Here is a 71,810-nt window from a genome sequence, read left to right as displayed (position 1 = left end):
CAATGAGAACCTCAGAAATGGAAACATTGTGCTTTTAACCAAAAACACAAGCTCAGTTTTCTCACCCACCCAGACTGAAACATGAAGTGAAGGGATTATGTCTAATAAGGAGAAGAGAGGTTGGTTTCCAAACCCTTTTGCTGTGGGGTGGCACCAATTTTTATACCTAGTTATTTAATTTGAGATGGAACAGATCAAAAGTATCATGAACAGAGCAAGCACATTGAAACCCTTYGTGAGGTTTGCCACAAAGGACAACTGGACTGTCCGGGTTAAAAACATAAATACAAACTGATTTGCAAAGAACATTTACATGCTCTGTAACTCTGACATGTCAATGCTTTGCTGGTTTAAAAAAAAAATGATACCATATTTGGCTATTTCTCCACTGAGGAAATACTTTTGTCATTTGTCACAACTGACAKTAGTGATTCAGTAGCAGTACAAACTTTGTAGCCCTAGCATATTAAAAAAAATGTTTAAGTCATTGTGTCTTKCAGATGTAGTCAAAAAAGTGCTGTCGTTTGCAACTGTCTGTATCTAGGGCATTACCAAAATCTGTGGGATAATTTCTCACCAATGTGAGTGGTTCTGGAAAGGATTTGGATTAGGGATTTGGATTGGTGTGGGACTAATTAATTTCATGAGTAAAATAAAAGTGAATAAAATAAATATAAAATAAGTAGATGAAATTGAAAACATTTAATTTTGATCTTCAAACCTGTTTGGAAGTTCAGTTGCTGCAACCTTAACTTTCTGCTTCTATATATTCCCATTTAACACTGTGCATGAAACAATAAAGCAGTGAATAACAGTCTGCCAGATGTTTATTTACCGGCACTACTGTGAATTATTTATCTTCAGTGCCTTTGATGGCTACACATCAAGAGACTAAAGCCTTGGCTCAGATCTCACAAAAGGAAATAAGCCCCCACAAGTCTCTACAGCACATTTGTCTGGAGGAGGAGGAGAGCATTGAGACATCAATGTTCAGGCAGAAAGCTCAGCATGAATCTCTTGTCTTCCTCCCAGAAGAAAGTGAAAGGGCACAATGGCACTGGGCTGCAGAAATGGAAGGCAGGGAGCACGGTGGAGATAATGGGGATAACCTGCACCAAGGTGCTGGGCCAGGCAATTCTTTCCATGAGTCAGTCAATAAAGGCTTCTCAGAAACAGAGAAGGCTGCTTGGACTTAAAAGCCAAAGGCTCTGCAGTTTCAGTGCATTTCTTACTTGATGAATGAAGCCTGTGGGTGAGCATGTAGCCTCATCTAYAGGGGAAGGATGTGATTTGGGAGAATCCAGAAGGGAATGTGTGAGTCCTGGGTAACTGTCAGCCAGCAGAAGTATCAATCACTTTCACTTGTTCACTTTCTCATTAACATAGGAGCAGAAATATGAATAAAACCCAAAGAAGTACTGTTGCTGTCCAGCTTTAAAAAGGATCTTTGGTCTATATACATAGGTCTGTATTTCCCCTCTCTCCATCAATGAATGTGAATTGGTTGATAAAAGGTTAAGTTAATCCCAAAATTAACTAAGTTTCTGACCATTGCAAAAATTATTTGGCCAACTAGATGAAAGCCTGGAATTCAGACATTTATAATTCCACCTAATGTTTTTTAGTTCCTTTCCCTGTTTATTGTGATTGCATATGTGTCATGGCCATAGCAACTCAGGAGAAGGCTGTAGGTGTGTGCAATGGCAACAATGACAATCTTCATTATATATTAATCCAYTGTAAGTCACAGATCTGTAGTAAGAAAATAGATCAATATTTTCTACTGCCCACAGAGGCACTGGAGCCACACGTGTTGGTGTTATCTCCCCTTATGGGAGAATGTCACTGTGAGTCTCATCCTATCTGTTCAAATTGTCTTTCCCCCATCCCTTTTTTCATGCTGGAGTCAAAGCAAGGAAAGTGTTGTGGCTCAAAATAGAAGACAAAGTATTTCATGTGGTTACAAATGCCAGTCTGAAAATCCTACACCAAATCCTGCTTGACCCAAAAAGTGGCAGACTCACTTTATGAATGGACCAAGACAAGGTGAATACATTTATCTTCCATTGAAGGTATAAAATAAGATATAAATAAAGAATATTTACATTCATTTCTCTTGGGCCCACAGGTGGACACCAAAATATCTTTAATATAGCAACATGGCTTTATTTCTAACACCTGGCACACTTTGAATTTCTACCCGGTTATTTCTACCTCTACTAATTTTCTTCAGATTTACTAGAAAAGTTTAAGCTGATGATGTACAGAAGGTGTGATCTTTTTGACTTTGCTGTGGCAGATGGGGGTAGGGGACCGCTTAGAGCTCCTGTAGCATGTTAGTGTGAACAACTAAATGGTTGGCAATGGCAAGCTGCAACACTGARGGTTTTATTTCAAACTTGGGGAAGTCAAATCTCCAGGTGACCACGTGCCCTTTTGAAACAGGCAAAGAKTTTCAGTTTTGGGGCCCTGATTAGAAGAAGGACATTGAGGTGCTGGAGAGTGTACAGAGAAGGACAATGGAGCTGGTGAGGAGTCTGGAGCACAATTCTTACAAAGAGCAGCTGAGGCAGCTCGGGGTGTTGAGTCTGAAGAGAAGGGGGGGACTTTGCTGCTTTCTGCAATCGCCTGAAAGGAGGTTGTTGCCCCTTGGGGGTTGGCCTCTTCTCCTGGTAACAACTGATAGGACAAGAGGAAATGGCCTCAAGCAGCACCAGGGGAGGTTTAGATTGAATAATAGAAAAATTCTTTCATTGAAAAGGTTGTTGGGCATGGGAGCAGGCTGCCCAGGAAAATGGTGGAGTCACCATACCTGAAGGTATGTAAAAGACATACAGATGTGACACTTTGGGACATGGCTTCGTGGCAGATTTGACAGAGCTGGGTTAAGTGTTGAACTTGGTGATATTAAAGGTATTTTCCAACCTAAATAATTGTGTTTCTGGTAGAAATTTTTCTTTCTATGCTCATGACTAGACTAGTCCCAAAGACAAGTCAGAGCAGTCAGAAGAATAGGCACAACCAAAGGAACTGGCAYTTCTGTAACACAATTTCCCTCTCTCTGTTGTCCTGCTGACTGGCACAGCAATGGTCTTTCCACGTGCTGGTGTTCCCACATAACAAAGTGATTCCCAGGCACTGCTGTGAGAGTTTGTGGTTGGTTTTTGCAGCACTGCAGCTGCGTAAACTGGTGGGTGCTGAGAATCAACTCCACTCAGTGGAAACATTTCGAGCCCAGGGGGGACCAACCACCTATTCCATGGATACCCATACTGTCTGTGATCTCTGCCCCTCTCACATGGGGGTTACCATGTACCCAGCCCACAAACATTWGCAGAAATAGACATGTGAGTTGAACAAACCTATCAGCCTACTATAATGTGTAAACCTGTGCCATGTCCTGTTAGTTTCTGAGAGAAGCGCTTTTGGCAGAAAAAATTTCATCTAAAAAGCTGGAAAAAATAAGTTTTACAAGTATATATGGTTTTAAGTGTCAAACATTTAACTACCATTTAACCTGAAACACCTCACTGATGATTTTGTTTGAGGCTATGTTAGCCGTCAAGAACAGATTTTAAGATTATGCATTTATACAGCTGTGAATTGCTGGAACTGCAAAAGCCAGACACATAGCAGRAAACTTCCTTTTTCATCCTCTTAGAGTTATTAAAGAGTTGTTTATGCCACATGGGACAAAGGCATGACCAAGAAGGCACATCTTCTTGTGAAAGCGTGGGTTCCAGTGATTTTCTTGGACAGGGATATATAGAATTTGGTCACAAATTGGGATGATAAGGAGATGCTGTATGAAATGTATAGACAGTGTTTAGTCCAGCTTAAGGTCTTGATCTTGTTTCTGTTTAACTCAGTCTCACATTCATGCGCCAGCAATTTCCGGATAGCTGCAATCGTGCAAACTTTTTGACTAACTATGTGTTTCTAAAGACCCCAACAGCCTGACCAGTGCACAGAGGATTTAAACACTGCGTGACTGACATCACCAGCTTCACAGAGACATGTGATTGAGGGGAGTGGAAGGTGACCCTTATGAAAATGCCTTGTCTTTTCCTTCCACGGGAGGAGTTGAAAAGCTCAAAATGCTCATTTACCTCAGGAAGGTTACCGTTCTAGCAGCCTGAACAAATAAACAGCTGAAGAGCTTGGGAGCCAGCATTTCATCAGCTGGTTCCCCTGCTTTTCAGCTGAATGATACTACCAGTGAAACAGTGGAAGTCAACAATCTGAAGGGAGGTAATCAGCCCAGCTGCCAAGAAATTCTACAAGTCACAGACTGGAAAAGGTTGCTTAAGCCATGTTTAATCTTGCCCTTTTCCACATATCTGTTGGAACCAATGCTTTCCAAGCAATTTTCCAAGGACAAAATAATCACAAAAATGGAGACTTTTTTCTCCTGATTGTTCAATGAATGACACTATGTCCTATGTGCAGTGCACTTGTCAAACTCTTGCCCTAAATACTAAATAAACAACTGATTTGTGGGCATTTTATGACATCCGTTGTTGTAGCATAAAACTACTTCAAAAAGACCTACACATTTCTTATTTGCAACCTTCCTCTATGAAGATTATTTAACCCCATATTACAAAGTGAGGAATAGAGGCCCTGAGTTGCCTAGGACCTGATTTCTAAGAGCATTTGGCATTACATAAAATGTTACTGTTTCAAAGCCACATTTCTATTGACCATACCTGGATTTGTGATTGACCATACCTGGATTTGTGAGTACTCAATACTCTCAAGTCAGATACAGATATCTTTGAATAAGCATTTGAAAATTAGGAACTCAGAGTTGGTGCCTATTTTGGAAAAGATAACCCCTTGAAGCCAGATCTGAAACAGAATTTCAGKCTCTGTGAGCATCACTTGGGTGGAAGGATGAAGACAACAATGCAGACTTGGGTGTCTCAGAGTGGGATCTGAAATAGTCAGCAAAAAGATAAGGAATGGTGTGAAATCAGCACTCTTTACCTGCCACACACGTAGGTCATCCAGTGCACATGAAGGATGAGCCTTGAAAACATGAAAAATAGGGCAAAAAAAATAGTGAGTCTTACAGAACATCCTCTCTCTCGTAGGAAAATGACAGGGAGGCCTGAGCTTTGAATCTCTTTGCTGAAGCTCCTTTCATTACAATTCCCCATTGACTTTTCTTTCTGGGAACTAAATATAATTTGCTTCAATTTTGAAAGATGGTTGATAGAACAAAAACACTTCCCTTCCCTATCTGAATGATAAAGTAGTGGTTAATTTCAGGAAAGAGGCTTCCTTTTAAGCCTGACCATGGGTCTTATTATCTGAGCAGGAGATTGGTTTAGCCACAAAGCTTCTGGGTACTGCCCATCTTTCACRTCAGAGATGCGCACTGAAAAATTATCAATACAACAACTCAGGGACAGATGAAAATACCATGGGGGAGGTGAAGAGATTCTCTGGCCTAGTGACAGAGGCAGTCAACAAGTGTAAATGGACATGGCCTGGAATCTACTCTTTAGATTGGCCCTTGGAGTTATCCACTGTGACACTGTGTCTCTGAAGACGAGACCAGAGATAAGGCCTTTAGCCTTCTTGCTGAATKGTATTTTGGGCTTCTGACCCCTTTTGTCCACCTTTCTTGCTCTTCCAGCTTCTACCAGCAAGGTGCAATTCATCCCAGACCAYAGTTCTAGCAGACTACCTAGCTAGCAAGAAAGGAGGTGGATAAGCCTTTAAATACTTTTCCAAAGACAGTTGAATGTGCATGCTGTTTCTCCTAGGACAGTACTCTAGAGGAGGAGTTGCACCATTTCCTACTCTTTAACCTTTTGAAAAGAAAGTACTTATATTTGTAAAGAATGAGCATAGTCTTACTGATGTGCTTTAAGCATACTGGCACCAGGCTAGCCCTCACAATCCTCTCAGAACTAAATCCATTTGTTCTATAATTGCTAATGGATATCTTCTCTACACTTGTCCCTAAGTATCTTAAGTACTGCTATCTTGTGTTGTAAGAAACAACTAATGTGGTATAATTCCCCAGGAGTCAGAGACTGCACAGAATTTTTTGTGTTAGGAGCTGAAACTCTGAAGTTTGATCCCAACTCCATTTCAGGCATTTCACATGTATCCTTTTCTTAAGGAAGAGACCTTTTTCTCAGCATCACAAAAGCTTTTCTCAGCATCTAGTTTCAGGTATAATCGGTGGCAGAATCGTATTTCCCAGAAAATCATTCAGTCACTAAAATCACAAGGCCGCCTTGCCTTTTCCTGTAGTTCTACATCTCAGTCAGCRTGTGTCCTCCAGCAAGTAGATGAGAGCTGAACAATGAGACAGGAAATGGTCTCACACTAAACAGGTTTTTTATTGATTTTTTTTTGTGCTGAAGTATTATTCTGTGTATTTGCACTTAGAACCCTGAGGAATATACCACCTGCACAAGGGAGATTTTACTTCATGTAAACTATTTCAATATTAGTAAATTTAACACTGTCAGAACAATGGCTCAGGCCATGAAATTCAACTGCTTGGCCTTTTACAGTTCTGCCACCATTTTGTCTCACACTAACTAATGATCCCTCAAAAACTCTGAGCCACAATCAACTTCCTATACAGTTCAGGAGATATGACAGACAAAAGTCCATTCCAAAAAAAAGAAGTTTGGAATGTTTCAGCCTCATGTTACAGAGGCTGAAAACAGTTATTACAGATGTGCCAAATAATGCAAATATCAGGATATGTCTGGTCTCAGCAAATGAAGGGCAGAATTACTGCTGGGTAAAAACATTTTCTGTCTAGCCCACTAGAGGGTGCAGACACCCGTGCTGCCTCCAAGATTTACTGACGGGTTCCTGAGTCCTGGATACTCAGGTGCTCCTCCAGAGTATTTGAGCGAAAGAGCAGAAAGAATCACACCTTGCTGTCCTCTACAAACACACTTTCATCAGCAGCAGCATGTAATCCAGAGTCTGCCTTCCTCCTGCTAACTGCTGTCCAGACACTACCCTCGGTCCTCATCTACCTTGAGACTTACTACTTGTTTTCCTGTTTTTCTTGTCTCATCCYCACCATTTCTGTGCTTACTTACCCACAGTTTCCTACCCTATCTCTACTTCTGCCTGTGTTTCAGATGGATTTCCCTTTGATGCCTGCGTTGCTTGACTGTTACAAAGTGAAGTGACAAAAGTACAAAAGAGGTGTATTCTCACAGTTTTGAGCTGCTGAGCCTTTGTAGCCCTGAAGTGGGGTCTACTCCGTGTATTCAGGATTCTGGGAGAGCAAGATTTCAACTGGGCATAATTTAGAGAGTCTCAAAGACCAATCATGTTTTTTAGAAATTGGGGAGAGGGGGCGAGAATGAAGTCTTAACAAGATTATTTCTGCCTTTGTGCTTATTCCCCTACTCAAAGCAGAGGCTTGTGTTCCTGAATATTCCCTCATTGCCTCAGCAATTGCCTCAAACAGCTAAACTCTGCATGTAACATCCTGCCAAACAAAATGCAAAACTTTTCATCTTAAATGTTGACCAGACTTACAGGCAGCTCCCTAAGGAATTTGTCTCGCCATCTCACCGCTGATGTTTCCGTGCTGCAGAAGATCAGATTTCCTCTATGAGTAAGAGCTGCAGAAAGGAACATAAAAGAAATCTTTTAAGAATCAGTTGTTACAAAAAAGAAAAAAAAAAAAAAGGACATATCTGAAGATAATTACAAACAGTGACAAGCATTGATAAAAATATCTTTCATAGCCTTAAATGTATGGTTCACTAGCTGCAGAACATACCTGTGTGGGACTACTGAAGATTCAGAATATAGACATCTGAAGATGAAGATAAAAGAGYACATACTTCTTGTAGGCTTGCTGTTTTCCCTTGTCAGTTTTSCAGATGTGAATCAGGTGCAGTGTAGCTGGCAGTGAGTAGCCCTATCTGCTTCTTCATGACCACAGCAGTGTGTAATTTCTGTTCTTATTTCAAGACTTAGTCAGCAGCTGGGAGAACGAGGATTTTCATTCCACCAGCTGCTGAGCCTGAATTCCTCAAGCAGTAGTGTGAAAATGTGATAAAAATGTGCAGCCCTTAATGACCAAGCTTATAGATCCCTGGCCCCAGCCTGAAAAACTTGCACCCTCAATCATTTTGTGTGTAAAAAGGCAGAATCTCTCCTTTCAAATATGAATGAGAGCTAAGCCAGTATTTAAATATTGAGCTGCTGCATGAARAATACACAGATTTCACTCTCACTTTCTCTGAGTATTTACTTGTAGTTAAATATTCATCAACACTAGAAAAATAAGATTCAAAATGGAAAATTTCTGTAAGGACAGTAGTCTTCGGATCAAAAATACATGAAAAGAGACTGGATCAAACTGACATTACCAGATTCAAAGATGTAAAAAAATAATCTTTTGGGATATTTCTGATTGATTAGCAACTAAATTTAGACAAAAATTGGATTATATTACCCACTTTAAACCTATTTGAAATAACAACCATTACTCTCAAGCTGAGTCCCTCTCAGGTTTCCTGTGTATAAATAGTAAGCTCAGGAGGAACACCAGCTTGACTTTCCCATCTGAGAGCTGGCAGTAAGCATAAAGCCAAAACAACAATCCCAAAGGCATTTATTTATAAATTGAGTTTATTTCATCCAGGAATTCTGGAGGCAGTAGTCAAGGGCCAAGCACTCCCATTTCTGTAGTGTCATTTTCCAGAGGAGAGCTATATTTTCAAGCTCCTTTTGCACACTGTGAAGAGCATGGGAACAGTGTCAATAAATTTGCCTGATAAGAAAACTACCCCTCTGTCCAACTGAAAGCTTTGCAAACTTAATTGTCAGCACTGAAGCCCCCTGAACTGCTGCTTCAAAACAACTTTTTATCTGGAAATTATGCAAATGTGAAGTAAAGTTTTCAAGTGGCAATACATGYGAAAAACACCAGCACTTCTTTTAAAGGCACTGTGGCACAGTCTTGGTGTGTTTTTTATTTTTGAGCAGGATGGAGGAGTCTCACAAGATAACCTCTTGAGGCTGAGCTGTGTCTGGGTTTCTCCCCTCTAGCCACTTGACCAGAATGCAGCAGAGCTGTGGGAGACCAAAGTTACCATACAGGAATGACATTTCTAGTATTTATTTGTTTTTGGGGCTGCTGCACACAGTGTCTATGCATAACATAGGCTGCCCTCCGATAGAGACCAGGAGTGCACCCTYTCCCCACATCAAAGATACTGATGCTGAAAGAGAACATGGAGAGCAAACATTTTAAATCAACCAAGCTGGTCTTTTCTGCTCTTACAGTCGTCAGTGAGAGCAAAGTTATCTGCACAGGAAGATGTGTCTGAGTTGAACCCAAACCCACGCTGAAAGACAGAAGGTGAATAGGTGAATACGCATTTTCAATAAATCTATCTGAAAGGATGCTAAAAACTGAAGGCAGAAGCAGTGGGTAAGGTGCTGGYTGGCCACAGGGGATGCCTGGGTTCAGTTTGCTCTTCCCACACAAATCCACTGAGCATTTTCCCTTGGGCCACGTCCATGCAGTAAGTGGGAAATGCCACTGCAGGGTGGTAGGCACACCTCAGCCAGCTTTCCTCTGGCAAACCATAGCATGGGCTGCAAGGATTTAGCAGCTAAGGCCATACRGACATGGAAGGGACAACAAATTCCTTAGCATTGATGCTCACACTGAGAAGAGTAAGGCTGATGCAAATGCCTCTACCCATAGCCTCTTTCCTGGCAGAATRGTGACATTCTAAACAGACACCCAGCTGTTTGCAAGGGAAGATTGGGATTCTTGATCAGATTGCCTGCAGTAGGGAGCTGCAAAAACCAGGGCACAAGCCGGGAACCAGCTGGGATTCATCTGAACTCCCCAYCTGTAGATGCAGTGACAAAACTTCAAGTGGCTCATTGAGTCTGTTGARGGTGAAATTCATTACAGGAGTCCACTTGTAACCCTAACAGCAGTCCCACAAGTAAGGTGAAAGTGATTTAGGAATGAAGTCCCAATGTGGATGGAAATTATGTGTCTGAATCAAACAAATGCTTTTAAAAATCCTAACTAGATTCTCCTGACCATTATATATAAAATCCAGAAATTGTTTATACCAAGCATTCAAGGAGCCAATGTCCAAACATTAAAACTGATTAGAAGCAAAGACTTAAAAAACCCACAAATGAAAAAAGCAAAACCCGAGTCTTAAAAAACCCACAAATGCCACAGTGTATGATTTCACTCAGGGATCAGCAACGCACATACAATTTCCCTTTTTGTATGGTGACACAATGACAGCACATTTTTACAATAACTTCCCCACAGATGGCTTTTTTCCTGAACCATTAAACAAAACGAAGAGTTTTTCACTCAAATAGTCTCTCTCCCTATCTATTAAGAGGCAACAAATGTCGTATGCAAAAGTGCAATGTTTTACAGGATTTCCTTCTGGTGCCTGTCTGTCTGAGTTCAGTTTTTATGCATCAAAAGACCCTGATGAATTGATATCATTTTATGACATGGTTCCACAGTCCCTTCTGTGTGTATGTTGGGCTACTGCAAACCCCAGGARCAGTCTCAGGGTATGCAGTCTCAGTACAGGACATGACTGCAATAGCTAAAGATCAATATTAGGTCCAGATATACAATTAAAATCAGTCCCAAATTATCTGGGTTTGATTTTTTTCTGTTCCCCAATATGTAGAAGCTCATTCTTCCACTTTTTAAAAACACAGTTGAATATATATTATGATTTTTACTACTCTCCTCACTAAAGCAAACTGTGCACCTGAGAACTCATYATTTTGATAGCGGTTTTTGCAGAGTGAACTCTTTAAAATTGATGATAAGAGTTTTCATTCTCTTTCACTSCAGTATTTGCTGTAATAATTCCKAYGTCCAAATATGTGCAACATAGTTTCTTAATTATCTTTGCTCTATTATTAAGCCATACAGTTCTTCCTTTATTTCTACAGCTCACAGTCATCTGGCACAAAGAGGCACATGTCATTCTTAGATTGCAGTGAGCTTCGCTCTCCCTTTGCGTGTAAGTAGTAGGAGGGAGAAAAAATGAGCCTTGGCTGAGTCTGGCTCCTCAGACAAATTGTTTTGAATTAACAACGAAGAAGTGAAAAGCTGTATCCTTACCTGGTCTGGAATGAACAGTGCACCTTGAAAGCCTCTTAATGACAGAACKAGACCAAGCTCTAAGTTTTTAGTCATCCAGCCAGGAAATGACTATTTTGCAAATGTTAACTCTTTCCTCACTTCTCAGTATCTCAAGTACAGTGAAAAAAAAATCCATCTTACCCTTCCAGTGCAGTTTGGTAACTAATGCTCTGCTCTACACATGATTTCTGTTTCACACTGAGAATGTGCAGGTGGCCAGAGGAGGAGGCTGATCACTTTCATGGAAGAGAAAAATTGCAGTGTCTTCTGCAAAACTGTGACCAAGTACATTTTACTGATGAGTGGCGCTTATGTAATGAAGTGTAAAAATGACTGAGTAATGGCTTGACCTCCCAGCTCTCATTTAGAGAAGAGGTTTAGAGCAATGGAACAATGTTTTCAGCATGATTTCCGTGTTGTGGTGCCCAAGAGAGCAGGGTAAAAAACTAGGTTATTTGAAGGAGTGGCATTCACTGCAGCCTGGGCAGACATTTGATGTACATATAGTGTAGGATACTTTTACACACAAAGGGTGTCCAGCTGAAAAAGAGGCATCCTGGAGCATSAGGAGTTAGTTCTCTGCACATAAAACCTCTCTGTGCCTAAAAACCTATTTCCCCTGCTTAAATGTATCTGTATGACTAAAAGGCATTTCTGAAACTGAGCATTGTATGAACCATCAGCCTGAGAGCTATTAAAGAACACAGGCTAATTCTGGGGAGTGGACACCTCCACAGAGAGCCCAAGGTGACAGCTGGGCTTCTGAGCCTGTGGAGAGACCCCATGTTGGGGTTTTCTGAGACAAGGATGGGGTTGTCTTACCTAGCTCTGGGCATTTGCACTCCACATGTCTACACCAGAGCTCATCATTGAAGGCATTCCTGAACGTATGCAACGGAGAGAAACAGACTTTAGCGAGATTCTTTATCTGGGAGTTTTAACATCCACATAGGAGTTCCTTCTGCTATATAGCTATATACACTMGCATAATTGTTCAAAGCAACCAAGATTTTATAAAAACTACAAGTACAAAAATCCTTGTTCTCTGTAAATTAATTGACTTCCAAGTGATTATTTCCGGCAGCAATGACTCAAGAGATGTGCTCCCATGACAGTGATGAAGGTGGTCTGCACTGGAAGTTCATCCTTTTACAGTATACCCCAAAAATATGGAGGATATTTAAGATCCTTGGTTTGGGCAGGTGCTTAGTAGCTTTCTTGGAATGGAAGCCAAAACATTTGGGTGACTCCTCAAGCGACGGCTATTGACGATATTGCTTTTCACTTCTTCGTTGTTTATTCAAAACAGTTTTTCTGAGRAGCCAGACTCAGTCAAGGCTCATTTTTTCTCCCTCCATTTATTTATATCGAAAGGGTAACGGAGCTCACTGCAATCTAAGAATGACATGTGCCTTTTGGTACCAGATGACTGTGAGCTGTAGAAATAAAGGAAKAACTRTATGGCTTAATAATAGAGCAAAGATAATTAAGAAATTATGTTGCACATATTTGGAAGTTAGAATTATTACAGCAAATACAGCAGTGAAAGAGAATGAAAACTCTTATCACCAATTTTAAAGAGTTCACTCYGCAAAAACTGCTATCAAAATAATGAGTTCTCAGGTGCACAGTTTGCTTTAGTGAGGAGAGTTGTAAAAATCATAATATATATTCAACTGTGTTTTTAAAAAGAGGAATAATGAGCTTCTACATATTGGGGGACAGAAAAAAATCAAACCCAGATAATTTACGACTGATGTTAATTGTATATCTGATATCAGTCTTAAGCTATTGCAGAAACACCAGAGCATTTTACTTTGAGCTTGGTTGAAAGCCAGAGACTCAATTCTTGCCCTAACTCAGAGAGCTCCCACTTCCACATAGAAAATATTGAAACCCAACTGTCAGTGTTCTCACCATGAGCCCACAGGTAAACAGGAAGGAGTTTCAGCCTCATAGCCTCAGAGTTTACATTGACCAAGACCTCCTAAAAACTCCTAAAAATGAGATTTGGTTTGCTTCCTTGGTTGTTATTTTTTGTAACAAMAATCTCATTTCAGTTCAAATACAGCAGGCTAGAAATGCAGCTTTTTATATTCCGCTTTTTGATCCTTAAGCTTACAATATTTAAAATTTTGCAACATTTAATTCACTGCCACTTTTAAAGAAGCTTTCCCCTCTAAAACTGGGGAAAGAAACTTTCAGAATGAAAGACCTAGCATGTACTTTTGGTAAAAAACAATTAAATTRTACAGTCCTAGACTATTATATGATATAATGAGTATATGCAGCAATTAATGCTTCTGTACAACAGTGTGATATAACGAAAAGTATTTATTAATGAAATAATACTAATAATAGTTACTACTACTTCTACAATGTTATCAATTTGGTGACACTTTTTTGGCCATGTTAAAATTGCCYCAGAAAGCAATTAGGTGCTAAGAAAACATCCTTTGAAGACTGGTCTTGTCTTTCAGAATGATTATGAGCAATGGTGTGAATTTCTACAGAAGAATTTCCTTTGGGTGAAGCCCACATTTAGCTTCTCACTGAGCTCAGCAGACTCAGAAGTTCACTTTGAGAGTCTTCCCTGGAGCTGTTTTGAGCAATCTATGAGTGTTTGGGTTCCTGCCTTCGTTGGTAAGAATCTGCAGTACCACTGTTCTCTCCTGAGAGGCAGGGATGTGACTTTTGTGTGAGATAATTTAGACTGGTATGGTGATATTTTAGACTGCTGGGGTTTTGGTTCGGTTTTTTTTTTGGTTTTTTTTTGGGTTTTTTGTTTTTTTTTTTTGAGTGATGTTAGAAGGTTCCTCAGTATCTCTCCAGTGCAGAGGTCTTCCTCCAGGGTCAATCTCCCACAGCCTTGAGGCTGACCTGAACATGTGGCTCTGGTTTCTGGTGCCCAGAGGAAGCAGATGCAGATGGGGATCTGATTTGCACCAGGCCCTGARGGCTCCCTAGCCTCAGGACATACCAACCCCTTGCATAAAAATAGAGTAAAAATAAACGGTTTTGGAAAGCTGCACTAAGGCTGAATGTGATTATTCATTAGCAGTTATTCTCAGAAAAGCAAACACTTGTTTCTTTTCTGCAGCTGAAGAGGGTCTGGAGGAATGCACAATTGCAGACTATACATGACCTGCTTTGGGGTCCCTCTGTGGACCTGGCCTGGCATTCCATGAGCACAGGAGGCTCTAACCATGGGATGACATGGYATAATGTTACCTGGGACATTAAAACAAGACATGCAAGCTGTCATTKCACCTTCCCAAAGGYTGAGCTTGAGCTGAGCTCTGKCTGGAGCCCAGCTTTAGGTGCACTGAGAGACAAAGAGCAAAGAGCTCAGCAGCTTGCACAAGTGGTGGTGGGGAGCTCTGTAGGTACACTGATACAGGAGTGTGGTGGTGGGCAACTCAGAAGCTGGGTAATTTGGGAGTGAGAAGATGGAAGGATAAATCTGTATGGAAGTGAGAGAAGGGGGCAGGAGCAAGACAGGACGAGAGAAGGAGTCCCTGAACTGTGGAAATAGGACAAACAGAACAGAGAGGAAGGAAAGAGGGTCTTGTGACATCCATCCTGTGTCATAGGAAAGGGAAAAGAAAGGAAAAGAGTATTCTGAGAACTCAGGCTTCTCTGTCATCCAGCACTTGAGCAGATCTCCAGGGCTCAGGCACGTGGTCTGTTCTAGGCAGGCGTGAAGTGTTCCATAGCAAGGTGAGCTTTTCTGAGGGATGGAAGAGGTTTTTTTGGCAGGCAGACAACCAGTGAAAAGAATGAGGAGACCCCTGACAAACAGTTTGATTATTTTCAATCTGTGTAACACCCACCCGCCCTCAGAACTCAGAACTGAGCTGTAACACCAGCAATGACAGGAAAGACAGAATACATGCGCAGACAAAAGGTGTTACTGTGGTGCTCATCATCCAGGTGGCAAAATGCATTTTTGCCCGATGCTGTTGACCTGTGTGCTCTGATGCCATTCCACATCCGAAGAAACTCCAGTACTCAGTTATGACTGATTGTCCGTTTCAGTGCTAACATGCAATCCCCTGTGGAGCTTTCCAGAAAGGAGCTATTCCTATCAATTCTTGGAAAAACAGATAATCTTGGCCGATGACTTCCAGTTAGATGCATTGTAAATGCTCTAGGTCATCAAGTGCTGGATGACAGAGAAAGGGTGGTATGGTGAGAAGGGAAAAAAAAAAATCCAAAAACAAACCTAACAGTTTTTCCTTGCACATGAGATGTGACCTGGTTCCTTGCYCAGTGTCACAGCCTTCAAGGGTCAAAACATTTTGTCTGTCAGTTAGTCAGCCCCCCTATTGCAGGTTCATGTAATAGTGCCCAAGAGCAAATGAAGGGGAAAAAAAACTCAAAGCCAAAAAATTCATGTCAGTGTTTTCAAACTGGCATATTCTTGTTTCAGCATTGGAAATTTCTGCCATAGGCTGCTGCCTAATTCAGTGGCAGTGGTAGTAGAACAAAAATTTTTGCTTTGTTTGAGATGGGCCTTCCATCCTCTGTGGCAGCATTTCAGTTACTGAGCTGCCGAGCCTTTTGTAGCTGGGATCTCTCCAACTAGATCTGTTCTACCACAGCCAGGGAAACTTCCTGCTTTGTACACTGAGGTGAATGTCCTGGTCACACCCCTGGACTGAACTGTCTCAGGATTTTCAGTGTCAACATCTCCTCCCCCTCCAAACACACTCACACGTGCCCCTTACTTTCTGCGCAAAACTGGAGGCATTCTCCAAAATGGACTCCTGGCTTGTGTTTTTCTTRAAGCAAAGGTTCAAGTGAGTGAACAAGGGGTTCATTGAAAATTGCAAACAAGGGGTACAAAAAATCCAGGAGGGAATAGAGAGAGAGTGATGACAGATGGCAGAGATGAGTTAATACTCTCTGATGTGCAAGGATGATGGAGAAGCAGGGCAGAAGAAAAAGGGGAAAAGCCCTTAGGTGGGATGAAGCAGAGGGCACAGCCTGCAAATCAGCAATAACCAGGCTCATCTCATGCATTGTGGTATCAGAGTGCAAGTGAGATGAAGCATTTGTCTTTCCTGTTCAATATTTTACAAAATGCTGAACTACTCAGTGCAGAATGAATCTGTGGTCTGGTGGCTGGTGACTGCTCCTGGGAGGGTGGTGGTGCTAGGATTGAGAATCAAGAGGTGTCTCAGTTTCCTGCAGCTGAAACGAAAAACCCGCTTTGTGAAGCACCAGAGCTCTGCTTCCAGATCTGTAGCTSCACTCTGTGAATCTAATCTCTAGATTTTCTAAAAATATTTTCAGAAAAAAAAACCCAAATGAAAAAATGCATCTGGACTGAAACTAAAAATTTGTCACCACAAAACAAAGTACACATTTCTTGATTTACTAGAAATKAATGGAATTTTTATCCCTGATCCTCAGCATGTCAAGGTTTTTAAGGTTTTAATCAYTCTGTCATTGCCACTGTGATCACTGCCTCCATTGTGGTGTATCACAAGCTGAGTCTCAATAAATCCACCTGCACAGCATGAAGCAGCTAGAGCTTTAGCTTGAATTGACTCAGCTTTGAGAAAAACTTTAACTGCCTTTGAAACCGTTTAGAAAATTGCATGTTCACTGGCAGACTGCTGGTCTGACTAACTCTTATAAGGCAGATTTCAGTTTGATAATCCTGGTACTCAGTATCAGGGACTTTAAGCGACTTCTCCTTGCTCTTATTTGTATTTCAGGGTATGATCCCCACGTAAATGAGTCTCTCTTAATTTCCCAGACAGTGTAAAGAAAGAGGAAAAAAAAGTGCAGGGATCAGAATTTCTTACTTAGTGTCTAATTATTGGTGGCATTTTCCCACCAGTCATGTAAAGTCCAATTCCATTTGTCATTTATCATGTTAAAAAATGTGTTTAAATTTTAGCCTAAGGCCCAGACTTAAGACTGAGAAGCTCAAGTGTTAATTCTGTGGGAGCAGTGTTGGAAGGAGGCAGGATCCAAGACCYTGGTCTCTCAGGTTACTGTATTTCACAGAGGAAACTTTCTCCCAGACACAGACAAGCAGATTGATCAGAAATTTACCYAAGGTTAACTTGGGTTGGGAGAAAATGCACTCAGTTGTTGCCCTTCTCCAGGCACCTGTTTGAGCTGGGCCCCCAAGAACAGAGACATGGCCACAGCCCCATTGCTCTGAAGCCCTCCCAAAGTGTGGGTCAGCTCAAGRGACAAATCTCTGTGCTACTCTCCTGTGGTAGAAGGAATTGGGTGTTACTACAGACCTGAACCCTGTCTTGGCTCTCTGCCCCATAGCYCTTAGGACATGGTAAAGCCACGTCAACCAAAGCAGACATATTGTAGTGTCTCAGTTTCTGGGGTCATGCCTTGGCTCACCCAGGGACTGACCAGATGAAATCAGTATGGGCAAGGCTTTGGTCCAAGGCTGTGCTACCAGGGACAGGATATTCATCCAACCAATTCCTGCTCCACCAAACCACCCACCCATTGAGTCCACCTGTCTCCAGCTTAGAGAGAAAGCATATTGGGARGACCAAGAAGTCCAGACAGAAGGATCTCTTCCCTTGTCCCCTGCTGTAGTGACTCCAATGTCAAAGGCCACTTGGTCACTCGGGCAGAATTTGCCTTTGGTGCAGGCTGCCCTGAGTCTCTTCCCTGTCCTCCATGGGTCTTGGCATAGCTCCTGGGKGGATCTGTTCCATGATCTTCCCAGGCACACGGGTGAGGCTCATAGGTCCCTAGCTCCCATGGTCTTTTCCACCTTCTTTTAAGATGGGTTTAATGTTTTCCCTTTTTCCAGTTACCAGAATATTCACCTGACTGTCATGACTTCTGGAATATCATAGAGAGYGGCTTGGCAACTACATTGTCCAGTTCCCTCTGGGAATACATCTCRTCAGGTCCCATAGACTTATACACAACCAGGTTCCTCAGGTGGTCAAAACCTGATCTCTTACACTTTGTTCCCCTAGTCCCCAGCTTTCAAGGCTGTTTGGGTCCCTTACCCACAAGATTTGTTTTCTTCTAGACCTCAGTAGACAGCCCAGACACTTCAGTGGCTAGTGGGCAGACGTGACAGGAAACCAATGCTTCCTGTCTGCCTAGTCCCTGATTGACCAAGGTCAGGGATATAATACATGGGATGGAAGGGACCTTTAAAGATCACCTAGCCCAACCCCAAATGAAGGACATGCAAGTGGAAAAGGCTTTCTTCAGGCTGACCAGCTTCCTAGATCCGTGTAACCCTTCTGTCTAGCTCTTGGACAAAACCAGCAGGAAGATGGTCAGATCCTGCAGAAGCCAACACCTAGGGGAGCAAAGTAACTTCTGTGGTTAAAAAAATACTTTTATAATACATTTGGTTTGATTTTGCTTTTTTCTTTATCAACTAAAGTGTTTCAGGTTTTGGAGATTTTTTTGAAGCTATTTGGAAAGTGGGTTTTTTTTTTGTTTTGTTGCACAGATGTATATGTGACAAACGGAAATATGGCCAGCAGATGCTTCAGATCAGCCATCTGAATTCAAGCAGAGGTTGTTGAAAATGGAGGGTGTGGCTGTTGCATTCAGAACGGTGAGGTCCCTGTAGGTTTTGGTTGTGATTTTTTCCCCCTCTGTCTTCTTCTTGCATCGCAGCTGCTAGGAAAATATGTTCACCCATGTCTGGGTAAGGAGATGCTGTGAAGTCTTGACTGCCACCAAAAATCCCTTGAAGTCACCTCTACTCCTACCCCCTAAGAAGAAGCAAGGAGCAAGGCTCCTACTGAACAAGAAGAGAAAACAATGAATAAAGSTTACCAGCACCAGTAATTCCACCTGCCAAGACAGGGGGTTATCATCCAGGTCTTTAAGAGGGCTTGGGGATTAGGCCCACCAGAGAGGTGGGAGAACATTTTTTTTAACCGTTAAAAGGTTTTTCTTCAGACGTATGASATGTCCTATTTGTGTCTAACTTCTAACTGATTACAAACGAATTACAGGAAGGAAGCACTCCACCCAATTTCTTAAATTATCATGCACCATTGCTTAAAGGTGTCATCTTTGTCTCAACAGAAATCTGTTCTTAACCCTTCTTTTTTTTTTTTAAAAAAAAGAGCAAAACCCCCCCCCAGATGATGCTGGCTAATTATTTCGTGTATGTCTGTTACACAAGAAAAGGTCTTGATTTTTCCAGACACATATTTGTTAAGAAAACCTTTCAGCAAGACATAMAAAAATTTCATGGTATTTCTTGCAGAAAGGAAATGGGGTGTGTGTGAGGGAGAGGTTAGATGATACATATTTCCAGAGAGCTCTGTATTGCAGTTTAAATCAGAAACTTGAATTCTGTTCCTCTGATAAAAGCATTGGTCTTGTACTTTTAGTCTTGTAATAACTCCTAAGGACTATCACACAAAAACAAGTGAGGGACAAATTATGTCCCCAGCTCTACTAAGGTGCAAGTAAAACCATGGCAGCTCCTGCAATGATTCCAGCCTTCCTGACATCCTCATGGGGCTAGAGCCTTGCTCATTGCCTTTGCTTGCARAGCTGTGCATTCAAAATGCTCCCATTCAGGGCAGGGCACGTACTTCAAGGTGACTTGGGCAAAAACCTGCTTGCTCATGGCTCTTGTGATGGAAGGGCAGTGGGGATGGCAAGAAGGGAGGAAGTACAGCAGCATGGCTCAGGAAGGTTTTATAGGAGTGCCCAGGCAGCTGGGAGGAGGTGCATGGAGCACTTGCTGTGACAGATTGTGTGTCCTCTTCACTGCACATCTCCAGAGAAGAGGGAGCCTCACATCCAAACTGGCTGTCTTGGATGCCCACACTGCTCCAGCTGCAGCAGGACTCGGGCTCCCTTTGGCACGGCTGAGGCCCTCTGGAACTGCTTTTGTGGCTGAGGYTTCCTGGCAGCAGACACAGATATGGGACCAGCCCTTGGGCAGCACGTGAGGCTGTAAGGCCAATTCCTGGAGGCAGGAGAGATGCAGAGCACCAGGCTGWTTTCCTGCTGTGCCGTGCTTTGCCATGCCTTTCAGATACTTGGGGGTACATAACACGATGGGCCATGTCTGGAAATGGCTGATAAAAGCAACAAAATCATTAGGAAATGTACACACAATGTGTTAGCAYTCAATGTATCAACAGCACAAATACTGATTGCAAAGAGGAAACTAAACTTACGTAGACAAATTAATCTGTGGATCTTTCTGCCATTCAGTTTTTAACTGCAGGCTCTGTCAACTCATCTGCACTTATCCTTGACCCAGAAAACAATAAATTTTGCCCTCAGTCCAGGTATTTCTTTGCTGCATTACTGAATGTTTATTGTATTGTTTTGAGTCATTTCCTTTAGCAATGCAAAAGGGAAAGAAGAATTTTTAGAAGAATTCTTTTAAGCCCAAGAAATGTAGTCCAGCAGGGTGTCGGCCCCCTGCACTAATATATACCTTTCATTTCTATTTCAGAATATGCCGGAGTATGCTGATGCCAAGGAAGATGAGTAACTTTCTTACTATTCACACTAAGCTATTTMATGGTGATAATTATCTCCCAAAGCAGTTTCAACCATCCTATCAGAGAGCAGCTTACACTCTGCTGTGTGCTTTGCACTCTGAACTCTAAAAAGCAGTCTTTTCAGGTACCCTAAAAAACCTGTRATGTGCATCTGTCTCAGATAAAATGTATTTTCAGTTCTGCAATTCTTCTCTCAGGAAGTTCTCAGCATATCTTCATTTCCATTGCATATCTGAGGAATGTATCTGCCAATCTGCACTTGTGCCTTTTGTTGAAACTCTTTGCAGCACAATAACAACAACAATGGGATCAAAGTGGAGCCTRTTTAATGCCAATAAAAGCTTATACAACCCCAAACAAACTCTTCACTTTGTTAATATAGGCTAACTAGATTATTGCTATCTCTCTTTCAGGCAATAGCACATCATAAAAATCCTACACAAAGTTCAAAGCRCCAGTGTGCTTTTTGCTTTCCCCAAATTGTGCACAAGGGGAAGTGAAAAGCTTTCAGTAAGAAGTTTTTGAATAATTGTGATGCCATTGCTAATGAGTGGGGAGAAGTACAGAGACCTGTGAGCCAAAGCAGCACCTCTAAAATAAGCAGTGTTAAGGAAAACATAGGTCAGGGCAACAAACGCACCAAAGCAAGCTTCTGTCTGTCATTTCTGCACAGAAAAGTGTGTTGTGTCCTCCTAAAATATACGCCTTCATCCATAGTTTTTTTAATAGTTATTTTCTGCAATATTTAATATTGCTGTTGTAAATATCCCCAATTTTAATAGCAATTGAGGTATTTGTAGATAATATATCACAAAACCGTGTTCTCTTAGGCACTCTGAATAGCTGTTCTACCAAATAAACGTTTCCTTTAATGTATGTTTTTAATCCAAATCAAGTATTATTTCTTTCTCAGGTTCCCAGCACTTGCTAACACTGTGCTGGGAACACCTTTGCACCTTTGCCTTGCTCTGTGCTAGAGGTGTTATTCTCAAGACCAGAGATGGACAATCAGCTTAAAAGCAACCTCTGCTTTTACACCACCCAGCTGCTCCTCCTGTGATTCCCATCATCCCATCACCATCAGTGCAGGGGTCACTGCTTGCTGCTCCCCACCCCATAGTTTGCCACRAATGAAACTGGAGGAATGGGGTGAGAGGCGTTTGGAGAGTGAAAACATCATCCCTATGTGAGTGCAGCCAAAGCCCCTCCATCCCTCCCTGGGTTTCCTCCCTGTGCTTTATGTGGGTTTTCATTTTTTCACCCATCCTCTGAAGAGAACACACTTGCCACCTCAGAAATTCTGATTTTCACCTGCCACAGCTCCAGCTACTGCAAGGTCAATGAGATGTAGAGGGAGTCTTGGGCCAGCACGAGAGCAGACAGGTAACGGTGCTTCCTGGTGAATTCTGCCACCACACTGAGCTCCTGAAGGCACAAATGCAGGTGTCCTCAACTATGGGGCACCACAATGTAAGAAAGATATAAAGTTACTGTAAAGTGTGCAAAGGATGGCTATGAAGATGGTGAAGGGCCTTTAGGGGKSTGTGTGAGGGGTGGCCGAGGTCACTGGGCTTGTTCAGCGTGGAGAAGAGGACACTGAGGGGAGACCTCATTGCAGTCTATGAATTCCTCATGAGAGGAAAYGGAGGGGAAGRTGCTGATCTGTTCTCAMTGGTGMCCAGTGACAGGACTTGAGGGAATGGCCTGAAACTGTGYCAGGGGAGATTATAAGAAAAGGTTCTTCACCTGGAGGGTGGTTGGGCACTGGAACAGACTCCCCAGGAAAGTGGTCACAGCACCAGCCTGACAGAGTTAAAGTAGTTTGAACAACATTCTCAGGAACATGGTGTGATTCTTGAGGTGTCMCATGCAGGGCCAGGAGATGGTTTTTGATGATCCTTGTGAGTTTTTTCCCAACTCAGGGTATCCTGTAATTCTATGGTTCTCAGATTTGACAAGCACCAAAACCTTCCTGCAGGCCATGTGGTGTGAAGTGCAAATATCACCGACCTGATGGCAGCAGCTAAATGCCAGCCTGAAACCCTTCCTCCCTCAGTGGAGGAGAGGGAACAGGGCACTGGGTGGAGCTCGCAGCTCCTTGACCAGCAGCAAAAGTGGGAGCATTTACTACAGCTGCAGTAAAATTCACTTGAGCGAGCAAATGAATCTGAAGACTTGTGGAAAGGTCTCAGCATATTTTYGTAGCTCTAACTGAGACACAGAAAGCAGCCATAGCAATCCCAGTTGAAGTGGCCAAACTGTTGCCCCACCATGAGACGCTTCTTCTCCTGCATGACCTGGACACCTTTGGGGAAGGATCCAATGGCAGGAAAACAAGGCTGTTTGATGACTGGGAGCAAAAGTTCAGTCCAAAAGCACCTGCAGCTGCATTTTCTTTGGTTCTCATTGGCCAATTCAGCACCAAACAAATTCCTAAGAAGCAGTTAGAAGACAAATGAGGAAAGGGAAAAAGAAAATATTCAAGAAATTCTTTGTTTCCTGTGTAGTTGGGTACTATGGCTTTGTGACAAGGCTAGGATCTGAAAGAAACTATTCTCAGGTTTGATTTCTTTTTCCACATCTAATGTTGAAGTACCTTTAACCTTAATTTAAGGCCTTGATGGGAAGTTTGAGGATTTTGATTTTACAGTGGCATCTATACAGCAGGTAGATTTTCAAATCTCTGAGCTTCCACATGTAAGCTTACACAAGACTAAAATATGTTGTGTTTCCCTAGTTCCCACAGCATGAACTAGTTTGTCCTGGATTTTCCATCCTGCAGATTTCTTCTGCTTCACCTCAGATATGGGGATGTTACTGACCTTCCTTCTCAATTTCCACACACAGAGATGAGTGGCTGCCTCAGCTTTTATTAACCTATGTAGTGATATGCTTGTAATCTGTTCTTAGAGACATACCCGCAAATGTGAGAGGCTGAGTCTTTAATGAACCGATGGCTGTGGATGATAAGGCACACTTCCTGCAGGTTTCAGCTCCATCTATTGTTTTTCACAACAATGGAGAAAAATGAAATGTGTTTTTGAAATCAGCAATTTTATGACATTTAGTTTGCATTTCCTAATGAAGAAGCATTGGGGAATACCAACATTTATAAAGGAGAAAGAATATGAGCAAACAGGATAAAAAATAAGGCTAGGGCATCACTAATTGCAGCTCATTGAGCTATGCTGAATATAATTAAATTTAATTATTTGGTAGGCTAATCACACATGTAGAAGCCTTGACTGACACCCTGTACAAAAGCATGGACTTTCATGAGCACTGAACCCCGAAACTTTGCTCCCACCTGCAGCAAGATCCTCCTTCTGTGCAGAATTTCCTGGTTCCCCACCTTTGAGATGAGCTGAACTGTCCTTTCCCTACAGCAAGAGCTGGCACCACAAACATCCTCTTGTTCCTGCCAGGACAAGGCAGGAATAAACTTTTGCTGTCCCATGGAAGGGAAGAGACACAGCGGGAGGGATGGCTGAGCCAAATGCTATTCCAAGTGTCTGCAATGCTCCTCTGTTTTGGCCAGCTTCAGGAAAATCAAATTAGCTGACTTACAAGTGTTTCTTTTTATGCCCCCTCTCCCCAGATTCTGTCCCTTCAGCAGGCTCTGACTGGATGCAGTGTGGGGCTCTGTCCTCCAGAATATATTTTCAAACTGCTGCCCTACGAACTCAAGGCCAAAGGGAAGAGTGCCTCTCTCAGGACAGCTGAGATTTTGAATTGGGGAGCCTGGGACATCTTCAAAGACCTCTTTTGACTGTCAGATGCAACAAAAACTGGAAAGCTTTGATCACCTGCCTTCCCCCCACCCCCTCCCCCCCTTGGCAAGTAATTAAATCTATTTTCTAGAACTGTCTATGACTCCCCAGTTGTCAAGATGAATCCAGACTCTTGCATTTTAGACTGTTTAATTCACATGAGCTGAATCCCAAAATCTGTGACTTCAGAAAGGTAAGTCTTAACTCATAGACTTTTTAATGAGTTAAACTCATTGCAGCCATTGCTGAGCATATATTCAAGATGTAGGTTCCCAAAATAAGCCTTGGTACACTCAGTCTATGAAACTAAACTATTTTAGAGTGAAGTTTCCATGAAATTTAATAATAGATGGGTATAAAAGTGATTTTCTCTCTGTCACCCCCATTTCTCATAAATTGATATAMTTCTGACATTTTGGTGGGTGTACACATTAGAACAATTGAAATAAGAGTCTGAGTTAGCACCAGTTGTTGCAATTCATGTTCCAGCAGATTCAGTCTCTAATATTGCTAGCTATGTGCAGAGATCTTTCAAATTGAATGTGGCAGAATTAGAGAAAGTATCTCTTTTTTATTTCCTCACACTTTTATCTGGAAGTCCTACTGCCAGTCTCATGCATCTAGAATTCCTAGACGTGGTAAGTACTACAAGATTGTTTTAAATAATTTCTTTATTATTAATTTTTTCTTAAATAAGCGTTGTCATTCACTGAGATCCATGTCTTGAAACCTTTGCCTGCAACTACGGGGACGAAAAACTTAAGGAAAAAGAAGGGTGAAGAATAAAGTTCAAGTTATAATTAAAAAGAACCAATTAATGCAATTTTAAAAACGGATCTGAGGTGATATGGAGCTGAACCTAAATCCATTTCATTTATCCACAAAAGACTTTCCTCCTGTGAAATGAAAAAATCCAGCATCATTAAGAGCTTGGAATATGACCAGGTGGAAGGATCCCAGGCAGCTGCACTGACACATTGTACTGCTGTTTTTTGGTGTAGGAGAATCCTTCTCTGAAGGATATTGTGGCAGCTGCAGCACMCAGATATTGACTGCAAGCTAAATGTTTCCAGAACAACAGGAAAAACCAAAAGGAAAGTGAACACTCATTAAATGTAAAAGGACACTTTCAAAAGTAGCTTGGAATGTCACATTGTGGAAACAAGTAGATCAGAACACGAAAGCCACTCTCCCCCCGCACAAACACTGTGAGAAAGTGGGATTTTTAAGTACATAACCATATTTCCCCTTTTCCCTTGACCTCAGCTGGAAGATGGCTATTTCCAGGCTATCTCAGCTCTAGCTGCCTTCATGAATGCAAAGGACTACAAATGTCAGTCATACATGCTGTAAAATCAAGTTTTATTGATACTGCTCATTGAAGCAGAAGCTTCCTTAATGCAATCCCAGACCCACAACTCCATTTCTTTTGTGTCTGCACACAAGACTAGGCACAGTTTTGGCTCAGTATCTACAGGTAATCAGACTCAATTTGCAAGGGGATGAGTACACTTGGAGTACATTTGACCCCACCTGTGCCCCATCCTTCTGAAACCTGGAGAAGGGACGGACCCTGGGACGAAGTTTTGGAACTTGGCTACACTCGTGCTCGATCATATACTGGGGTGCGAGTGTGTCTGGGCTCCACTGAAACACCAACCAGGCAAAACGCAAAAATTGGCATCACACGAAGGATTTGGAAGCTGCAGTGACGAACAGTTCCCCACAAGGTGGTGCCCTGGAAGCATAGGAGTTGTCAGCCCTGGTTCACCTTGGCGTCTCCAGCAGCACCTCGGATGGTCCAAACTCTGGAAATTTGAGGGTTTTTTGATTTGGTTTGGTTCCTGTTCTTGGTTTGGTCTGGTTTGAGTTTTTGTTTCGGGTTTTTTTTTTTGTTTGTTTTTTTTTTTTTTTTTTTTTTTTTTTAAAGCAGAAATCAACTCTAAGAAATAATTCTTGCAACTCTGTTTCTACCCTGCTCTTTGCAGCTGTATTCTATTTCTCAAGAAACCATGTAAAGTAATCATCAAGGAAAGAACAACAAAGAAACTACTGATATAATTAACAACGTTTTGACACTGTGTYCATGTACTTTTCTCCCCTCAGCATTGATGAGCATATATTCAGTCCTGAGATTAAAATTTTGGTTGATGTCTCAGAGTTGAAAAGATTGTGCTTATCAGCCATGAGCAGAAAAAYTGGTGTTACATTAATGAAAAATTTTGGATTTTGATCAGCAAATCCCAGACTGACAGAAGTCTTGGGATGCAAATATGTATTCTGCAGTCCCAGAGTAGGAGGTGAGCTCTGACATTCAGTAATACTCTCTCTTTCTTCCACTTGTACTTACAATTACTTTTACTAGCATGCCCTTCCCCTCTTCCTCTCCTTCCCCCTCCCCCCATCTTAACAATCTTTTTTTTGGAAACCAAAAAGGTTACCTTCAATCCTTGGCCTTCCATCTCCTTCCTGAACTTCCCAACAGGACTGCTTACTCGTCTATACCCAACATTTGACTTCCTTTTCCATTTGACACATTCCTCCCAAGATGTCAACTCTGTCTGACTTCCCTTTCTGGATACAGCTGATCATTAGGGCTAAGGACCCACAAGCAGTAGGAAAATCTGGTAATTTTGAAGGCAGGAGATAAAGAGTGAAGTATAGAGAGAAGGTGAGAAGGGATTCTCAATACATCTCACTTTAGCAAGGGCTCTTTGAGCTGTTTGGAGATCTGATGCCAATGAGAGGAAGTGAGTTGGTAAAAAACTCATGAGTCCTCATAKTTTTACCCAGATAGCCCTGAAGTATAAATCGAAAAGCTTAAAAATAAATTRTATGAAAAATCTTAAAGCCTGAGASGCAATGGCCCACAATACAGCTCTCAAAGTTCAGCACTGTACRATGAAAACTCCAATTCACAAATGCAGCAAGGAATCAGTACTCATGAAAAGCATAGGGATAACATGAACGTAGCCAGCTTGAAGTAGGATCCTAAATACCCAGCTGAGGGGTGACAGAGTTTCCAGATGTTGAAAGCAAAACACTTGCACCTACCTCAGAGCTCCTGGGACACCCCTGGGCCCAGGGCTCAGCACAGCTGGTTTGGCTTCACGTCACAGGAGATCCTTGGATGAAGATGCCTGAGACTCAAGGACAGGGAGGCAATGCCCTCATCTCAGCTGCCTCAGGCTGAGCAGGGTCACAGCAAGAGGTGCTGCTGACCCAGTTTTGGATTCCTTGGGCTGGGGCAGTGCCACCTGCTGAAAACCCCTGCTGTTCACTTCCAGGGAATTGCTGCCAAGGCAGGGCAGGAAGAAYATGCTTAATGCCATGGCTTTGTTGTGTGACTGAATTGGCAGGTTTCTGACCCCCCAACTGGAGAGTTGTAACTGAAAGCTCATTCTCATATTTACTGTTCTAGTGGCAGTAATAAAACACCCAAAACACCTCTGAAAAAAGGGACTTTTTTACTCTGACTCAGACTAAGTGCCATGAGTCTTTTCATCTCAATGCTGTGGCTTCATGCTGATTTTACACTGAACTTGAAATTCATAAACACAACACAAGGCAAAGCAGAGCATTTGTATTTCCTCTTTCTGGTTTTCAGCATTGGTAAGGACCATGAGCATTTCTTCATYTTCACCTGTTTCACAAACAGATTTTGAAAAATGGACTTTGCATCATCTTTGCAAGAAGGCAGGAAAAATTGAAGTTCTGGATTGCAAATTATTCATTGCTTCCCTTTGTGTCCTTGTGTTTCAGCAATGGGGTCTTTGACCTCAACAGCTAGCTCATGACTTGTCCTTGGCAGCCAGAACTTTGACCTACTACAAAGCCATGTTAATATCCAGCAGTTAAAACCACCAAACCTTTATCTCTGAGCAGCTTCACTGGCACAGAACCAGTTTCAAGYTGTTTGAAACAAGGACATATCACAATTTAACAACTTCAGCATCAAACCAAYGTATTTAAGGCAGGATTTATTTCCTACCATGTACACATGGTAGTTTTCACTGCACATATATACATACATGAGGYGATAGAAAGTCAAATTATTTGCTTTCATTTTATGACATGACCRTAATCTCAATCCATAAATGAAACTATAAACAAAGCTCTTTCCTCCCTGTAGGGTATCAACAGAAACAAGAGTCTGTTATTTTTTACTTTGTTTTATACAACTGAGGCTAGAACCCCATCTCTGTATCAAACTGCCTGAAGAAAAAGCCATTTAGGAGGGGTCAGATGGACCCTACAGACCAGTTCCTGGAATCCATTAAGACTTTATATTGACATRGTTTTGGCAATGCAGCTGCTACTCCACCAAAGATTTCGTCCAAATAACATCCYTACTCTTGCCTGTATATGGTGAGGYAGGGTTAAATATATGAAAAACAAAACCTTCTCTGATGAGAAATTGCAAAGCCTTGCATTGTTCATATTRGATTTTTTACCTGAGATCAACGTGAGCTATATCAATGCCTGGAAAGAGACTTTAACATCAAGAACAAATTATATGAAGTTCGTTCACATGCTCATGGCTGTTATGTCCACAGCAATATTTTTTTTGTATTGAAATATCAGGTAGCACATTGAAACTTTGTATTGAAGTATAAATAAACATGATAAATGTTATCAACTAACATTTCTGTTATGGTCTAACCACTGTCTGGAGAGAGATTTTAAAACTGTCTGCCTTTATCCTCCCCAGATACCAGTAAGTCTATACCACAATAAAAGAAGTCATTATCTCTGTGGCTGTATGAAGTAAATGTAAATAAGGGTGATCTCAGCATTCAAGGCTTTTACCTGCTCTATTTTTTCCTGCCTCATTACAGCTTTAGAGTCTTCTGTTTTCTCTACTGTGAAAGACTTTTAAAAAAAAAATATTCTATTCTGTAAAGCTCAGCTACAACCACAGAGAACAATATGTTTACTGAAAAGGACTCATGCAAAAATCAACTGGTGATTGGCAAGTTCTAAAGAATAAAATGGTRAGTGGCAGAGCAAGCCCTCTTCCAGATATGATCAGAAATGGTTCTGAGGTTTCTGAGAAGTTTAGGAGCTCCTAAAAATTGAGTTTGGTATGAGTCAGAACAAAACTATGTGCACAATTATATTTTTCCCCCCTTTATTTCTCGCAAACCAAAGATTCCAAGAAATTATGATRTTTTCTCCAAGGAAACACACTTTGGGTGGTGCCCTTCCAGGAGGCTGATGTTTCTGAGAGYTTCTCTTATGGATTGTATTGAGCTACTGAGTATGCCCCTTGAGTATATCCTGCCAGCCTCATGGCCGCTCTTGGCTCCTGGCTTGCTCCATTTTCACAGCCACTGTGACATCCTTATAGAGCAGTGTAAACAGAAAGGATGCTCTTCACCCATGTCTCAGCTACTGTCATTTGTGAACATACCTGGTGCTACAGCTTCCAGTAATTTCCTAAATACAAGTCAGGCTACAAAACTGAGTTAAAAATACACCAGAGTACAGCTACTCCATGTGTGCATGAAGATGCAAGCACATGGTCAAAAGAGCAMAGCTGAACAGAAAAGGAAGTATTTTGGACATTTCTCATTAGGACTCAYGCTTTCAGCAGAGAGATAAAGGTATAGGCTATGATGTGAACTCACTGGCTCTGGCATCATATCAAACAGAAGCGGAGAGCAAAATGTGTAAGACTTCAGACTCTGCTTTAATCATTTAATGGGAGTTTTTACAGAAGGTTTCAATTTTCTTACGTAACATGTTATCCTGCTAAAAAGAGGTATATAAAAACTGGCGAAAACCAGGGGACATTTTAACTGGCTCCCTCAGGTTTATCCAAAGTTGTCAAGTAATTGCCCTGTGAGAAAAACAGTGAAGACAGAAACCAGATTTTTTCACATTAACTCTTTCATAAGTAAAACAGCTACCAACAAATCACTTGTGTATTAGCCTTTCTGTGTGGAAAGAACTTTTTGTCTACTTATAATTGATTTATTGATCTGAWATCCTTGAAAAACTGTGTATTTTCAATCCGAGTATTCATAAGCTCTGCATGCATGAATATCAATTCAATATCTTCACCAGCTTCTTCACAGTGGTTAAAATCACAGATGTCTGTCCAGAACAGTGAAAACTTTCCACAGAGAAGTCCATTTTCTCCCACATTAACCAGCTGGCCATGGTGTGCTGACACAAGTACAGGTCATCCCCCTGTACTCCACTGTCCCTCCAGCATCACATSTCACCCACCTTCCCTTGCTCTCACCACCCCAGTCTGACTTCCCCTCTCGKCAGCTTGTTGAATTCATGTGCATGCAGGTGGACAAGAACAGCCCCTCTCCCTGCAGCAAACTCGTGAAGCACAAGCAAAAGAAACTGAGCAGCTCTCTGAGTTTTGGTGTTTGTTGTCACAGGCCTCATCCTACTCACTTMTGCTGTTGCGGGCACCTCGCCCACRTTTCACACTAGCGGGTATTTGGAAAGAAACACTGAGGAAATTGTTTCTTTATGAAGCCTAAGTAACTTCAGAAGACAAAATCTGACTCGGGCTTTTAAATTACAAAAGCAGTTCAGAGCACTTCAATTTTTTCCTGAGATGGATTTATGTATGTAAAATACTCAGCATCATAAAACACCAGTGGAATTACACAGCTGAGCAAGAGCAAAATCCATAGTTAGCTAAATAAATTAATTGCATCAGTAGTTATAACAATGAAACCCTCTTTTTAGAAAAGAACTGTTGCCTTAAACAGGGATTTTTTCACAACTTTTTAACTGTGGTCAAGCCTTAAATCCATATATTTTCAAGAAAATTTAGCTTGTTACAGTACAGCTTCACATAATTATGCAGTCAATTTAGCAAAATAACACCGTATCATTTACAATCCATGTGACTTTTTGGTAATTTATAGATCAAATATTTGGGGAGGGGCAGGGAGATGGTGGGCAGGGATTTACTCTTCTGGGATTTGTTTCACTGACACAGCAAAGGTAGACCAAAACCCCAGTGTGGCCTTGTATGACTCAAACCACAATAAAACAAATAGCAGCCACAGTTTCACAAAACATATAGGGCTGGATGGGCTCCTATTTCTTCATACCCTATGGCAGAATCAGCTCAATTTCTAACATTAAATGTTTATCTAACGTTTTCTTAGACAGAATGATGGGGAGTATAAGTTTTTCAGGTAATTTGTTCAAATGCCACCTATAAATGAGAAAAAAGAAAAAAAATCTTCCAGATGTGAATCCTTACTCAGTGTGGAGCCTGGGGCTCCTGTCTTACCCACCCTGAATACAGAAAATGAGCTCCTTCCTACATAAGCCCTCCAAACATTCTTATTCTCCACTCTAGACAAACTCCATCTTTTCAAACTACCAATACTGAACAAATACTACCACAAATCAAATACTCCTGTCAGTCAAACAAACTGTGGAAAGAGTTACTTCTGCTCCTAATGACTTTATAAATTCTAAATAAATAAATAAATAAATACATTATTTTCTTACCTGATTTTTTAACATACATCGAATTTCTTCAGTCTTTTCTTACTGAATGCATTTCTGCTGTCGGATGCCAATACAAACATTTRTTATACTATTACACCTACTTCCTCTTTTCATTTCATTTAATCACTGACAAAGCTATTTTAGATTATTTACTGAGATATTCCAGTCCATAAAATCTATTTTTGGATGATAAAGCTATTACTCATGGAGCACTGTATGACTGTTTCACTCACCTTGCATCACAAATGTTGGAATCACTAGCAGAAGTATTTTTCCAGAATTAACATATGGTTTGCAACACTGAAATTCCAATACACACCTTCCCTTTAAAGAAAGGAAAACTGCAAAGAATTTATTAAAATATTAAGTACTATCCAAGCAGAAGGTGGAAGCAATATGTTGTCTCTGTATTATCAGCCTGATCTGTCACCGCCACTCACCCATAAGATTAATTTTCCATAGTGGAAAAACCAGGTAACCATTTCAATAGTGCTACTTGAGTTTAGCCACGTGAGGAGTCCTAATCTGCACCGAGGCTCATGCTCTGCAGATGATCAGACAAACACCCAGTGCAGGATGGCTCCAATATGACACAGGTCTCAAAACTTCTTTGATCAAGCACCCCAAGCAACAAAAAATTGAGCACAACTGCTCAATATATGTATATTTATAAATAAGTTACATGGGTGTATTATTGTATTAATCCGTTATGTACATTATACAACTTACAAAATATATAAATAAAAAAGGATGGGATGAAGWTGAAATAAAACTACTTTAAAAACTCATATTTTTGTTTTATTTGTTAATGGTACTAAAAAAAATATTATTCCTGCACCACATTGAATTTTCTTACATACTCCTTGGGGTACAGACACATCTTAGTTTTGGAGAAAACTAAGATAGACATCATATTAATTTGTGATGTCTTTCTTTCAACAAATAATTGCTGTTAATACCACCAGTGCTTACAGATCCTTAGCAGATCTCTGTTGTCCTTGTAAAATCTATTTCTATGCTAAAGCTTCTTCCAAAATGATAGCTTTTGTATTTGTTTTCCTTATTCATTAAGCCCGAGAACTTTTCTGCACTGGCAGTAATGCTCCATGCTAAACAGAGCAGGTAAGAATCCTTCCTGACTGAGTTTGGGAACAGGCTGTCCTCCTCAAGGTCTAACTGGGATGCTGAAAGAAATTATTACCTTGGCTATTCATTTGTTCCTTAGATCAATCATTTAACATGAGCTTCTCTATGGAAACATCATATATTAAGCAGTAGAAGATAGAAGCAAAATAGATTGGATTAGTAATATACATAGAAATTCCATAAAATAAGTAAAAAAGGGGGGAAAAAAACCCATATGTCCACCACAGCTTTGTTCACGTGAATAAGAAATACAAGAACCTGAAAGCATCAGAGGTGAAAAGATTCAGAAGTGAGAAGTAAGCTGGGGCTTTCCAAGAAACAGAGTCAGAAAGCCTGATGATTAAAATCAGTAACATAGAGTCAAAACCTCAGTGCTAATTTTAGGTGCATTACTCTTGATAAAAATTAGAAACATCTGGTAAAAATAGTGGTGCTAATAATMATTTCCCATAATTAATGCAGTTCTGAATTAGTAGTACAAGTGTTTTACTTGAAGATATGTCCCTCTCTCCTTCTTTGGGCTAGAATCTATGCTACAGCACCCATGCCTAGCACTCCTCTCCTCTCTTGRGGTTCAGTCATTCAATTTAAGTTACATTCTATTTTTCCTGTATTAAGCTGYTCTCCTGTTAGTGACCTTCAAGGTGAAAGTTCAGTTTTGGATATTAATTTAAATATAGTATTGTTTCTTGGCCATTATCCATATAAACTAAATTTCATAGTATAGTTATCTACRCAWTTTTTGTGCTTTGCATGTATTTCAYTACTCTGCAGTGGGCACTGGAACAGGCTCCCTAGGGAAGCAGTCAGAGCACCAAACCTGCCAGAGTTCAGGAAACCTTTGGACAATGCTCTCCRGTGCAATGTGTGACTCTTGAGACTTGTGGAGGAGTTGGACTTGGATGATCCTTGTGGGTCCCTTCCAACTYGGGATATTCTATGATTCTATGGTTCTTGCTTTATCATAAGTCAGATACACCTGTCTTCACCTRTTGCTGTGAGAACTTAGTTAATCTGGAGCACACTGCCTGAAACCTTGTGGTTTTTAGATTATAGATGGAGGTCAACAAAGAGAGCAACAAGCTCTGTGTACAGAAATCTTTCTAAAAACCACTGCTCTATAAAAGAAATTTTCTTTGCTTTGTTGAAATATCAACAGTTGCAGCCAACTTCCTGTATAGAGAAGTGGTGAGAGGGAAATGGAGAAAGAACAATAAAAGTTTTTCTGCTGTTTGTCAGATAAACTTTATTGTTCAACTTAAAGTGATTTTGAATCCGGCAGAGTGCAGAACCCAAAGTCACAAACAGAAGCATTGATTTCACTTCCTCAAGATATACTTCAGTGTACTTAYTAGGTCAAGAGTTACAAGTGTTGGCAGCAGCAGACTGAAGTGTGGCATGTGCCTCCGCTCCTGCAGTTAAACAAGCTGGGCTGTGCATGAGGGCAGCAGAGGTGTAAACAAATACTATTTTTTCCTTCTTCTGCTTGGGGTATTTAATATCCAGCAGAGAGGCCAAGCAGATTGGTGCAACTGATAACTTTTAGCTTGAGGTAGTGGCTTCTGCCTGACTCTGGCTGGGGAWGAAGGCATGGGGCAAGACTCCCCATGACCACAGGCAAAATCAATTAGATCAGTCGGGCTGGAGCTGCCTGACTGGCATTGGTCTTCWGTGTGGGAAAGAGCTCATAAGAAGAGCTTCAGTGACAGATCAGCAGACATGGTTGTCATTTATATCAACGAACTCAGCAGAGGATGTCTGCACCCAAAATGAATAAAATAGCTGAAAAAGAGTTTAAGCCAATGTGAAAATAATTGAAAAAACACCACGTATGCACACGAAAATCTCCCCAAGCACTTCATCATCATACAGGCCATAGAAWATTCCCCACTGATTCATGCCCTGAGATCAGTAACTGCTGAAYGTTAACAGGTATCTGAACAAATTTGGCATACTGTCTTGTCTTCTTCAGAATTGTAATTCTTCAATTGTAATAATGCAGTTTCACATCTTTAAAAATAAAATAAAAAAAAACAACCAAACAAAAAAAAACCAACAAACTCTTTAGGGTGTCAACAGTTGCACGAATAACGAATCTTATGGAATTTGTCAGGAGAAACCTGAGGAAGGTTAATGTTATTAATCCACTGCTCTTATCTGCTTCAGAAAAGCCAAGAGCTCTTGCTTTTCACTCCATAAATTACTAAGAAATTGTATTTTAAATGTATACCTTARAACATAAGATGTTTTCATGATTGGTATCAATCTGTAACATGTAATACTRTGGAGGGAATGCTTAATTTGCAAGTGTTAATTTGAATCACATTCAAATATTTCCTGGAAACAAAGTCAGAAAAATATCCTCAACCTTTTCATTTTTGACTTATTTTAAGTGATAGTTTTAAAAATCTGTCAATATGTGAAAGCATCTCATGGGCGCCTGTATAAGAACTGAAATACCCACGAATGCATCTGACAGCATGGTAYTAAAACTATTTTAAAAACACATTGTGCTAACAAGCATAGTACAAGGTCTCTTTGCAATTAAATCTAATTTTTATGTTTTACAGGCTACAGCACACTATAGTTCGACCAGATAGTTCATAATCCAATACCACAACGGATGCCAATTCTGCCTCATTGAAAGTAAAAGGCAAAAWTATTGCCATTTGTATTTAGTGTGAGATCGATGTCAGTGGACATGGGAACAGAGATAAATTGGGTGAAAATTACCTGCTCTGCATCCTACACAGTGCTAACAAGGTTAATTCTCTACCATAGGGCTGAGCTAGAGAAGGTGAAACTGGATCTTTATCTTGTCATATTCTATTACTCTAAGCAGAATGCAATAGTTAGACCTGCAGAGAACCAGGCACAGGAAATGATAATTAATTCTAGTAAATCGAAATTTCCCAATATCAGCATAATTGCTACTTTTAATGTTATGTATTGTTTCCAAGACAGACAATCTGTCATGCCCACAATCTCCACTGACACACAGAAAAATCCAAAYAATAAAGAGCTAAAGAAAGGAAATGGAATTTTATGTGGAGCTGTTTCTTACCAGGGGAAACAAGCCAATGTATTTCAGGTTCATTCCTCTGCTCCTACCCACTTCAGGGATTAATTTTGTATTATGGGGTGACRCTACTTAGAGCCCAAAACCAACATTATAATGTCTCTTCAACAGTTATGCAATCTTATAATCTGAGAGATTTTTCTGTGCTCCTGCCTTCACTTTAAAATTCCATTCATAAACTGCTCAATTGCACAGTGAATCATTCAGTTTTCCCTCTGTGGGAGAGAATAAAGAGACATCACCTGTTCAGTGACAACAGAAAACAAAAATCATATCCAAAGCAACCACAAGGAGCCACACACTCTGTTTCTAAAAAGATATTTACCAGGAGTATTTCTGGATATCATGTAATACAAAAGATTTAGATGAGCACAGGACATAAATCATTCTCTAATAGATACAGCTAAGTTTTAAATTAAAAATAGGTTTTCTTATTCTTTAATGTGTTTTGCAGAGGAAGGAAGATGGAAGGAAATGAAATGGAATTATACTGTTGTTTTTTTTTATTTATTTATTTTTTTATTTTATATTAACACCCACATAACATCTTGCATGCATTTCTGTAAATGACCAGGTCAAGAAAACAGTGCATTTCAGGCAGAGCAGAAGTACACTGATAGCACCATGTGTAGTTGGGAGGACTATATCCTCTCCAAGAAATGACGAATGATCTGTATTCTGGCATGAATACAAAACCTAGTATCTGCTGCTTATAGCCTATAATAATTGTGTTTAGGAATAGTTCTCTTATATATAAGTAACAAGCACTCCCTCTAGTGAACTTTTGTGGGATTTGATGTTTTAGCTAGTGAAGGTGCAAATGAGAAACTTTATCGGTAGAAGTGAGATCTTCCATAAGACTATCTGTTGAAGTCAGAAAAAAGGTACAAGGTTTTAGACATGACAGATGGTTTTAAAGTTCGTTAGCACGATGTATTTGACAGAGTTGGGGAAATCAATGTTTTATAGTAAAAAAATCCAGATTTAAACGCACAGTTGCATTGAAATACTGTCCCTTACTGATATTTGCTTTGCTGGTTCATCCTTCCCCCTCATYAGTGTCATACCCTTGCTTTACTCACCTTCACTTCAGGCTCTGAAAGCCAAAGGGAGACATTTAATTTACTCATTTAGGTATCTCACTGAAAAAAATAAAAATGAGAATAGCACATCTGCCCAACTGCAAAAGACTGCATTCAATCAGTTCACCCTTTCTATACGGCAGTATTGATACTTGATTATAACTTTTAAAAGTTGTGTACATTATCAATACTTCTTCTTGCCTATTTATTTTACAATATCATTGAATATAATGCTTGTAACAGTTCTTTCAGGTATATCAGAAAAATAGTCTGTGACAGCTTTTAAAGTTGTGGCTGATGTGCTGCTACGAGTAACCACAATGCTGGTATTTTGTAACTTTTCAGAGCATTGTCTTAGTGTTTGAGTTTAAAATACAGAATATAGATTTCTGGTGCAGTCTTGAGTGAAGGGGCTATCATTATGCATAGGATTCAAAAGCATTGCTATATGCAGGACCTCCCTGCCCTGCTACTGAAACTCCCTGGAAGATATCTAGTTCAGCTTTGTGTGCTCCCAAGGAAAAGTTTGTAGAAAAAGGTGTGATTTGATGCTGGGCTCTCAGATTATAAAGCACACACTGTTTCTAAATGTTGTATGGCAGCAGTAGCTCCTGACCCTGTGTTTATACTGCTTCTTAACCATGACAGAAACAGAGTAGAGCCAGCAGTCACAGCATCTGCAATGTGAAATGGCAGCTCTGTGGTCTGGCTGCAGCTGCTGGATTGATGGTGACTTCCTGCGCTGAGGCCAACGATGCCTCAAAGCCATTATTTACACCCAGCCTGCTGCGGAAAGTYACTGCAGCAACATTGAAATGGTGGAATTCTGTCCAAGGCTAGACCTAGAGCCTGTGTTAAAATGGTGGAGCAGGGGCAGGTGACAACAGTCACCCCCTGCTCTGCCTTCCAAGGGCAGGGTGGCCTTGGCTGTGCCCTGTGAGACAGCTGGGGTAGTTCAGCCTGGAAAAAGGAGGCTCAGGGGTGACTTTATCATTCTCTACAACCACCTGAAAGGAGGCTGTAATCAGGGGAGGGTCGGTTCTTCTCCCAGGCAACAGGACATGAGGAAGAGGCCGCAAGCTGTGCCAGGGAAGGCTCCGGTTGGATATTAGCGGGAATTTCTTCACATAAAGGGTGACATTGGAATGGGCTGCCCAGGGAGGCGGTACAGYCACSRTCYCTGGAGGTGTTTAAGGAAAGGCTGGATGTGGCACTCAGCGCCATGGGCCATTGTCATGGCCAYGTTCAGTCAYAGGYTGGACTCTGTGATCTCAGAGAGACTTTTGCCACCCGATCCCGTGATTTTGTGAAAGGGTGAGAACTGCCATACTGTGAACCCCCGCCGCCCGCAGATGGCGGGTGTGCCCTCACCAGAGCCCACAGTTCACTGTGCGGGACACCAGAACACGGCCGGTGATTCATTCCCGGGTCACACCAGTCCCCGTGTTCGCGGGCCGCCATCTCCCGCCCCGCCGCCAGGGGGCGCSGTCCCGCGGCAGGAGCCGCTCCGCCAGGCCGGCCCTCGCGCCGCGCGGAAGCGGAAGCGGAAGCGGCGTTGTCGCGCGCGCGGTGACGCGTCCCGGCGGCTGCGGGTGAGGCGGGCGCGGGGGTCCCGTCCGGGAGCGGGAGCGAGGGACACGGAGCCGGGCTCCGCCTGCCGGGGGACGCGTACGAGCCGCCGGCGGGGCTGCCGTGGCCCTGGCACCGACCCGGGGCGCTTCTCCCGCTGGTGTCTTCCCGGGGTGTCCCCCCTCCRCCCGCCGGGGCAGCTGCCGGCGGTGGCCGCTGGCTCCGGTGTGATTCGCGGTGCTGCCCTGCGGAGGCTGCTCGGCGCTGCCGGCAGGGAGGGACGGTGCGGCTTCGGGCTTTTAAATAAAAGGGGCGCTTCTCTCTCGTTGCAGACACCTTCCAGGTCTTCCTTCCGGAGAACGTGAGATCCGCCTCGGCGCCAGCCTGCTGGGGTTCACTGGTTGTTAAGTAGATTTGGGAGCGGTGTGACATCGCGCCGCCWGTCCCTTCCCTCCTGAGAAAGGGTAGCTGCTTTCTGAGCCATCACATACCAACTTCATGTATTCCTAAGATTGTCATCAGATCCTTGTTTTCTATTCAGAGGCCTTACAAAAGTTTAATTRCTTATAGGCTTTAGTGGTTTTTAAATAATTTAAGATGTTTGTACTGCTCGGTTATAATTGTCTAATTCGCTCTTGTGTTGAGAGACATCGTTTTAACTTGGGAATGGTTAAATCGCCAAAGAATTAAATATTTATGGATAAGGGCTATTTTTTTGACTACTGTTGGCCTGCAACTTAAACTTGCATCTTTTATTTTTTTATCCTATGCTTTTTCTTTGTTATGGCTGCTGCAACAATAGTTCATGATACATCAGAAGCAGTAGAGCTCTGTGCTCCCTGTGGGTTATACCTTAAACCCATTACAAAAATGACCATCAGTGTGGCACTTCCTCAGCTGAAGCAACCGGGAAAATCCATTTCGAACTGGGAAGTAATGGAAAGATTGAAGGGGATGGTGCAAACTCATCAGTTTTCCACTCTGCGGATTTCTAAAAGTACAATGGATTTCATTCGGTTTGAAGGAGAGGTTGAGAACAAAAGCTTGGTTAAATCTTTCCTGGCGTGCCTTGATGGCAAAACGATAAAGCTGAGCGGCTTCTCTGACATTTTAAAAGTGCGTGCTGCGGAATACAAGATTGACTTTCCTACCAGACATGACTGGGACTCATTTTTCCGGGATGCAAAAGATATGAACGAAACCTTGCCGGGGGAAAGGCCAGATACTATTCACTTGGAGGGCTTGCCTTGTAAGTGGTTTGCAGCAAAGGAGACTGGCTCGGAAAAGCCAAGTGAAGAAGTCCTTATAAAAGTTTTCCAGAAATTTGGAGAAATCCGCAATGTGGACATACCCATGCTGGAYCCTTACAGAGAAGAAATGACTGGCAGAAATTTTCACACTTTCAGTTTTGGAGGCCATTTAAACTTCGAAGCTTATGTTCAGTACCGAGAGTATGCAGGGTTCATCGAGGCCATGAATGCCCTGCGAGGGATGAAGCTGATGTACAAGGGCGATGATGGCAAAGCAGTGGCCTGCAATATAAAGGTGAGAGACATCACCCTTTTGTGTGGGAACTCACATGAAAGACCAAATACAACTAAATGTTACTTCCATAGGGCTTGAAACTTTTATCTGTATGCCATAGTGATGACAACACTATGTGACATTGACAGCACTAATGTAACTTTGTGGGACAGACACAAAACGATTTTTAAAGGAAAATGTTGGCAGAAAAATGCGTTGTTAAACAACATAAGCAAAGTGAGTGGGGTTTTGGTTTTTCCTTAACCAGACAGTTCTAGAAATGAGAACTGGTAATGGAAGGATCAGTTTTATGAATGTGATTTTCTAAATTGTTCTAGAAAGTAATATGTGTTTATAAATTGTGATTTCACTTTAAATTCCAGTTCTGAGCAAGTTCAGCCAAATTTCACCAGAAGGTTGGCTGTAAATATATATTCTGTATTATTCTTTCATGTGTTCACTACAAAGGGACATTCTGGGGGAGAATTTCAGTGTCTGTATTTGGTCCCTGCATTGTTAGCCAGGTCAGCCAGAACTAAGGTCAGCCAATCAGAACTAAGAAGTTTMGTAGCAGGTGGCCTGTGTGGCCTGGGAAATACACAGTTAATCATTAGTGTGCCTCAAATACAGGAAGTCCCCACAAAAATTTAAAGATCATTTGTATTTGTAGCASAGCTGTCTGTGAATGCCCTGTGCTTGTTTCATAATATTTACTTATGGAGTGTTCCAGAAGTAATTTTCTGTAATCTCATTGTCTTAGAAATAACAGCTATRACAGGAGGGAACAAGACAGTCTGTTCAGATGTAGAATTTCTGAAAGCACGGCTTCAAGAAAACTTACTTTGTTTGCAGGTGGCTGTGCATTTACATATCGTTTGAGTGAAATGTTTGCAGATGTATTTTGGTATGCCCAGCAGTCATTGATCAAACCAGGGAAAGTATATTTCAGAAAAAAAATGTTTTGACTATTCTTTTGTGCAATGTGGGAACTACAGATATTTATTCAAATTGTAGTTTGGTGAGTGTAATTAAAATACTGTAATGTTTTATCTTGTTATCAAAGCTTGTCAGTTACAGGATAGAAGCTGTGCCTTGACCCAGTGAAATTCAAACTGTCATTTACATGCCGGGGATCAGGGTTCCCAAATTTAGTTTGGAAAATGCAAGAGGACCCATGCCTTTTTGGCAGCTGCCATGTAAGGACAGCTCTCTGTCATGCAAGGTCACAACACCTTGTCTGTTGGTAGCTACTAGTCCTTTCAGTCTGTTAGGGAAACATCATTTTGCATAGTGCCTGGGTAGACTGAACTGCAGAGGATGTATGTGTTCCTTATTCTCTGCCTCATGGTTCATGACCAAGGGTATGTGGAGATGTGTTACAGATCCCTGTCTGCCTGCACTCAGAATTGGAGATTAGGAACCAGGGCTGTTGTGTCTTGTGGTGTCCTGTTCCAGCATGCAGCTGGACGTGACCAAGGTGTGTTCACATACCCTGGATGCTGAACGCTTCTGGTCTCGTTTTTCAGATGTTTGTGTCTTTATTTTCTTTYTGACCCCACAGCTTGGAATTTTCAGCCCTCAATTTAGGAATCTTGTTTTTATAGTTGGTGGGGAGGTTTAAACCAGATGCTGAATGTTGTAAAACTATTTTTTTCTGCTGAATTTAAGGTATACAATTTTAGACAGGAAGGCCGTTATTTAAACCTATTTCTRTTTTTATTTAAACTTATTTCTTCCTAGTACTTCACAGTCCCTAACAGCATGCATTAATTAAGAGTTCTGTTTGTGCCTGTTCTGATGTATTAAAAACATTGGATATACAGGGTCTCAGCCACTGAAGGCATTGGATAGACAGAGTCTCAACCACACTTTGATTTATTTTTGGTTGTGAGACACACAAATATGAAGTGGTATCTAATTTTCCTACATGTGTGTGCACATTTAGTACCCAGTTACCTGGTTACAAAGGTGTAACCAAGTACATAGAGAAGTTCTCCGGGCACCAAGAGAAGTTCCCTTTGTTTAGAAAAGGGTTTTACACATCTGATTGTACTGATGCCAAGGTCTAAATTAAAACTGTGTCGGTTGTCAGGATGTAATTTTTGAATTTTTTTCTGTTTTCAATTATATCCTRTAAAGGTTTCTTTTGACTCAACAAAACACCTCAGTGACGCATCAATTAAGAAGCGTCAGCTTGAAAGGCAAAAGCTTCAAGAGCTTGAAAAGCAGAGAGAAGAACAAAAACGTAAAGAGAAAGAAGCTGAGGAAAAACAGAAAGAAGAAGAAAGGTATTTATCACTTACTGCTCAGATATATTTTTAACAGGCTACTCCTTCATATCAGCATTGAAAGATAGAAAATAACTAAAGACAAGTTTCTTCTAGTTAAAGTGAAGCACTTAAAGCTGACTGTGGTTATTTAATTTCTCACTTATGCTTATGTTCAGTTCAAAATATTAATCTTGCAAAATACTCAATTTCATARAAATCTTGCCATTAGACACATAATTTCAGAAACCCTTGGCCTTTAGTATAAGCTACCATTTTGTCCTAATCACAGAAACAAAACTCACCACCCYTGCRCATATTCATTGGCTTGGTRTTTTTCTTCTTGCCATGATAATTTKCTGCCCAGCTGCCTCMTGCATTGTTATTGTCTCCGGTCAAAGCTGTTAAAAAAATAATTCTCTGCTGTAGCCATCTTTTGAATTCCAACTTGTATTTAAGACTACACAGAATATGACTGTTTGCTGTCACAACTAATGGTTAAAATGTTCAGTTTTCTACTTGTGTTGTTCGGTTACCAACACAACTTAGAAACAAATTTACTTGAAATATAAAATATATTTTACATAGAATAGGAGGTTGAAATTGTACTTGGCCTACATAAGGCRAAAATATTTGTCTCTTTATAGAAAGCAGAGAGAACTTGAAGAATATGAGAGAGAGAGAAAAAGGGAAGAGAAGTTGCGCAAGAGAGAACAGAAACAGAAAGATCGTGAAGTTCGACGGAATAAAAAGCAACTCGAAAAACTTCAAGCTGAAGAACAGAGAAAACTTCAAGAGAAGATAAAGCTAGAAGAAAGGAAGCTTCTGTTAGCKCAGAGAAATCTTCAGTCCATTAGATTAATTGCAGAACTGCTAAGCAGAGCAAAGGTAATTTCAATATTTATTTCAGAAGCTAATGAAGAACCCAGCAGAACAAAGCCCTTTGCTGACTTGAGAGGAGGTGGGGAGCAGTGTTCATTAAACAAGAGGTAGATTTACTACCTCTGCAGCTGCTTTCCTTAGACCAAAATTTCAGAAAAATGCAATGAAATAGTATTTCTCTCTTAGTAAAATATGCACTTGTTGGTAAATTGAAAGTGAACTTGAACCTATAGTCCTGAATGGTATTTTTTACCTGTAAATTAATTGCGAGGTTTTCTGAAGTCCAGTAAAAGAATGTGTGAGCATGRTGAAGTGAACTAAACACAGAGGATGAGATGCAAGGTTCCTTTTCTAGTTCCACTTTGGATGTTGTTTCCCATCTGCCTTCCAGTGACTCTGTTCACTCTTTTTTGCAGTTTCAGAGAYTGAACTTTGATTAGTCAGTGTTTGAAATGTGCAGAATGTTTCTTCTGTAGGAGAAATACAGTCAAGAAAGGTTTCAAATGTTAGATCCTGTCTCTCTAGCAGTATTGTTATTTTCTCACTGAAACACTGAAGATTAAGACTTGGATAAAACCATATTAGGGTGTACCATATATGAAATATTTTCTGTAGAAATGAAAAGCTGTGTGGAAAGTCACAGGATTTTTCTTGATGTCAGTGCGCTTCAGGAATGTTTTTGAACTCACAGTGCTGTATACGCATCAGTTATATACTAGAAGAAAGGAGAAATKCTTTTTGCAGGCCTTTTAACTTTGTAGCTAGGGAATAGAAAGGTTGTCTGATAAAACATAGTGTGTTTCTTTCATTTGGAGAATCCTGAGGTCTATACTAAGCCACTTGGCTAGGTCAGAATAAGTATCCAGTTTTCCAGTATCCTGAGTTTTCAAAGTGGTTGACAAAAATGACAGTCAGTTTCTACATAATATTTGTTTATTACTTCTTGTTTAATGGACTCATTGTGTAAGTCATCTGGGAAACACAGGTTGCAGTCATCTAAGAGTTCTTCTCAGTGAAATTAAAAACATTTTTAATTTGACTGAATTTATAAATTTTAAATTTGACTGAAACCTTCAARTGTCTACCCTCATAAATATGTTTAAATACTGCAGATTTCATATGTTGTTAYTTTTGTTATATTAAGGAGCCATGAAGACAAAGTTTCCACTCAAGAATTGTGGACAAATAATGTTTCACCTTATAGCAGYTGGGTATTAGTGGGTTTTGTTGGTTGATTGGTTTTGGGCTTTTTTCCCTTTAAGAGGGAAATACCATTTTATTTTTGGGCCGTTAAATTCTGTTTGTTACGGGTTTTTTTTCTTACCATATTGCTGCCTTTGTGTTATGATATAACTTAAGTGCATGAGCAGGTATAGAAATACTTTTTTTGTTTACTCTTATTTTTCCTTTGACTGTCCTTCAGGCAGTAAAGCTTTTGGAACAAGAACAGAATGAAGAAAAGATTTGTCTTCAGCAGCAAGAGGAGAGACGAAGRCTCCAGGAGGCTGAGCTTAAACGTGTGGAAGAGGAAAAAGAGAGAGCACTGGGGTTGCAGAGAAAAGAAAAGGAACTGAGGGAGAAACTATTGAACAATCTCCTGAGCAAGAAGATGGATGCAGTTAATCAAAACAAAGAAGAAACCGTAGCATCTCCCGGTGACGTGCCGAGAAGCCCCGGTGGTGTTCCACACACTGTGTCATCCWGCTGCATCACTTCTACCTCAGGACAGGCTGTTCCAGGCAAACCRGCTCCTGGCTCTCAAATAGAAGTCACATCCCCTGAAAGTGTCAATGCTCAATGCACGTACTTAAATGGCAACATTAATGACAAAGTTCATGTCAAAGAAGATCAGATCATTCATACTAAAAACTCTGAGAGGTGTTCTGAGAAAAGAAGTTCAGGGATACTTTCATGTGTTCCCACTGATAAACAGGACCAGAAGAGCCTCTTTAGCTATGACCAGAGCACTGGCAAGAAGGACTCCCACTGTGAGCAGGACAAACGTGGCAAAGARCCAAGGAGAAGAAAGAGCCGTTCATGTAGCAGCATAAACAGTGATGAGAGTAAGGGTAGGCGAGAGAGCAGCAGACACAGAAGGGATGTGAGTTACCGGGATGAAAAGCACAGGAAAGAAAGGAGGTATTACAGACACTCCAGAAGTTACAGCCCTCGACGGAGCCACAGTCCTCGTCGAAGAAGCGTGAGCCCCAGGCGTTCCCGTTACAGAAGAACTCGCAGTAGGGAGCGTAGGCGAGACAGAAGAGAAAGGAGCCGCAGTCGCAGAAGYGTCAGCAGGAGACGAAGGCACCGGAGGTGATCACTGAGTGAGCAAAGGAGTACTTGGAGTGGATAGTAGAGGCCTTGGCTCCTTTAAAGGCTGTGATAGGTCAAAAGGGCCAGAAAGCTGTAAACCAGACCTCATGGGTGTGACTGTTATAGCAAACACAATGATTTCAACCAATTCTTAGCTTGCATCTAGTCCCTGAAATCAAGAAAAGAGATGCCTGATTTTTTTGCCCTTCTCTTCTTTGTTGTCTCTTTCTAGGTTTCTGCCACAATGTCAGTGTAATCACCTGTGCTTGTGCTCAAGTTCTACAGTGCTCAAAGCCAACCTGTTTKAATTCTTCAGTTTCAGTTTTCTAAACCTTAATTTGAGTGTATTCAGTTTTTATCTCTGTATCACCTAATTTGGCTTAACAAGTACATGGGTACCAGTTRCAGGAACTTCAGAGGTGATGAGCTATTACACACAGATTTGATTTTAAGTGTTTTCTGATGCATTAAATGAAATCATGTTTAACAAAGTAGAGTTTTTACTGATTGAGGTGGATAGCAGGACTTCCATATTTTTTCTTAAAACTGACTATAAAAAAAATGCAGATTAAATTTTAAACTGCTATGATTCTTTCAYGTGTCTGTATGATGCCAAGCTTTGTGGCCCAAATTATTCTGGCATGTCATGCCTTTGTATAGTAATACTTTCCATGTAAGAYGGGGACACTGGTGTAGGATGTAACAAGCAGTGGTAAAATGGTTGRAAGTTGTTCTGATATTTTGTTGACATATTTGGCTTTGTAATTATGTCAGGTGGCATAGAGCTACTTGAAACATTTTTTCAGGTATGTTAAGAGCTGGACATTGTCTTGAAAAAGGGGCCTTCTTGCTAAATTATTTTTACTCGTGTTGTTGGAAAGTAAGGCTGCAGTGTCTCTTGTTAAATCCATTTAAGAATACTTTTGCTTTTAAAATGCAGCTCAGGAATATTAAAAGCTATAACATTACAGTGAAAGAGTTTATTTTGCATTTTTATGGTAAAATTAAAAAGAAAACTGTTTCCAGTGAACTGAAGTTGCTGTTTTCATATGTCAGTATATTAAAATCTGCAGAGGTGTGTAAGAACCTGCTCGTTGAAAGCATCACTCAGAACATACGAATAATGAAATTCAACTTCTCTTCTCGATGATCCTATTAGGTTACAGCTGTGTCAACTGTTGATTCAGCAGGACGTGTGCTCTTTAACTACAGCCTTCAGATGCCATTTTCCTCACACTGATGCATGAAATSAAAGTGCATCCATTTCCTGGAGTGTCTGAGGAGCACATTAGTGCGGTGGCTCAGCTGGATCCTTGGCTGACTAAGTTTGCTTTGCTTTCAAAATCCATAAGGCTTTGTTTCTTACTAGACCATGCTACTGAAATCTTTGTAGTTACTAGCTGTGGACAGAAAAGATAAGACATTGATGACACTAAATTGTGAGGAGCTGTTGTGTCCCTTGAAGGCAGAGGCATAGACATATCAGAAGGCTGAGCAATCACCAGCCATATGAAGTTTAACAAGGGCAAGTGTCAGATTCTTCACTTGGGATTGGGTAACCCTGAATGTATGGACAGAATGAGACACTGGAGAGCAGCCCTGCAGAAAGAGACCTGGGGGTTGTGGTCAGTGGCAAGTTGAATATGAGTTTCAGTGTACCCTGTCAGCCAGGAAGGCTGACCATGTCCTGGGGCMTACCAAGGACAGTGTTGCCATTTGGTCAAGGGACCTGATTTGTTCTTTTGTGTCCTCCTTTCAAAATCTTGAGTTCTTTCCTTGCAAAGCCAAGAACTCAGATAATTCCCAGCTTCTTGCCATGTGTCAGGCAGCCAGACCTGTCAACTCAAACTTTCTTTAAAATCAGGCTTTGTTGCTGGGGAAAGCTTAGGTTCACTCAACTGGAAGGTTTTTTTCCCTTCAGTAGCAGAAAATTTCCCCAATGAGCATGATTGGTATGGTATAAATACCATTAAATGAGTGTAAATCCCATTAAACCATGGATTGGGCAACTTTATGTAACAGCACTGTGTTTATGAGTGCTGGAAAGCCTAGGCTGCAATGAAAGATGCCTCTGAGCCCTATTCCATGTATAGAGTCCCAAGARATGCCCAATGTTTCTTCCTGTGTTCTGCCTCCATTCTTGATCATTCTTCAATCGTGATTAGGCAGGAGGAGAGTTTTCTCAGAGAATGCACCTCTGTTRTTGCACTTGGCTCCAGGAGAGATTTCACATCTGTCACCACAATGTCTCCCTTGTGTCCTTGCAGGGGTGCCAGAAGGGTAACATCAAGTGGGAACCCACTTTGCTCTTGATGCATAGGGTTTTGGAGTGTACTGATTGTTTAGTAATACAGGGGAGCATGTGACCTCTTCCTGTTGAAGGAAAACCCTACTCATCTCAGACTGGTTTCAGCAAGGTCTGAGCTGAAGAGGGTAGAACACTTGTGGGCCAAAGCTCTTGAGCTCTCTGTTCTGGGCAGGAGCTGGTGCATGTACGCTTTGCGTGTGTTGCTGCCTCATCGTGGCTGTTGGCAGTGGCAAACAGGAGTGGTTTTTCTGCAGCCCTTGTGAAGCAAAGAAGACCAGGAGTCTCAAAGGGGTAAGAAATCTTAAATTCCTGTTGCTATGGACACTATTACTGCATAGTCCTTATCCTCAAAGAAGAATGTCTCCTCTTGTGTGTCAGAGGGCTGATGAGCCTCTGTGCTTACCAGCCTTTCGACCTGCAATTTTCTTTTTATCTCCTGGTCTCAGCCTGCACTAGGTGACTTGGGAAGCAGCTTAGTGAAACGACAGCTTTGCTACGAGTAAGGCCAAAGCCCTTCAGTATGATTATTGTGATGTTTTCCATCTGATTACTGCCTGCTTTGGTGAAGTAATTTTGATAATGTGTGAGTCARATTGCTGGAAGTGATTGGTATTAGTAAAAAATGTTTAGCAAAGCTGTAACAATATCCAAATTCTGTTTCTAATTTGCTCTACTTTTGTAGAGTAATCTATTCAGTGACCTAGAATAAGGACATAGGTATAATTAGGTACATGTATAAAAAACATTTGTTATGTTACCTGGAAGCAGCATCTTTAAAGCTGACAGAGAAAGTGGGAATTTTCTCACTCCCAGTCACTCCCAGAACTGTGAACACAAGATTCTATCAGTGCCACAAGGCTATAAGCAGAAACTAATGAGAGCTAATTGGTGATCAGGAATACCTGGATATTGCACCAATCTTTCGGGCAGTTCTTGTGTAGCACCATGCAACAGATGATTGTGGCTGCTCATGTTTGGCAGCAGGGGTAATGATGTTACATTCTATATAAGACAGCAGTTCAACAAACTAATCTGGTAAATGCCTTAATTTATAAATATATGGGTGAAATTGGCCACTGATGTCTTATATTACCATACAAATCAAATTTGTCTTTATTTTACTACAGATGAAAATACGTATATTGCCTGTGTTTTGGTTTTGTATCCTGCCTTTGAAGTTTGGTTATTCTGGATACAACACCCATTTCAGTAAGCTTACATTGTGTTCTGTTGATCTGGCTTTTYCCCAGCCTAATGAACGTATTTGCAGAATGTATCTTTTGCTGCTTCAGAAATAAATTTGTAGTGTTTGTAAAAAGCAGCAATCTAGTTGCAGTGGATTCTTCAGAGTTGGGTGCACAGAAAGGTTCATCAAGTGTCATATTAACCTAATGCTGGGCTCTTGAGGTTTGTTTGAAGGGGTCTGCACCACCATTCTTTCTTTTTTAGTGACAGCACAAAAAGTGAGTTTGATTCCCCCTCATGTGCTGCACCTCCTCAATCTCCTGCCGCCTCACAAAAAAAAAAAAAATTCATAGATTAGCTCAGGTTATTGCTTTGCCATTGCATATGTTAAGAAACTTTTGAAGGTCTAAGGCTGATTGGAATTGCTGTCTAATTGCTACCTAATCTTGTTGCATGTGCACAAGTAAGCTCTATCTGTTCTGCCTGGGATATTCAGGGGTGCTGTCCATGATATCAGACTATTTGTAGGACAATACGAAGGGATGTCACTCCCAGACACTGCCAACAAAATGTCTGAACAAGATTGGATCACCTCCAGATTAGATTTTCCCTGAAATTCTGCKTATGATCCTGGACATGGATTTGTCAATGCTCTGAGGAATTGCCTAGCAATATCTGTTACTTTCTACCTTACCTGTAAAAGGGAAGGCCTGGAAAAATCTTTYCTGCTCACTGCCCATGGCTTGCTGCTGTGATTTACCTCCAGCTGGCAYCTCAGATCTATGCAGCTGCTCACTCACCCCTGGTGGGATGGGGCTGAGAATTGTGAAGGTAAAAGTCAGAAAATTCATGGGTTGAGATAAAGACAATATAAAGGTAAAGCAAAACCTGCATGCACAAGTGAAGCAAAACGAGGAATTTATTCAGGGAACTTCCCYTGGGTAGGCAGGTGTTCAGCCATCTCCAGCRAAGAGAAGCYTCTAAAATGGCCTATTTAAGGCAGTTGTATATCCACAATTTTGCTATGTGATGCCTGACAGAACATAAGTAGTTTCTGAAATCAGTGCTTGCTTCAGCTGTTATCCGTCTTGGTTTTGTCTCTCTTTAGTTTCTGCATCTACCCCTTTAAGTTAGTGTACTTTGCTGTCATCAGAAACTGTTAACTGCTTTCCTTTGATAGAAATCTCAATGGCTATTTAGTTGAATTATTTGTTGAGAGATCCTTTGCAGTCCGCAAGTTAAACTAAAAGCAACTCTGGATTGCCTGAGGTGAACTTTAAAAGACATTCTCAGTCAGAGTTTTTACTGTAAGTGGAACTAAAGAGAAGGGAGTGTTTGTTTAGAGAATGAGCTGGATGTACAGGTTTTCTTGCCCACTGCAAGTGTTTGCCATGAGTATATGTGATGAAAACAGGAAAAAAAATAAAATTAGTAATGTTAAAAGTAATAATAGTAATATTACTAGGAAAATGCATCTCTTGTAGCATATGAGAATAATTACAAGCTACAAAGAAGATCAGGAGCATCTTGATAAAACTGGATATTCTATTTCAAAGAAAAAGCATGATACTGGGAATATTGGTTTTTAGGATTATTTTTAAAAAGGCCACAWCCTGTATTATCTTAGTGCCCCTCCAAAGCATCTCTTATAAGCTGGGCATACTTAGAGACTTAGTAATGATAGCAAGGCACAGTTGTTTCCCTACCAGAATTATTGAAACTCATTGTAGTCACATTCCTGGGACTTGTACTTTTTGCTTGTAAGGAAGGTTTCATGTGTGAAAATAGTGTCAACTGCCATYTCTCACTGGCAGACACATTCATCTTACTAAATCTTCATTTGCAGATAATTTCTTACTTTCAAATATTATGCAAAAATGACATAATTGGGTTTTGGTTAGTATTTTTCTGTAGTGAGTCATTTAGAAGAGAAATGCATCACCGAAATAGAACTGTGGTGGTAAAAGAAGGGCTTTGACCAGCACATGGTGTAAGCCCTATGAGAGAAACCTTGATTGGCTTTTCAGAGAAAGTAAGCCATTGCAATTTCATCTTCATGAAYGCATTTGTAGCTTAAAAGGAGCTTAAACTTTAAGCCTCACTWACAATTTACTTGGAAACAGCTCCGCACTGCATGGGGCTTTTTTCAGTCTGGTGTGGGTTATCTGCAAGCCTCTTCCCCTACATCTCACTACTAGTAGTAATCCCATTAGATGATTATAATTGGTGTCCTCAACAGACAGATATAGTCATAATTGAAAAAAAAGAACTTCAAGTGTCTTTAATTAACTGTGGGGTCATTTTATTACTGTAGACTCTTKTATCATATAACTTTGCCTTCAGTGAAATGCAGTTATGGCCTGGGGCTGTGTAACTGTTATGATCCCAAGAGTGGGAAATCTTTATGCTTGCATGAAAGTGCACCAGTTTGTTTTCAGTAGTGGGCAGAATTGGCCTTTAGAAAAGAAATATCTTTATTTTCATACARCTTTCTAATCTTGTTGGCTAACAATAGCTATCTTTGTCTGGTGAGGGGTGATTATGTACCATTGAGTTCTCTGTTTTCATGGGAGGAGAGGGAATGGTGTTGAGAGGGAAAGAGCTGACTTGGTTACCCACGCAGATGGACACTTAGTGAGAAGGTTTAAAACCTTCTGCTTCTACAGAGCTGTCTTTGGAATGAAACCCTAGCACCAGAAAAGCTGAAGCGTGTTCACCAAGAGCGGGTCTAGATTTGTCCAAGTGCATGAACRCTGCTCATAGCTTATTGCAAATGCAAATAGAAGTTCATAAATAGTAACTGAGCTCATGTGCTCTCCTTGAGCTGGAGATAGCAGGGGAAGGTGTCCATTGTGGATATAGCTGTGTTTTTGAAATCTTCAGTGTATTGTTAAATGCAAGCTGCACAGATTCACAGTGACTCTGGCAGAGAGGTGTGCTGGGCTTTCCAGCCTGCACATACAAAATACACAGAATATTAGCGTACCAAACACTGAATCTGGTGCACTAACAAGACAATAGTGCTGTGTTTATAGGCTGTGTTGGCCAGGATGATCAGTTCTACATCTTTCTGCAGTTTGAAAGTCTTGTATGTTTGTACCCAGCACTCTGATAACACAGGAGACTGTGGTGTTAGAACTTGAGAACAGGTATTGTTTCGGAGTTTGCATACAGGGGAAAAAGGCTGAAAACAGTTATGTCTGCTTAACAAACTTTAATAACTAACTGCTAAAGAAAACTGCTATTTCACTGCTGGCTAAAMGATATAGAACATCTGACTAAAATGTAAGCATCTGAATGGAAAATACAGATTCAGAGAAGGATTATACAGTCGAATCTGAAGCATGGAGAAAGCTGCCACTGAAGAAATGCTGGTTTGTGACATTTTGCSATCAGTGTATTACCTAAATAAGGTTTCATTTAGCATTGTTTCCTGAAGGGTCACTAAATGTGTGGTATCAAAATTAGGTCTTTTCCTTGATTGAAARGATCTTTCCTCAGCTGAGGTCTGCCCCAAGGTGAAATGGACGAGATGTCATGCATTTACAGGAAGRAGAAATAAACAGTGGGGCAGTGAGATCTATGAGGTATGTCCCGTGTSAAGTTGAACTCCATGCCCCATCTTGCACTTGGCAGTCATTTCGTTGTCTCTTCCCAAGGTCCTTCTGCTGCCCATGGTTAGTTTTGCAGAGAAAGGGAGGAAGACTGTAGTAGCYAGCTGGAAAATGTGAAACATCTTGTTATCCCTCAGCATCCTTCTCTGTCAAAACATGGCAGAGCACAAATAGGACACCCCTGCCGAGGTGCTGCTATTAAACAGGTATTGCTTTCTAAGCGGGTATCACAGTGGGTGGGGGAACCTCCAAAACACAGAAAAGTAACAAGCGTAGATTTGATTCCTTGTAGGCTTCACCTGGGTGATTATCATCACAGCAAACTAGTCACAGTGAGAAAACAGCAAWAAGATTTTACAGCTTCTTTTTGGACTGGCTTCTTGTTTTCTGCACTTAGGCATGAGGTGTTCCCTACTCCCAGCCCAGGGTGCCCTGGACCTGTGCCCATCACAGCAAGTTTCAAGTCCCAAGTAAAATTCTGCTTTGGTTTATGAACTCTGGTGCACTCTGCTCAGTTCAGGTTCTTGATATTCTTCTGTGCTGATTCCTGTTTTTCTTGTTACAAGCTTTCAAGTGCTTCTGAGGTACCAGCGTGTTACGGATTGATGAACTGACAATCCAAGCTTTAATCCACACTGCTTCTTTAGCCTTATACTTGATGATGGAAGAGCCAAAGAAACAGCTCAACCAGATAGAAAGACCCATCAAATAACTCACATTTTGTAATGAGTGTGTTTCTCTGAAGCAATAAGATTATGTGGATCAGCTGGTGTGCTTTGTGTCTGGTGAAAAGAAGCTTATTTAAATTAAGAGAGCCAGGAAATCTGTGTCTCAGTCCAGAAGGAAGATGGGTTCCACAGAAGACCTTGACTATCCTGAAATCATTGTGCACTACAGCAATGGATTTTTAATCTCAAAGGTAAGAAATATAACTCAGGAAGAGTATACAGACAGAAATATTCAGGTATTTCTCTTTAGGTCCTGAATATAAGTCTTTGGAAGAGGTGAAAGCAACAGTCTGGAATAAAATAATGACTGTTTTTCCAAACWGCATATTTTTAAGGCACAAAGGTAACACTAGTAATTCCGCTCTCCTTATTGTTTACYGATGTTATTTGCTTAAGCACATGGGCATAAAATTACAGTATCCTTTGCAGTGGAAGGCTTTTGCCTCTTTTACTATTTAGTTTCATATTGTCCCTTGCTGCACCTCTGGCCAACATGGTAACAGGAGGAATGTCCTTGGGTTGTGCTGCTACTGCAGCTGCTGCACCTTAGGGCTCCTGAAAGGCAGAGCTGACAATAAAGAGGAAAAATAGATAACGAAAAATCACTTCATGAGAAAAAGAAGTGTCCAATGCTTTCCAAATTAACACTGGTAATATTATGTTTTTGAGAAACAATTTCAACTTTGACTAAGCCATRTTCTTACTCGACGYAAAAGGAGCTTCWTTGCACAGTAATCATTGTRGATCAAATCATTGTATATAYAGGCAGTCAATTGAATTGATACAGGCAGTCARTTGAATTGATGCCTTTTTTACTGTTTCAGGAGTGTTTATGTRACCAGAGTATAAGGCAAATGCTTGTGAAGTTGWCTGTATATAGCTAAAGAAGGAGTTGGAGTTTTTTAATATATGGTTAGCTATGTCTCTCTGAAGGTTGAAGGATGTCACTGGAAAAGTTCCACACCTTTTCCATGGAAGACTGGGCAATTTTGCTGACTTGAATGAAAYAGTTCTTCTGGATGGGAGAAAACTCTCTGCTTCTGGAAGACCACTGTAGTCTTTCACATCAGTCCCTGAAAACAAGGTCCATAGAATGGGATATTCCCCTATTGCAGGTCATGAGAGACTGTCCAAGGTTTACCAAAGCATGTGTTAGATCCTTAGTTAAAGAACAGAAACATAAATGGAGAACAAGCACCACCACCCAGTCTTGCTTTTGCTCTTTCCACCAGATTGTGAGAATGTGCTCCTAAACTAAGGAAGAGGCAGGAACATTTACACACAAAACCTTGTCTCTATATGTGGAGTCTTGGAAGCCAAAAAGCATTGGCTTGTTTCACTGGGAAAGGAAATAAAAAGAAGAACAAAGAGTACATTGTATGCATAGCACATTATATCAGTGCTCAGATAAACAAAAATTTATTCAGTGGACTTGTTTATATGAAATACAATATCTGAAAAAAAATATCATTATGTATGTATTTTCTCTAATTAAGCAGCTTGYGAAATGCAGTAGGCTTTAGTGCTTTCAACTTATCCCTCAGTCCCACCTTTSCCTACCCCAGGTTATGTTCACTGCCTGTGAGTTGGGGGTGTTTGATCTTCTTCTGGAGTCAGGAAAGCCTCTGTCTTCAGATGCCATTGCTGCATGTCTGGGTGCCAGCACCATGGGGATGGAAAGACTGCTGGATGCCTGTGTGGGACTGAAGCTCTTGGCAGCAGAGATGACACAAGAAGGAGGTAATGAGGGCAGAGGAACGGGAATAAACTAAAAGACTTAGACCTGTGATGGTTTTGAAAGTGAGGTAAGATGTGTGGGCAAAGGGATAACAAATGTTAAGTCAGTTAATGTAGTTGGAAGAAGGAGAGAATCACTCTTGGGATTCACTCTTCAGTTGAAAGAGAAGAGGCAGAGGTCAGCATGATCACAGGTATAAAGTGAACCACAGGTGCAGGGCTCTATATCCCTAAATTTCTTTGTGCAAGAGCCTCATGTGACCTTGGAGAAGATATTCAGGATCTCTGCAGAGCTGGTCTCAAGAGATCTCTGGGGTATGGGCAAGATTTTAAACCTTAAAACAAAATGCCAGGGTGGATGGGTGACAGCATGATTTAAAAGCAGGTTTTGTTTTCCTTTGGGTTTTTACCATCATGTGAACAATTTTGTTAGGCTGTTGATCAGAACTGAGATGTGATGTAAGTTTCCTTAAATCAGAAACATGGAGTCCACTTGGACAGAAAGGATCTCTGGCTGTCAGACAGCTGGTCATAACCAGTTAGAGTYTCACAAGAGTCTCTGTTTTAGGGATTATATCTGCTGCCCAATGGGTTTCGGGAGAGCAGGATCTATCTTTTATATTCCTTTAGTATGCCAGTCCTGTGAGTGAGTGATGCCCCTGCAGTTGCATTGGAGGGAGTAGGGGAGATTTCTGGAAATCCTTTAGGTATTCTGTCTGCAGAAGTTCCTGCCCACATGAACTGAGAGAAGGTAGGTGTGGCTGGCCTGCTGTTTTGGGGACTTGTCCCCCACCTGTAGACCTTGTTGATCAGAAAAAAAAAAAAAGTCTGCAAAGGCTTCTCATTTAAATGGAGCATGCTGAAAGCTTCCTCTAAGAGTAGAAGCCTATATATAAATTATAACACTAGTAAGACATTTATTTGCTCTTTTTGAAAGAAATGTTTGGTGCTGTGGTTAAGCATTGGGAGTTTTTACTCAGATTGAATAGGGCAACACAGATTTCAGGAGCCCTCACCCACTGCTCATTGCAGYRGAAGGATTTGGTTGTAGAAGTAATKTGATWGTGCCTTCGGTTGCATAGGCATCTTCTGGTGATAAACACCAAACTGTGCAATAAACAAGGTGTTATGTATGTTAGTAAATATATCTATTCTACCCTTTAGTCCTCTACAGAAACACAGAAATTTCCAACATCTACCTTACAAAATCAAGTCCAAAGTCTCAGTATCATATCATGATGTATTATTCCAACACAGTCTACTTGTGCTGGCAGTACCTGGCTGATGCTGTGAGGTAAGGAGGAGTGTTGTGTTTTGTCTGTTGTTTTACAGCATCTGTGTCGCTGCCCTGAGTGGTGTGTTTTGGAGGAAGAGCTCAATAAAGATGATGGCTGGTTTTCAGAAATTAAAATCAACAGATAATTCAGCTCAACATGACCAATATGTGCACTTTTTCCCATTTGTGTATGTTCTTGTTTTCCTTTCCCTGTCATTATAGAGATGATCTGGAAATCAGATTTTTTTTATGTTTCACCTTCAGTAAAGCACTTCATCATTACAGTGGCTCCTACAGAACATGGCAACAACAAAGTAAATAATGAATAATGGTGGCTAAGGRTACTTCTGTTGCAAAGGTTTGTAGGAGCAGTTTAATCAGGGTCTGGAGTCTCACTTGTTCCATTCTATGCAACTGGTGACCAAACATGGTGTAGATGATGGTGGTGATTGCACCAATCTTGTACCTTTACCTTAGATGTGTTCCCATAAATCACAGAATCCTAGAATGMTTTGGRTTGGAARATGCTTTAAAGATCATCTGATTCCAGCCTTCCTACCATGAATTCACATTTTCAAATATCAGGTTTTTCAAAGTGCCATCCAAACCTGACCTAGGAAAGAACCAGTCATTCTTGTGAAAGGTTGACAAATATATCAGCAATCTCACAGGCTTTTAAAATTGCTATTTTAGAGAAGGAAGAAACCAATATGAAAGAGCTTTTGGCATTTCMCCTAAAGACCCTTTTGGAGCAATGTACAGGTAATCATTAGAATATTTATAGAAATTTTGTTATTCTTGTTGTGGCTAAAACTATGTTTTTAATTATGGCTCAGGACAATTAAATCTGATGATGTGAGAATTCCTCTCATCAGTGTCATGCAATGTTTTTCTTTCTCAACAATATCAACTAGTGGGACACTGTCTGATATTTTAAATAGARGTATATAATTTCTTAATCTGAAAAAACATCACAGATCTCTGATAGAGGTAATGGTAGTTGGTAATGGGCAATTTTGGCAATGAGCAACATAATACACTGTTGGATTTCACTAACCATAATTTCCTATTTAAATGCATGAGTTCATAGCTGTACCCTCCTCCTCCAGTAGCACTCAAGGTAGGTTTATATGCAAARAGGACATATTCTGTGTCAGTAAAACCAGAGATTATTGTTTAAACTAAAGCATGTAGTAGCAGTTATATGATAGGAACCACTGGGGATGTGGTAAGGAACCTTCTCTGTGTGCTCTGTCTGTTGTTATTGCTAGATCAGATGAGGAAATGCTAAAATTCATGGCTGGCCAGAACTCAGTGTGGAGTATATGTGGCAGAGATGTTCTTGCTGCATTCGACCTTTCCCCCTTCATGCAGATCTGTGACCTGGGAGGTGAGTGTCAGAAGGTCTTCTTTAACAAGCCTCTGAACTGTCTTTTGTAAGATCTTTTCTGTAAAGAAAAGCAACTCCTGTGTTATATGATGGGCAAAACAATGGAAAGCAGGACATCTCTCAGCAATATAAAGAACGTTTTGCTGATTTGGTTTTGGGTTAAAAACAGAAATGTGAGAGAAATGAGAGCATTAGGAAGTGGAATGCTTTTCTCTACAATCTCATTTATGTGAATAGTCACTCATCCCCTTGTGGATGTGGCAGCTTTAGCACTTTTTCATGCCTTGCTTGATGCATTCTTGCAGTGCTAGACTCTTTCCTTCCTCCCCTTCAGTCACTGTTGTTGAGGTCCTGTCTATGGTCTCTTATCCTGCAGCTCCCAGCACTGCTGAGTGCTGCCAGGATTCAGAGGATGAGGCAGGCTCCTTCCTGGCCTCCCTCACTTCTTCTCCTGAGCCTGGTTTGGTGACTGTTTTACATTTTTCACCTTCCAGCACCCAGAGCTGGGTCTGGAGGGAGCAGAGGAGCTGTAAGGGTTGACCCAACAGACCCAGGTGGGACTGGACCTTCCTGTACAACACATGGACACAGTGGCCTCTCCTGCTTCTCTTCTTCCCTCTCAGCAGCTCAYGGGGTGCAAATGTACATTGCCAGCTCCATGAGGCTGAATGCACCATTGCCTACATGGTTTCATGGGGATGTTGCTGAACAGGTTGGTTTTGTGTCAGTGCTGACTTTCTTTTACTGTCCCCAAAGGAGGCGGAGGAGCTTTGGCCCGAGAGTGTGTTTCTTTGTACCCAAATTCTACTGTCACAATTTATGACCTGCCCAAAGTTGTGCAAGTGGCCAAAGAGCAATTTGTTTCCCCTGAGGAGCRCCAGATCGCTTTCCATGAAGGTGGGTGTGACAGAGGTGTGATGCTGACACAGCTGCTGCTCAGAGCCCTTTGGCCCTGTCTCCCCTTCTGGGGACAGTGTCTGCAGCTGCAGCCTCCCCAGCCCAGGTCTGCTGCTGTCCCAGTTGTCCATCTGCAGCTATCAGAGACACAACTCAGTTATTCAGCAACAAGAACAACAGAAATTCTTTATTCCTGAACAGAACTATTTGATTTTTCAGAACATGGGTACATTAGCAAAAAAAAAAAAAAAAATTAAAAAAAAATTAGAAAAAAAAAAAAAGAAAAAGAAAAGAAAAGAACAGAAGCATCCTGCAATTTTGAAATCTGCCAAGCTTTGTTATAAATTTTCCTAACACACCTCTTTTCTCCTGTGCAAACCACCTGGCAGATGTGAGGGATGCCAGGTCTGCTCTGAACAAGGGGTTTGACTTCTCTGCTCACAACTGATTGACTTTCAAGTCCTAAGATATTTTAGACCATGAAAGTGGATGAGCTAGCTCATGTTCCTCTTGCCCAGGCCACTAATCCTGCAGAGTCTTTGTACCATATATGATGAAAATGAGTGTAGGGAGATCACTTTTTTAATGTTTACAGAGGTCTTCAAAGTGCTGGAATTGCTTATTTTCTCCAAGCTCAGAAAGAGAAAAAAACCTTGAGGAGAGAAGGGAGTATATAAAAACAAAGATGCAACAAAATGGGAAAAGAAATGACAAAGTAAMATGCTGAGAGACAAAACTGAATGCAGTACATGAGATGCTAAACAAAAGGCATGACAAAGCTATTGCTAGGAGGTGAGAGATGTGTATTTTTAATTACAGGTTTATGAAGTAACTTAGTGATTACYGAAGATCTTTGAAAATTTTCTTAGATATTCTTTCTTTCCTTTTCATGACAGAAACCATATGAACCTATCTCCTTAGTGCTTTATGAATCTGAATTTTAGTCACTGGAGAAAACCTAAACTCAAATGCTTTCCTATGCATCAAAGGCTGTTTCAGGATGAGTTACTGCCTTTAAATGTTTCAGATCTTCTTGAGACTGAACAAGAGCAAAATTMCCCATGCGGTGCAATAGAGAACTTTTACCTGATAACTCCATTGCTGTCTGACACATGCAAAGGACATAGCAAGCCCAGAAAACAGAACTGAAAATATTTGCATAACTCAGCTCTCTGTATTGTGAGGATTTGTATAATGCATATGTTATTGCTTTACAGGAGACTTTTTTAACGATTCAATTCCTGAAGCTGATTTGTATATTTTATCCAAGATACTGCATGATTGGGATGATGACAAATGTAAACAGCTACTGGCAAAAGTCTMCAAAGCATGCAAACCTGGTATGTGTGAACTCTTGAAGAGCAGAGAGACTCTCACCTGTCAGTAAAGTGAAACTCTGCAGTCTTGATGCTCAGTTTGGGGGCAGAGTTTCAGTGTGGGAGTTTCTTGGTTTAGTCCTTTGCTTTCCTCAGCCAGCCAAATGCAGCTGAGACAAAAAGCACCTGGACTAAGATCTCTTTGTATGGCTTCCAGTTTTTGTCTCCTTCTCTGAAGGGACTCCTCTTTCAAGGCATAAAGTGTGAGGATTGAGGATTTGGGGTATTGTTTAGATAAGTGTATATATCATAATAAAAAATCACATTAAGTACCACAATGAACCCTCGGCGTTTCAAAAATGCTGCATASAGAGTCAGATTCTGAGCAAAATCGGTAAGGTCCTCTGTATTTCAGCTGTGGAAAATGGGAAATTTCCATCCCAGCCATRGCACCCCCTTCAACTCTGGGATATCAGTACCTACCTAGCTAAGCAGAGATGTGCTCCAATGCTTTGCTATTTTATTGTCTTCTGTGATGCTGAAATATGACCAAACATAGAAGCTGCTTCTTCTTGAAAGTAGAGGTTAGGATCTGTCCCAATAACAGCTCAAAAATAGCTCAACTGTTCATTGCTCCGGGTGTGTTTTCTTTCTCTTATCTCCACCAGGTGGTGGAGTGCTGCTGGTTGAATCGCTTCTGAATGAAGATAAAAGTGGCCCTGTAGAAACCCAATTGTATTCGATGAATATGTTGGTCCAGACAGAAGGGAAAGAACGAACAGCAGCAGAGTAYAGCAAACTCCTGGAGGCAGCTGGCTTTGGAGTGATTCAAGTCAGGAGGACTGGAAAACTCTATGATGCTGTTTTAGGAAGGAAATAGTTGGGCATGTTTTGTGCATGTAACAAGACAGAAAAAGTGGAGAAATGTGCTATTCTATTCTTATGAAGGAATTATCAACTTAGGTTTTAGTTAAGGCTGACAACTCCTTTGTAAGCTGATACATTGTGAGAAGAATCACTAATAACATATCTTGAGCATGCACGTATTGAGAATCTGGGAGCCTGGCTAGGCTTGCCTTTGGATTGGGAGGGCAAGAGAGAAATCAACACCTGCTCCACAAGAAACAATCCACAAAAGTAATGTGCAGTGTGTCTGCTTCAGCTTGTATCAGTCTCTGATTTTAACAGTCTGTCTGACAAAAGCAGTACTGAGCTCTCTTGCCTGCATTTTTATTCCTGAGGTATTGATATAATAAAACCAGACCAAATTACGTCTCCTTGTGGTCTTTTCAGTGTTCCAGGAAAAATCTTGTCTGAACCTTGGGGAGTTTTGCAAGAAAAAATTATGCTAATTTTTTATTTCCTCTAGACTTTGGTTTAAATTATGAAAAAGAGTGTTGCACCTTAGTGACTGGTTGAAGCCCAGGGATTCTTATTACAGAACAAGTTGGAATATTATGCAGCCAAGTCATTCTGCTGTGCACTGGGGTAGTCCCTACTGCTTGCCTCCTGCTATTTCTTTAAATAATTTGATCAGACACGGTCTGCCATTACCCACTCAGTTCTTGGAAGCAGAATAACATATTACTGAATTGAGAAACATTTGGAGAAGGCAGTAGAAAGTCACTCTGCAGTTGTTTCTTGAGCAGTAATTGATGTGCCCATTAAGCTGGGTACTAGAAGAGCTTGAGCCAGTTTGCTCAGTACCATCTAGAGGAGYCTCCCACTCCTGTGACTGTAGGAGGATAGGGAGAAAGCAGCCTCAGTACAGACAGAGACACAGGCTTTAATATCACCACAGTTACAGAGACACGCTGGGACAGCTTGTGTGATTGGAATGCTGGGTTTTGGGGAGATAGATTTTTTTTATTATTATTTCTAAATAACAAGCACTGTGAGGAGAACCCGAAACAAGTGCTTTGCTGTATACAGGTGAATTAAAACCCTGTTTGTTCCTATAGTTTCCATGTTCCAACARTAATTTCTGATGACATCTTGCTATTTATAAGGTCTCTTGTCTGTGTTTTTTGCTTGTTATTGGATATGGTAACTTTAAAAAAACTTRTGTAGGAACAAAGGGAATAAGGTGGAGGTTTCCAAGTTACTCGTGTTTGGGTAATGAAAGCCATTCCCAAGTTCACGCCCTTTAATGGTGTTGCAGTGGGAGATTTTCTGTTTGATGCAGAAAGCTCTATAAATAGAACTCTTTCCCCCTTTCACAGTTTTCATCATATAGATTCAAAGAAATTTTTTAGCTCCAATATGACTTCAGAGTAATGAATGAAACCTGGCCATAGCTGRGGAGAATCAGCCCAGAGCAGAAGAATGCACCAGGCAGGAAGCAGCTCGTGAGCTGAGACTGGCTGTGCTTGGCTTGAGTCAGGGCAGCTGCTCCCAAGGCYTCTCTGGGAGGATGGAAATGTCCAACAGAGCCTTGGCCTGATGGCCTGGGAATTACATGAAGCAGCAGAGGGCAGGGAAAGCCGGGAAATTTGCCTTCTGAGCATGCTAACTGGAAGCTGGTGGCTGCTGCCTTTCAGGACTTGCTGGTAGCCAGGGGTCATTGAAAAGGAACAGCCTTGAGCACTCAGAAAAAGCWGCTTCATATGTAACAAAAGAAATAGTACCTAAGAAAGGAAAAAAAACAGGGGAGGGCCAGAGTAAGGACCCCCTGCTTAGAAAGATGACTGCCCCAATGCAGCAGGATCAGGCAGAGGCTGGGAGATGCTGCCTAGAAACATCTTGCCAAAGGAGACCTCAAATGGAGGGCAGAAGAGTGGGAAATTGTCCCTTGGGAGCTGTGGTTGTAGAAGCACTGCAGGACAGTGGGAATCTGGCTCCAGGCTCCCTGCTGGCTCCAAGGTTCAGCTCTCCCTTCTGCCACTGGCCTGCTCCAGAGAACCCTTGGGGCATCGGGGACCTGTCCCCAGGTTGTCCTGAACTGTGTGTGTTTCTATAAATGTGCTGATTTCCCCCCCTAATTTCTCCACAGGTCTCCCTCCTAATGTTTTAGCCCTTCAAAAAAGCCATATTGCAGACCAGCTTGGTGTAGGGGAAGGGCAACATTTTGCAKGCAGCACTCTCAGGGTTATGGAGAATGCTCTATGCTGAAGGCAGGGGTGCTTTCTGCAGCAAAGGGCTTGATAAAATAACTGTTTTAATAAGAAAGAAGAGGTATATAGAAATCGGGGAAATCTTGATGCTGCTTCAGATGCTGGGCACCTAAGTCCATACAGCATGGGATGGAACCCAGTTGGATTTTCTTACAGTACTTTGTACAGACACTGGGTCGTTTGAGTTACAATTTCCTTACAAGAAAAGGACCGTTCTCACAATAATTTGTTGCTTCACTGTCAAAGGCAAGGCTGTGCAGGTGGTGCAATCACTGGCACCGAGTGGGAGTTGCCTGAGCCCCTCCTGAAGCTGAGGGACATTTYTGTGGCACAGCACAGCCCTGAGAATGCCCTGGACATGCAGCATGGGCAGCTGCCATGAGGGCACTGATTCCTGGATGTAAAACGGGCTCCCTTTCAGAATCAATGCATTCCACCCCTTGGTCCACATGCAGCTTACCTTCCCCAAATATTTTATGAATTACAGGATACCTTAATAGTTTCTCAGGCCCTAAGAACGARGCCCAGCAGAGCAGATGTGGCCTGTCCAGGACACTGACTCCCTGAGCACAATGTCTTCTGCAAGGCTGCCAGCAGAGCAGCCTTTTCTGAAGAGGTGGGTGTTCTCACACCGTGCCTCTGAAAGGGTGTAATATACGTGTCCAGGCTTGCTGAAAGCAATTTCRTTGTTACAGGGTGAAACAGATCTTTTAAAATAGGAAATATGTCTTTGTGTTACATATTAGTGCAATCAGGCTGTCAGGAGCTGACCTAAAGCACATAAAACTTACTGGTTCTTTCCAATATCTCGGTATGAGTTTGGAGAATGACTTAAGACTCTTGTTGTTAGAAGGGTACATATTATGTCTTTGTTCTGTGCTGTATCTCGTACCTTTAAAAGAGGCAATKCTTTTTTGGAATGGAATACAGTCTTCGACCCATAAACCATTTGGGTGATAAACGAAGCAGTGCCTGTGGTGTGCATTGCTGATTTCTTCTTTCAGCATTTGTGGTATAAGAGGAAGACTGCAGGTCCAGGCTGTGATAGGAATGCTAAAGATGCCATAGAGTGACAAAACTGTTCACCTCTCACTTCTTATTAGGAACACTTAAAAAGTTAAAAATGGTTGTCTTGTTAAATGCAAGCTGCTCAGATTCTGGGCTACATTGTCCAGAATGAGGAGTTGTACATTATTCTACAGTTTGGAATTTTCTCTGACTTTTGCATGTTTAGGCCCAGTATTATGGTAACACAGGAGACCCTGTAGTGATAGAAGCTGRGAAAAAGGTTTCTGAGTTGGATATAGTAGGACATTTTGAATGTTAAGCATATTTAGAAATGGATAATGTGAGGATACCTGAGCTTTGRGACAGATGGTTAAGGGCTCCTCAGTGTCACAGACAAAGGCAAGAGACAAAAGCAGTAATAAACCCATTCTAGGTACACAAACTAGCAAAGAGGCAATGAGAAGCACTGTGACAAATATTAGAACTCCCTGTCCCCTTAGTGGAGGACCACTAGAGGATGCCCAAAAAAGCCACAAAGAGGTTCAACCACATATTTTTAGCTGAGAAAAGGGCAGAAACAAAATTATCAAAGGGCTCATGAAAGTGAGAACATCATGGGAAGTTAAAGTGGGCTTGTGGTAATTACTGTGGGACTTGTGGGAAACTTGAAGTATTTATAGAGAAATGGCCAAAGKCAGGAAAATGGAGGAATCAAGGTGGGTGGGCAGGAACCAGCCTAGAGAAAMAGTGAAAAGGTGAGGTAAAATGTACTGATGGTGTTTTGCAAGCTGCTGTTGTGCACACCTGTCTGGCTGAGTTGCATACCAAATCAATAAGGTTTTCTTCTTATTAAACAACATCCCTCGCTATCTTCTGTTTCTTTTTGTGAAGCCTTCCCAGATCAAAAGCAGGCTCGATGGAGTAGATTTGCTTTTGAACAAGCCTCAAGTAAGATTYGTCTTTGGTTTATGAACTCTGGTGCATTGTGCTCCGTTCAGGTTCTTGATATTCTCCTGTACTGATTCCTGTTTTTCTTGTTRCAAGCTTTCAAGTGCTTCTGAAGTACCAGCGTGTTGCTGAGTGATGAACTGACAATCCAAGCTTTAATCCACACTGCTTCTTTAGCCTTATGCCTGATGATGGAAGAAACAGCTGAACTTGATAGAAAAACACATCAAAGCCAAATAACTCAGCTAACAYGTTTTGTAACCAGTGTGTTTCTCWGAAGCAATAAGATTATGTGGATCAGCTGSTGTGCTCTGTGTCTGGTAAAAAGAAGCTTATTTAAATTAAGAGAGCCAGGAAATCTGTGTCTCATCCAGAAAGATGAATTTGACAGAAAACCTTGACTATYCTCAAATCATTATGCAATACATCAGTGGATTTTTAGTCTCCAAGGTAAGAAATATATATCAGTCTTATATAGATGTCTAGGACTGAAATAATCAAAAACATTCTTCTCTGAGAATAAAATAGTTCATGATAAACTAAACTCACTTTGAACTTGAGCAAACATGATAGAAGTCTAAAGGAAAAAAAAAAACCAACAAACCAACAAATAACTAAGGCAGATCTGGCCCTCAGGATGGACCTAACATTTATTGAGACCCCACTGACCTTTGGATGCTTGGATGAGTAGACTTTATCTCTGCATGAAGGTTTGAAAACACAATGGTTTATACATGAGGGCTTGTTGTCTGACTGCTTTAAATGTGGAAGGTTTTTTCCGTGGTGGGATTTCTTCCCACTTTTAATTTTTGAAGTTTGAGAAACAGAGGGCTGACTTCAACTGCCTTTCCCGCCCTCTCTTATACCATGCAAAGAACAAGATTTTTCAACTATTTTCTTCCCTTTCCTAATTTACCATGCAGACAGCTAAGTTTGATAACATTTGTATATTATGTCCCTTCAGATGGAAGGGACTGTGAATACAGAGTGTCTTGTAATGACTCTCTTCCAGACAGCGTATCATTGAGGCAGACAGGGAGCAGTTTCAATTTCCTTAATGTTTGCTGATGCTGTTTTCCTGTGTGTATGTGCATTTGCATAAAATTCCTCTATTCAATTTCAGTTTGAGTTTTCCTCATTAACAATCTACAGTGATTTCAAAATCCACATTCTTGTCATGTTTTTGAGAAGTAATCTCAACCRTATTTTTACTGAAGATAAAGGAGTTTTTGCTCTCAGGGATGTTACCAAGTGATTTGTTAATGCTGGGTAGSTGATGACACTCTATCAGGAGGGAGCATTGAATCCCTTGAGGGCAGAGAGGGCTTACAGAGTTATCTTGATAGATTAGACCACTGTGCAGTCACCAGCCCTATGGGATTTTAGAAGGACAAATTTCAGTTTCTGCACCTGGGTTGGTGTAATCCTGGATGTACTTAAAGACTGGGGAAAAGAGGCTTGAGTGTAGCCCTGCAGGAGGGGATCTGGGGGTTTTGGTTGATGCTAAGCTCAATAGGAACCAACAATTTTGGCTGTGGTGGCCAAAAGGGACAGYTGCCTCATTGGGTGTGTTGAGCACAGTGTAACCAGGCTGTGGAAAGAAGTGGTTGGTCCATTGTACTCCAGGTAGTTGCAGTCTCACTTCGAGTACTCTGTGTACCTTTGGGCTCCACAATACAAAAAGGATATRAAAATAAATGTTTTCAAATTAAACTTATGCTGAATAGAAATGGTGAAATTCATGACTGGCCAGAACTCTGTGGAGTCAATGAGGCAGAGAGAGAGGTTCTTGCTGCATTATACCTTTCTCCKTTCAGGCAGGTCTGGGATATGACTGACAATAGATCTTCCTTAACAAGCCTCTGAACTGTCTTTTACAAAGTATGAAAAGAAAAAAATAACTCCTGTAATAGATGATAGGTACAGCACTGGAAAACAGAACATATATTCAGAATCTTGTAAGCAGTAAAGGGAGAATTTTAGTGTCTTGGTTGGGTTAAAAAGAGGAATGTGAGAGTGGTGAGAGTTTTAGGAAGCTCAGTTGGGTTTTTTTTTTTTTCTTTTCTATGGTCTCATTTATGTGAGTAGTGGTTTATGCCCTTGCGTATGCGGCAGCTGTGGCTTTTTTTCAAGCCTGCTCGATACATTTTTCTGGTGCCAGACTTTCCCTTCTGCCCTTCAGTCAGTGCCATTAGRTTGAGAGACTCTCTGCAGCCTCTTACCCTGCTGTCCCAGTGCTGCTGAGCACTGCCAGGATTCATAGGATCATATGGCTCCCTCGTGGGCTCCATTACTGCTTTCCCAGTGCCTGGTTTAGTGACTGTTTTTAATTCCCCATCTTTCTAAATGTGGAAAGARGAAGCCAAAGAAGGCTGGTCTGCAGTGACTCATTTCACATGACAAATACCAGTTGTGATTCCCAGTGTTTTGATGCCAGGAGCCTCTAAGGCTGTTACCATCAGGCTGGAGGTGGTGTAGATCACTTTCATTAGCCTTTGTCTCCTTTCTCTCGTGAACTCTGTGTCTGCCTGTCTGGCTGGGAGGGCTCTGTGCGTGCCTCTGGTGAGGTTCAGCCATCTCCAAAGGGTGAGAGCCTGCAGTGTCTTTGTGCTGCAAGTTCAGCTGCCATCGTTTTTTTTTTGTTTATTTTTGTACAAGATAATGAAATATAACAGTGGTTATCTAATGTCTACCAATGTTTGTGCCTTTTTAAATGAGAAAATTATGTGAGCTCTTTGAACGGCATTTTTCTCAGAAGGACTAACTCTTAATTCTTTAGYGGTATTTTATTTTAAAAATAACTGCTCTCAGGAGGAATATCAGATATGTGCCATAACACTGTGCTGTTAGACAAGTGTACACATCATAGTAAAATCCTGCTGAGCATCACATTGAACCCAAGGAGCTTCAAAAGCGCTGCTTACAGAGCCAGGTTCTCAGCAAAATCAAGGCACCTTGTCCCTCTATTCAGTGCCTTAGGTTAGAGAAAMAGTTCACAGTCTCTGCTTCACATTTTATCCCCATTTTTTCCAAGTTTAACACAGTACTTGACAAAGACATTTTTCAATTTATGCTCTGTTTGCTCCCTGTAAAAGAATCTCATTGTAGTGAGGTCCAAGTTTGTTCATTCTCCCTGCAGACTGATGTAGCACAGAGAAAATTCTAACTCCTTGTGATAAGCTGCTTTTGAACCTGTAATTCTGTCCTAAATCATAGGAATGAAGGGGCAGCCAATGACAACTGGTATAGGAAATTTAAAACAAAGAACCTAGCAAATGAAATATGCCTCCTACCTTTGCTGCAATCTCTGGCAAGCATTGGTGCAGGGTATAGAGCAGAATTTATGCAAGTCCTGGACAGAGTTAGCAATATGATTTGTTATGAGGAATAAACACACCCCCTGCATGTCCTCATTAGGATTTAAGCATTGGATTTCTGGATATGAACAGCCTACATATCCCAGACTTCAGGAGGAACCTTGCCCCCGAAGAGTTTTTTCTCTAACCAAAGAAAAYGAATAGAAGGACAAGGTGCCCTTTTTCTGTGGTTCTTTTCATCTGTGGAAAACGTACTTCGTGGAAAAAGCATCATGGATGAGRAATGGACTTGGGGGAACACAAGTACAGACTGAGTTTTGTTGTGATAATTTTGGGGACTGGAAACTTTGGTTGGAAGTGATCAATTCAAGGGCAAGGCAGTGTAGAGGGATCAGTTCATAGAGAAGCCAAGACACCAGAAATGTCCAGGGTAAGCTGATATGAAAAATGGTGCTGTGTTTCCTTTAGTATACAGGTTAACTTGTGAAAATGGGGAACTTCACTAAGTTAAGTGCATCTTTTAACTGAAAAATCATCATCTATCTTGAACAATGGTCGTTTGGCATACTAAACACAGGACTAGTGCCAGAAGACAAAAAGAGAAAAAGAAAAACTGAATTGTTTTGAATCTTGCATAGGAAAACCAAGGTACAATCCTGTCCTTGCAGGAGTACTGAATGTCTTTTTTTAATGCATCTGATATTTCTCTGATGCTCAAGGCATCATACTGTTCACTGCCTGAGTACCTAACAAAACCATAATTGTATGTATAATTTCCCTGAAATTCTGCTCTTATGCTTCAGATGTGTAAAATCYAAGCATGTTAAATAGTATACAAACATATTGTCATCAAATCAGCTGGCGTAATGAGTGTTAGTCATGTGAAGAAAAAGAAGAGTTAACACTGGTTTATATTTGAGATATATATTCTATATGTTAGAKATGCATGTAAACATGAAAAATATTTGAAATAAAAAATTATTGCCGAAAGAGTTTTCTGTTTGCTGCTTTCTAACCTTGCCCGTTTGTGCCTGGTTGATATTTCCTGAGCAGAGGCGGTTTTTGCTCTGCTGCAGCCTCCAGCCCCATATGCCACTAGATGTTGCTGTTGCTGCGCTTGTGCGCATCGGCCGTGGCTGCGGGAAAAGCACCGAGCTCGGGCGGTCATTTGGGGTCACAGACAACGTGCCACCTAAATGGAACAGTTTGGACACCGAGGGTCAAAGCGAAAGTGGTTAAAGAGCCTCTGCTCCCAGCTGTCAATAAATTCATACTTTCATATTTTTTGTCATGATGTTCACGCGTGGAAGAAAGAGCAAAACCTCCTTTGCGTGATGACAACACGAGCCCATCCTTCCTCCCTGTGGAGCTGAGAGCAGCCTCCCTGGGACCACAGCACCGCTCTGGCAGCTTCACCTCCAGCCAGGGCACTGTCACCTGCCAACAACGCACAGCACGTGTTCCTACAAGCCTTACTGGTGCCCAGGACACCAAGGCATCAAAGCAGTGTGCGGTGGAAATCGTGCCCCTGCTTGTGGCTGGTGATGTGACCTCCTCGGATACATCACAAAGCCCAGGGTGAAGACAGCAAAGAACCAGCCTCACATGTGAGTTCACTGTCACCAGAGGAACTCCTCTGGTACATCTGGCATGGTCTGACTGTGGCACTTAATCTGTTTTCCCATGGATCTGGTCATACCAGGGTTTCCCTGCTGCAGCATCAACACATTTACTCTACAGTGTACATGGACAATTGGAATCTTTCTGAAATTTTTGTTTCACCTTTCTGTGCCCACAGTGGTCTGTGAAGAGCACTCAACACAATATTTGCTTATATCTTTGGATTAATTTTGTGGGAATGTCCATGCTGTGTAAGACTTTGTCTTCTACAATAGTTGAGGTTATGTTTCTGCATTCAACAACAGCATATGAACAGATGCAAACCATTACTTTTTTACTTTTGGACAATTTATGACATTTTTTGAAGGCAGAAAGCATCATTGGAGGCAGATTGTGAAGGAATTATTTTTTCCCCTGACTCAAATTCATCCTAATTGACAGGTTTTTGACCTTGGCTAGCAGCTTAGCCCCCACAGTGGGACAGGGGAGAGAATATGAAGATAAAAAGTGAGAAAACTCATGAGTTGAGATAAAGACAGATCAAAAACTTAGAAGAAATAAAAACCAAACTAGTACTACAAAGGCAATCACTGCCTCCTACAAGCAGATTAATTCCCAGCCAGTTTCCAAGCAATGACCAGTTTCTCTAAACCATCCACTCCTCAGCTCTTATTTCTGACATTATAAGTCATGCAGCACCATGTTGGTCAATCCTGCTTGTACCAATCCTCCAGTGCCATGTCCAGCCTGCTCACTGGGGTAGGAAAGAGAAACAGAGGCAGCGTTGAGGCTGTGCAGAAAAAGCTAAAACACAGGTGTTTAATTGACACTGCTTGAAWTGCAGAACCAAATACAGCACCATAGGAGCTGCTATGAAGAAAATTAACCYCATCTCAAACATATCCAGTACACCAATTTAAATGTAATTCTATTGGGATTCAAGGTCATGATTTGGTATTACCAACTAAAGTAAATGTCTGAAAGATCGATGCTTTGCTTCTGAGGAGGTAATGTCATCTCCATTTTCTTTCATTTCTTATCCTTCATTGCATGTAGAAGAAAGCACTTAATGGCAAACACAATTTTAYTCTGTATATGTGATGACCATGTCAAAGTTCAGTCTTCTAGAGTGATCTGTGTCTAATAATACCTTTCTTAATCTCTAAATACYTTTTCATTACCTTATTCAACGGAAAAGTCCTGAAAATGCAGTCTAGTTCCATGATAATGAGTAACAAACCAATGCTAAATAAAACAGAAAAAATATTTTATCCTTCTAAAGAAAGACTTCAAGTGAAACTAATTATTGACTTTCAAAGTGTAGGAATGATTGGCTACAAAGAGAACTTGACTTCAAGAAACTTTTGTCATGATAATGGCTTGATGATTTTGTTGAAGACTCAGCCCAAAYTTAAATCCTTGTCTTTCACCTGCTGCTCAGACTGCAGGGTTGGAGTTTCTTCTGAATCTGTTGACAAAATCTTTCTCTTTYCCTTCCACTGGGGCAGGTGGTGGAAATATATTTCTTTCATAATCTGCCTTGTGAGTCTGAAAGATTGTTTATGGTGTRAGCAG

At 41.2% G+C, this 71,810-nt stretch overlaps 3 protein-coding genes across 5 annotated transcripts in view; 2 read left to right on the top strand and 1 right to left on the bottom strand.

Moving 5' to 3' along the window:
- P2RY8 (P2Y receptor family member 8) overlaps window positions 1-11,167 on the bottom strand; it is a 31,526-nt gene extending 20,359 nt beyond the window's left edge. The window contains exons 1-2 of the mRNA XM_057373597.1: window positions 11,135-11,167; window positions 7,531-7,616 (exon numbers count right to left, since the gene is read on the bottom strand). The gene's annotated coding sequence lies outside the window, so the exon portion shown is untranslated. The remainder of the gene's footprint in view (window positions 1-7,530; window positions 7,617-11,134) is intronic.
- Window positions 11,168-38,764: 27,597 nt separating this feature from the next.
- Window positions 38,765-46,754, top strand: AKAP17A (A-kinase anchoring protein 17A). Of its 3 annotated transcripts, none has more exons than XM_057373589.1 (5): window positions 38,765-38,815; window positions 39,125-40,337; window positions 42,456-42,604; window positions 43,231-43,471; window positions 44,889-46,754. In XM_057373589.1, exons 2-5 carry the CDS (start codon window positions 39,576-39,578, stop codon window positions 45,780-45,782), a joined length of 2,046 nt encoding a protein of 681 aa, XP_057229572.1. In that variant the 5' UTR covers window positions 38,765-38,815; window positions 39,125-39,575; the 3' UTR covers window positions 45,783-46,754. The 3 variants fall into 3 exon arrangements, with proteins under 3 accessions (XP_057229572.1, XP_057229574.1, XP_057229573.1); XM_057373591.1 differs by lacking the exon at window positions 38,765-38,815 and having other exon boundaries at window positions 39,043-39,153; window positions 39,595-40,337; XM_057373590.1 differs by lacking the exon at window positions 38,765-38,815 and having other exon boundaries at window positions 39,043-39,256; window positions 39,595-40,337.
- Window positions 46,755-52,852: 6,098 nt separating this feature from the next.
- On the top strand, window positions 52,853-61,154 carry ASMT (acetylserotonin O-methyltransferase). Its single transcript, XM_057373593.1, has 8 exons — window positions 52,853-53,804; window positions 55,179-55,353; window positions 56,515-56,644; window positions 57,320-57,388; window positions 57,898-58,016; window positions 58,773-58,913; window positions 60,131-60,253; window positions 60,898-61,154. The coding sequence occupies exons 1-8, from the start codon at window positions 53,733-53,735 to the stop codon at window positions 61,107-61,109; spliced, it is 1,041 nt and encodes a 346-aa protein (XP_057229576.1). The 5' UTR covers window positions 52,853-53,732; the 3' UTR covers window positions 61,110-61,154.
- The last annotated feature ends 10,656 nt before the right edge of the window (window positions 61,155-71,810 follow it).

This window comes from Malurus melanocephalus, unplaced genomic scaffold, assembly GCF_030028575.1.
Source record: "Malurus melanocephalus ecotype Western Australia unplaced genomic scaffold, MMel_1.1 scaffold_202, whole genome shotgun sequence".
In the NCBI taxonomy this organism is placed as follows: Eukaryota; Metazoa; Chordata; class Aves; order Passeriformes; family Maluridae; genus Malurus; species Malurus melanocephalus.
Note: the sequence above shows the minus strand (reverse complement) of the source record. Positions and strands in the feature narration are given on the sequence as shown.